General features: G+C 32.7%; 2 protein-coding genes and 1 non-coding gene across 3 annotated transcripts; all 3 read left to right on the top strand.

Moving 5' to 3' along the window:
- The first annotated feature begins 947 nt into the window (after positions 1-947).
- On the top strand, positions 948-1050 carry LOC128193406 (small nucleolar RNA R71). The gene has a single exon (XR_008244627.1). It is a non-coding gene; the product is annotated as a small nucleolar RNA R71 (small nucleolar RNA).
- Positions 1051-10380: 9330 nt separating this feature from the next.
- Positions 10381-27373, top strand: LOC108337414 (senescence-induced receptor-like serine/threonine-protein kinase). The gene is made up of 13 exons (XM_017573935.2): positions 10381-10552; positions 11041-11587; positions 13540-14024; positions 14273-14408; positions 18765-18836; positions 18951-19022; positions 19104-19184; positions 19488-19648; positions 20254-20471; positions 20586-20712; positions 20826-20888; positions 20988-21177; positions 26789-27373. Exons 1-13 carry the CDS (start codon positions 10435-10437, stop codon positions 27177-27179), a joined length of 2661 nt encoding a protein of 886 aa, XP_017429424.2. The 5' UTR covers positions 10381-10434; the 3' UTR covers positions 27180-27373.
- Positions 27374-42560: 15187 nt separating this feature from the next.
- Positions 42561-45535, top strand: LOC108337184 (WAT1-related protein At4g08290). The gene is made up of 7 exons (XM_017573653.2): positions 42561-42831; positions 42944-43006; positions 43228-43344; positions 43429-43675; positions 43838-43996; positions 44744-44895; positions 45158-45535. The coding sequence occupies exons 1-7, from the start codon at positions 42623-42625 to the stop codon at positions 45306-45308; spliced, it is 1098 nt and encodes a 365-aa protein (XP_017429142.2). The 5' UTR covers positions 42561-42622; the 3' UTR covers positions 45309-45535.
- The last annotated feature ends 15413 nt before the right edge of the window (positions 45536-60948 follow it).

Raw genomic sequence — 60948 nt, 5'->3', positions numbered from 1 at the left:
CCTTCTCGTTTCTAAAGAAAACCTTTGGATAAGGAAGAGGTTTCTCATACATCTGTTCTTTCCTTTTCTCTCCCTCTCTCTCTTTTTCAATTTCTCTATCCTCTTTCTCTTCTTCTTCATCTCCCTGTTTACTCATCTCATCTTTTTCTTCACTCACTTTTTTCTCAATCCCTCTTTCTTCCAGCATTCTTCCAGATCTTGTGGTAATAACATTGCAGTCTTCCTTTGGATTTACTTCAGTGTTTGCCCCAAAGTCCTTCACTGGTTTTTCTTCCAACTTCTTAGCTAATTGACCCACCTGAATCTCCAAATTCCTAAGTGAGGCTTCTGTACTCTTATGGTTGGAAATTGATACCTGCATAAACTGCTGAAGAGTTTCTTCGAGTTTTGAAGTTCTGTCTGTCAGAGTAGGTTGTTGCTGAAAGTTCTGTGGAGGTGGTCTGTTGAAAGGAATAACTTGTCCCATACTCGGATGAGGTCTCCATCCTTGATTAAAACTTTGACGTTGATCATAGTTTGTCTGAAGATCTTGATTTCCCATATAATGTACTTCTTCATGAGACATGCTTTGCACTACACATTGACCATTATTATGATCTCCTCCGCACAATTGACAACTCTGAACCATCTGATGTTGAAATTGAGAAACATTCTGCAGTTCTTTAGGTAGCTGAGATAACTTCTTCATTAATGTCTCAAGTTGCTGAGTCATAATCTTGTTCTGAGCTAGTAAAGCATCTTGAGATTGAAGCTGAAGAACACATTTTTGTTGAAATTGAGCTCTTTCACTCTGAACTTCATTATCATTTGCAGCCATGTTTTCAATCAGTTCATGTGCTTCTTCAGGCGTCTTCCATCTGATACTACCTCCAGCTGATGCATCTAACATTAATTTTGTTTGAGATTTCAGCCCTCCAAGAAACAGATTTAACATTGTAGGCTCATCAAATCCATGAGTAGGGGTTTTTCTCAATAAGCCTTTGAATCTATCCCATGCTTGACCTAGAGTTTCATCAGCATCCTGTTGAAAAGACGAGATCTCCTGCTTTCCCTTATTGACTTTGGACTGAGGGAAGAACTTATTCAGAAATTTTGCAACTACATCATCCCAGACTGTCAAACTATTCTCTGGAAAGGAATTCAGCCACATTTTTGCATTACCAGCCAATGAGAATGGAAATAAGCTGAGTCGGATCGCTTCATCTGGAACCTGGTGAATCCTCACTGTATTACAGATCTCCATGAAAGTAGCCAAGTGAGTGTATGGATTCTCATGGGATAATCCATGAAATTGATTGTTCTGCACCAGATGAATAAGAGCTGGCTTCATCTCCATGTTAGCAGCATTCACCACTGGTCTTGCAATACTGTTGAAGTGCAGAGGTCCTGAGAAAGTATTATAATCTGCAAGAGTACGTCTTCCTTGCCCAGAACCTTCTCCAGTGCGATTATCTTCCATTTCTTCTTTGTCTTGACCAGATGAAAAGTCCAGAATTTCTTCAGAAATAGCAGAGGATTCTCTGGATTCTCTACTTTGTCTCCTTCTTCTACTGTTGTTCCTTCGAGCAGTTCTTTCAATTTCCGGATCAAAAAGTAGATTTTCAACCTGTTCTCTGCTTCTCATACAAAACACAAAATAAAAAGAAACAATCCAAAAAGACACAATTTTTACAGATGATAACAAATATGCACAAAAATTCAAAAATGATCACAATAAAAACTTAAACAACAGATAGCTAAAATCAACTAAACCAAATAAACAACAAACAATCAACGAAAACAAAAACAAATCCCCGACAACGGCGCCAAAAACTTGTTGAGACCTCGGCAAGTGTACCGAATCGTACAAGTAATAAACCGGTAAGTCCGGAAATCGTTTTCCCTAGAGATTTGTTTTGATTCACAAAATGATTAAAGTTTACTAATTTAGCGATTAATTTTACAACACAAGTAAGATTTGCATACAGATGAAATTAAAGTGGTAAAAACAGATGAATTAAAGTTCACTGGGGTTGATTTTCAAGTTCATCACTCAAGTAATTTTTCTAATAACACAATTCCTCAAAATTATGCATCAACATCCTAGGCGCATGCAGTCCTGATCTCTCAGATGACCGTTCAGAATCATTCAAACTAAATCCTAATCTCTTAGATAATTCAGTTATCAGATTTGCCTTAATCACAATGTCACAGATGACTAAAAATTTCCTCCTATGTCTAGGACTCGAAATCCTTTAGCAGTTCTATCCTAGGTCCGCGGTCTCATACATTTCTCAATGATTTAACCGTTCAAATAGCTCAGATTCTCATCATAGGCATGAATAATAAAGATAGAACACAAAATTCATACAAGATCATGAATTAATATAGAAATTACAAAGAGTTTCAGAAATGTACTCTCAACCCCAGTGAAATGGAGTTCTAGCTACACATATACATCATAGAAGCGATAAAGGATGGATTGGATGGTAGAAAGTGTTGAAATTCCACTCCGGAGCACCCAAAACGAGCATGGAAACGAGCTGCAGAGTCTCCCCTAGCTTCTCCCCTCCAGAACTGACTGGTTTCTGCCTCTGGATCGCGTTTTTAAAGAAAGGACCTTAAGTGATTTTTCGCTGGGCGACGAACGTACGCTCGCTGGGCGAGCGTCCGTCGCTGGGCGAGCTGGCTCGCTGGGCCACTGGTTCCTGGTCGCTGGGCCACTGGTGCGCTCTGGCTGGGCCACTGGCTCGCTGGGCCACTGATTCCTGGTCGCTGGGCCACTGGTTCACTTCTGGCTGGGCCTCTGGTGCGCTCTGGCTGGGCCACTGATGCACACAGGGTCTCTTTGATATTATCCAATCCTTATTCTATTGCAAAAATAAACACACAAAAGCATCAAAACACACATTTAAACATTACAAACTATACTTACATCAACAATTATATACTTTTCATGAGAATTAATACTAAAACTTACTCAAAAACACAACATTTTAAGGAACAAAAACAAGTAAAATTTACACCTATCACCCCACACTACTTCAAATGAAGAAGTCGTGCAGATGGTGCACGACTTTTGCCCTCACACATTGAAAAAGATGAAGTCGTACACCCCTCACACGTTTTCATTGCTTGGTAAGCGATTACGAGCACCTATAATCGATTACACGATGTTAAAGTTGTGTAAGGGAGCCACAACTTCACTGGTAATCGATTACACCACAATAGTAATCGATTACCAATGCTAAAATTCAAATAAAAAAGGGTTTAGTAATCAATTACAGTGTTGTTGTAATCACTACCAGAGGAAAAAAAAGCTTAAAACTAAGTTAAAATATGAATTACATTCATGCTAATTCGAATAACCAAAGGGATTTGTGCATAAAAAATTGTCATGTTTCCTTTATACTCTTCATAAATTGGATCAATTGTTTGTTAAAGGAGAAAATAAGATATAATATAAATAAAAAATGTAGTTTATTAATATTAAAAAACTATTAACACAAAGATAAGAATTATTGATGATATGGTCATGTCCCCCTATGATGACCTTCGTTGTGGCAATAAGAACATCTCATTATGAATTCTACTGGTAGTTGGCCTTCTCGATGCCTTGCATAGCATTTGATGATCTGGTATGATGTTTGGACCAGTATACGCAGACCAATAATCTTTATTTCGGAGGGGTTGAAATTGTACTTCATATTTTAAATATTGTGAAGAGTGTAAACCAGATAGAAATATTGGACTAATGGTATATGTAAATATACACAAACGGCAACGCATGATGACACGAGAGATGAATAGCTTGGAAGTAACCACAATCATAACACCATTCATTTAACTTGACGTTATATGAAATTGGATGTGGATGACATTGGTAGGGTGTTGAGATTTCCTGAAAATCAAATTCAGAATTTTTTCGATCATAAAAATGCAGATTGTTATTGATTTTTCCAAATAATGTCAATAATTTCTTCTGGATATTGGTGATCTCTTGTAACATGTATTGTGCTTTTAGGCCTCGTTCAACAAACCATGATTGTGTCCTCTTAAATTTTGTTTTTATTAGAGCACAAATTGGTAATGAACGTGCTCCTTTTAGCACAGAGTCCATGCACTCAACAAGATTTGTGATCATATGTCCATATCTTCTGCTTGCATCAAAAGCCTGAGACCATTTATTTAATGGAATTTTATCTATCCAAGCTACTTGTTGGGGGAATTGGTCTCTCATTATGGCAAGTTTTGCTGTCAGAATGAGTTGCTTCACCTCGTAATCTGTAAGAACATAATAAAATTTAAATTATAAGACTTTAGTGTATGAAATTTAAAAAGTAATTTGGTAGTAAAAATTAGTTAATTAGTACCCAAGTTTATGAATTTTCGCCTAAGTTCCTGATTTTTGAATTTGTTATTGAAGTTGGAGGCTAGATGACATATGCAATAAATAGAGTTTATATCATCATCTTCCCAACCAACTTCTTTTCATCTTAAGGTTGATAAGATACCCTTCCCTCTATTAGTGGTGATGCAAAGATTTTGTTGAGGGGTAACATGTTCTCAAAGTAATCACAAAAACCATATCAATGCCTCCTTTGTTTCACCTTCAATAATACCAAATGACAATGGAAAAAGATTTTTATTGTCATCCTAAGCAATTTTAGTGAGCAAAGTTTCATGATATTTACCCGTTAGAAAGGTTCCATCTACTTGGATAATGAGTTTACAATATTTGAATCCATCTATGCATGGACCGAACGACCAAAAAACTCTTTCCATAATATAACATGAGGTGTTTGATACTCCATCAACATCAACGGGAGATAATTGTACCTAGATTTACATCTTTGACAGCTTGTAACCACTTGGGAAGATGATTATAAGATTCTCCCCGGTCACCAAATTCCATTGTAACGACCTTTTGTTTTGCTATCTAAGTTCTTCTGTATGACAGAATATCTGAAACGATTTTTAATCTATACAGTCAAACTTTTGATGGGAATGAAGGGGTTTGTCCTCATAGAATTGGACACGATGGAGGCAATGTGATTACTGTCAAAATTTGTGCGATCTTGAGAGAGTTTGGTTGAAAAATAGGTATGAGGTATCTCGTTGTTCTTGATTTCCCATTGTTGATGGACTTTCCAATACAAAAACTTGATGAGGCCCAACTTAACTTGTTGGTCGTTGCTAGGACTCGGGTTCAATCCCCAAATCCTTGGCAACGGCGCTAAAAACTTGTTAGCTCAAAAAATACTTGTTGGGCTCGATTTCGGCAAGTGCACCGAATCGTTCAAGTAATAAACCGGTAAGACCGGGTATCGTTTTCCCAAGAGACTCGTAATACTAGAGAATTGTGCGATTAACAACTCATATAGACTCAAGAACATAACATCAATTTACAGAACAAGTGCAGGAATGTAAATTCATACATAATTACAAGGTTGGACTTTGGTAATAAAGGCACTTGGAAATGGAAAAGACTAGAAATGGTATGAAATGACATTGTTAAGGCTGGTTTTCACCAATGCACTCTTGTGTATAACCAATTTTATCTCCTCTCTATCAATTTACTAAAGTCAATCCACTAAAACACTCTAGCCCTAATTCCTTAGGTGAAAGAGCCTAGGTTTTCCTTATCAAACCCCAATTCCTTGGCAATCTAACAAGCAAAACCCGCATTAAAGAGCTGGGATCTAAGATAACATGTGAATCATCTTCCATTCCTAGAATCAATGACCCACAAGGACTCCTATTTCAGTTCCGGATTTCATCTTACGTTCCCATAATCCATAAAACCCCAAAATCAAGTCATGAACGTTCCCATTACATGCAAGCTTTAAGATCGGAAACAAGAATACTAGCAATTGATAGAAAAGGCATATATATAATCAAATCATTCAACAATTACACAAGAATTCAAAAGCTACAACTAATCCCAACAAGATGGGTTTGGTTCTCCATTTCCATGGAGAACCCTAAAGCTTACAACATGGAAGATGGAAGAAGAAGGAGAACCCAAGAGGAAGAAGGGAGTGTTCCCACGAACCCTAGCAGCCCTCCAAGCTCTCCTCTGAGTGAAATCGCGCCTCCAAATGACCAAAGACCATTTCCCCTTCGCGTTTTAGGGTTAAATAAGCTGTCTGCCACATCAGTAAAAGTCGCGCCCGGGCGCCCTCTGTCAGTCGCGCCCGAGCGCGAAGCTCTCGCAAAAATTCAAATCTGGCGAAAAGTCGCGCCCGGGCGCCCCTCTGTTTTCGCGCCCGAGCGCGAGCCTCTCGCATTTGGACGAGCGTCCTCCTTCCTGGACGAGCGTCCTCTTTCCTGGACGAGCGTCCTCTGCCTGGCTGGACGAGCGTCCACTTCTGCCTGGCTGGACGAGCGTTCTCTGCCTGGGACGAACGACCTCTCCTGGACGAACGTCCTCCTTCTGCATGGACGAACGTCCTCTTCTGGACGAGCGTCCCTCGTGTCTGGCTGGACGAGCGTCCTCTTCCTGGACGAACGTCCGCTCTCTTGGACGAGCGCCCGCTTCTGAGACGAGCGTCCTCAAACGAGCGTCCTCCTGGACGAGCGTCCTCCTGCCTGGACGAACGTCCACTGTCCCGGGACGAGCGTCCTCCTTCCTGGACGAACGTCCTTGCACTGCTGATGGCATTTCTTCGTGCTAATTTCTTGGTCCAGTTCTATAGTTTGTTGGAGAGTCTTCCAAGCTCATTTTTAGCTACAAAATAAGGGATTATTGACGAAAGTACATCAAAGTAGCCAAAAACACAAATATTTAGAAAACATGACAAAAGACGAGGATTAAACAAGTTACAAGTTAGAAAGGAGTTGATTTTGCTACTAAAATGATGCTTAAATAATGGTAAAATTTAGCATTATCACCTGCCCACAAACGCCATTGATAGCCGTTGTGATAATCTAGACATCGGGGTACTTATATGTTAGGCTTCGATTCAACAACGTTGAATTTATATCGATGTGTTATTACTTGATTGTAAAACTGTTTTCTCCTTTGATTGGAATTACATACATTCATGTAGTTCTAGCGAAGCATGTTAAGATTACTGTATCAATTGATGATCATCATTTTGTTCATCGTGAAATATGCTACCCAACTCATCATCGTTGCTAAATTCGTCGACATTATCTAATATCAACATTTTTTCGTTGATGATTTGTTACGATGAAGATGCTCCAAAGTTCCAGGATGCCATTAGTAGGTAGTGGTTGTGAGTGGGGAAACATAATTGGAGATCTGTGCAATAGGAATTTGGTAACAACTTTTGATTGAGCACAAGTATTTTTTATGGTAACGAAGCTTTCTTATATAAAGAGAATGCATTGAACGAGAATGCATTAAACTGAGCAAATTTTTTGGAATAACAGTAAAGAGAGTACAAATAATGAAGGTAGAGATGCAGTCCTACCCGAGTAGAGCATTGAAAAAATTTAACGAAAACAGTGCAGATTCTCGTTATGAAACACTAAAGTCGTATGGGGGGTATACGACTTAAAAGTTGATGTTTCTGATGGTATAACGAATATTTCTAATGTATGTTCTTGTTATTAGAAATGGTTTCGGGATTCATGGCACTTGACCACCCAACTGAGACATCCAAGAACCTCCCTTCAGAATCCACCAACGCTTGAACCATCAAGCATCCAATTTCACGCAACAACGAATCGTCAATTTTGAACCTAGCCAGCCCTAAAACCCCAAAACAATTGGGGAGATAATTCAAATCGAAACCCATCACAACCCTTTCAAAACTAGAGTGGAGCTCGAAGAGGTGTTCCAGGTTTTCGACAAATGCCTTGTAGACAACAAAAGCGCAACAGGCCTTCGACGACATGATACCAAAGCGTCGAGTGATGGCAACGAATGAGGCGATGTGGGCTAGGCAGAAGAGCGAGGCGGCGAGATAGAAAAGAATGTGCTATGTGTGTGACTTGTGCAGTTAACCCCATGGGTAAGAGTGAGATAAAGGAGTTTCAGAATTAATGGTTAGTCCCATCCTAACCTAACCTCATTATACTTCTTATAAACTTTAGGGCATAGAGTTTCAGAAAAATCTCCTGTTAAATGGACCAAAACTAAAATGCTTAATTTTAATTTTAAGGAAAATATTTTTTTAACAATTTTTTTTGATAATTTTTTTACAACAATTTATATGATACTTTGTGATTGGTCTATTTCAAATATACATACCAATAAAATAGTTACACATTGTTGTCAAAAATTTATTAAAAATATTATTAAAATATCATAATCCCAATTTTGAATAAGGTTAAAATAGATGATATTGAAATGACAGGTCTAATTATCACGACTTGTTGTGGACCTTTGAATTGGATTAGATTTATGAAGTCAAGTTTTTATATGACTTTTTCTTTCTTTGCTGTCCACTATATGTCAATAATGATTTATCTCTGTCTTCGTCTCTAGTTTCTTTAAAGCTATATCCGTTTATTTTATTAAAGATATGGACATTCTAATCTTTTTATATTGTTTTAATTTTCTACTTTAAAGAAGCAGTTTTCTTCTTCTATATTTTTGTTAGACATTATTTAACGATTTGAAAGTCATATTCTATAAGTAGATAACTGAGGGTAGCTCTACTCTTCATATAAGTTACTTAATTTTAATAAGAAAAAAAGTCTCTTTAACAATTTTTTATAAAACATAGTGATAGTTTGTGATAGATCTATTTTAAATATATGAATCAATAAAATAATGATATATAATTTATTGTCAAAAAATTATTAAAAATAATTGTTAAAATATAATGATAGTTTTAATAAACATGCCATTTAACGTTTTACCAGTAACAGATTATACGATATTGTTTAAACACTTTATGCAATAAAAAATATATCTTACATTCAGAATTATTTAATGGATCGTTTGTGTAAAATATATAAAGAACTCAATAAGCATCTATACATTACAAATTATATTTATATGTCCTGAAGGTATTCAAATCGAGAGGGTTCGAATACTAAGATAAATAGATTAAAAAAAATAAGAAATCAAAGAGAAAAATATAGAGAAATGATTATACATAATATTGAGACAATCATGGACTAATTGGACATTTCAAGGTTATCGAAAAAGACAAAATCAAAAGTTACATGAAGGTCACAGGGAATACTAAGAAAGACCAACTGCTGCAAATATGTATCTAGTAGTCACTGATGCAATGTGAACGATTTTTAGATGATTATTTCGTTATGTAATTTTTCTTTATTTTATTTTGACTTAACTATCAAAAAATATGAAAAAATAAAAATAAATTATTTATATTAAAAAAGTGTGACAAATTATATTTACAACACAAACATTATAAAAACATTAAAACATGATAATAACAAATCAAATGGTGACGGTAGAAATTTGGATCCATAAATATTTTTTACTAGTTTATGTTTTCTTTTTAGTAATTTATTTTCTTGCATTTACATTCTTTATAAATTGTATTCTAAGGTTTCTCAAACACCTTTACTTCAATCCATCTCTTTAATAGATTTTCATCTTACCTATTTTTATTCACATCATTCAATTTTCATTAACATCTTTCCGTCCAAAAAAAAATCGATTAATGAAAAAAAACCGATAAATTCTTAGTTGATATTCCAATAAAGAAACAGATTAGTAAAATATATTTGTGAAATAAATTCACAATATAAATGATTTACTTATCAATTTTATATTTGTTTGTTAGTCTTCATTACAAAAATCAACACCAAATTGATTTGACTCATCAAATACATATTAAACACGTATTAACCTTAATTTTCGAGAAACAATTACAAATAAAAAATAACATTATATGAATAAAACTAATAAATAATAAATCACACGGATTTAATCAAGCCTACAGAAAAGATGTTTTTTTAAGAGTAAAGAAGAAAGCTCCTCATACGCTATATATTATTAATGAAAGTTTCAAATAGTATGGTAGTGTCGATATTGAAAGTTTCCAACCGAAGAGTGAGTCAAATTCTCATAAACAAATGGCTACCACAATTTTTATTTTGAAAAGACATATCCATAGAGGAAGAGAGAAAAATATTTATAAAATTGCTCTTATAATGTTGTCTCATAAAATACAGATACTTAAAAACCTGTGTGTAAATTCTAATTCATAAAAATAATTATATTAAATATTACGAAATACACAAAAAAAAAAATACAGCTCACAAGAAGATGAGTATACTTAATAACTTAATAAATTAATATGGCCTACCATCTCTTTCGGGGAAGTTATTTAGTTTCCCTACCTACTACCTCTTTAATTAGCCATCATTTCTAAAAAAAAAAAAGAGATAAAATATTTAGTATTTATAGTTTATAGCTTTGGAGTACTCTTCCTTCCAAAGAGTCTGGTTTTTCTACACAAAAGGGTACATTTATCAACTTATTCTCTCTTTTTTATTAGCAGCATGGACAGAGAATTGCAATGGATCCTAGTCTTAGCAATTTGTGCTTCATCACTCATTAATATACTTGCTGAGAACTCTCAACTAACTTACTGGAACCTTGCCAATCTTGATTATTCAGGTATGAATCTACACCAAGCTTCTTCACCTTTCTATAATTTTGTAATTCAAGCTTTTAAAAATCTACTTAGGTTTAAATCAATATATAAATCAAATCAAAATAACTTACTCCTAAATTTAAGTTTATCAACCAAGCTTTCATTATTTTAATGCATTTATTCCAACATAATATATGTTACGTTATCGCCCTTAATTTATAACACAACTTCATAAAATTTCGATCAAAACCTAAGTTGTAAGTTTGCATGTAATCATTAAAAAAAATCATATCATTTTCTTACCTAGAATTTAAGTATGAGTTAAGTCTCATACTACTACTATAAATGAAAGTTAAGCAAATATAAAGAATTATTTTTTATAAATCCATTATTTTAAGATGAAATGATGTAAGTTTATCTTATGTAAGTTGAATCCATGTTTTATTGGTACTGAGTCCTTTTATAATAACATGGTTTTACTCTGAACATTTTTGTTTAATGTATTATGTAGGTGTTATAAGCATTGATTGTGGGGTAGATGAGGGCTACACTGACAAAACAACCAACTTACAGTACCAAGCAGATGATATCCAATTTGGTGAAATCAATAATACATCCTCAATTAACAACATGGGACATATAAGTCAAATTCATAAGCAGTTGAACACATTGAGAAGTTTCCCTCATGGGAAGAGAAATTGCTATACCTTAACACCCAAACAGGGAAAGAATAAGAAATACATAATCAGGGCATATTTTGCATATGGCAACTATGACAACGAAAATAAGCCACCAGTTTTTGATTTGCATCTTGGAGTCAATTTCTTGAAGACAATAAACTCTTCTGAGGGTGTGGTAATTCGAATCGAAGCTGTTCATTTTGCCTCAACAGAAAGAATCGATTTATGCCTTGTGAACATCGATCAAGGGGTGCCCTTCATCTCATTGTTGGAGCTATGGCCTTTGGACAATTCCATTTATCAAAGTTCCTCCACTTTGTTAACACTATATCTTCTCACTCGACTAAACCTTGGTGCCTCTGAAGATAACTTCATCAGGTGACTTTCATATATCAAACTATGCATGTTTTGCTTACTTTGATATCTTTTCTAGCTGGCTAGTCAGTTCCAGAAATTAATTATATGATAGGTGATGGTAAGTGCGTTTTCTACTTGTTTGAATAAGTCTTTCCATAACTAAATTGTTTCTAAAGGAAATAATGAAATTACCAAATTAATTATATGGTGATGGTAAACGTGTTTTCTACTTGTTTGAACAAGTCTTCACATAAATTGTTTTTCAAGGAAAGAATGAAAATATGAAATTAATCTTTTATTAAACTAAAATAAACTTAGGTTTAAATAATAGGAGTAAATAGTTATTTAAGTACAATAAGATCGATATAGTTTTGTTTTTTTACAATAAAAATTATATTAGTACAATAATTTTAATTATGTTAATTTTATTTAAATTCGATTGATCGAGGATACGATTAAGCACGTGACTATTTTTAGTAATTAGTGTATGTTTTTATCAAAAACGAAATATGTAAATATTTGTTTTACTGATTTGTAAATACATTGAACTCAAGTGAAAAATCACCACGTGATCTTCTTAATAATTATCTTTAATACTTTTTCTTCATCAAATTTATTATTTTCTAAAATTTCTAAATATTAAATGTTATGACTGCGTTTATCATATGCGTGGACTCGTAATAAGTCTTCCAGAGAGAAAGACAGAACAAATTATAGTAAATTCAACTGCTCACAGGGTTAATTCGAGAAAATAATTTACCTGAATATTGAAAATTTCAAGGAAAGGCAATATAATTTTATGAAATTAAACAAAAAAAAAAAGGAAATACAATGTTTTATTAAACTAAAATCAACGTATGCCCAAAATAATAGGAGTGAATAGTTAGTTAATTACAGTAAGTACTTACACATTTTGTTTTTCGTCCACATAAAATTAATTTTACTATAATAATTTTAATTATATTAGTTTTGTATGAATTCGATTGACTGTTAATATGTTTAGTACGTGTTTAGTTTTTAGCATTTAATATGTTTTTTTAGTAAAAAGTAAAATATGTCAATAATGATTGTACTGAATCGATTATCTAATTAATTAAAATTTAAAAAATTATACAATAAAGTTTTTATAAATTAATTTACATGTCAACTAATTTTAACCTTTAATTTAAATTTTATCTCTTGGAAAAAAAACCTAACTAATTGAGTTCATCCAAACATACATTATACATAATAATATATTAGCATTGAAATGATAATTAGCTTTTATCACATGCTTTGAGCTTATTTTCTCCATGTTACCCATTTGAATTTTGAAAAATAAGCAAACTGAAAATAACTTAACAATAGTTGCAAATTCCAATACATTAGAATTAAGACAAATTTATGATATATAACTAGATACTAACTTTTTCTTAAGTCACTTTTATAAAATTGAATTAAGTTTAAAATAATATGACATTGGAATCATGTGGTAGAGCCTATTTTAACTAATATGACATTGGAATCATGTGGTAGAGCCTATTTTAACTAAGTCTCCTAAGTGTTTTACCTGCTATTGAATATAAGTGAACACATGACCTTCTTAATAACTATTTTTAATGCTCTTTTCATCAAATTTCTTATTTTCTAAAGTTTCTAGTTATGAAATGTTATCACAATGTTTATCATATGCGTAATAAGGCTTACTGAGAAAAGGATAAAAGGGCAGAGCAATAGAGAATGGAACTACTCACAGTTTAACTTAATGAGTTAATTCGAGAAAACAATTTAACATGATAATTAAAATTTCGGGGAAAGCAAATATAATTTTGTGAAATTAAGCAAAGAAAGCTAGCATTATCTACCTCGTACTCAAATGAAATTATACCACTGTTTTAGTTTCAATTGCAACATACTTTGGTTTCACTGCAGGGAGACAGTATCATTATGTGAAAACTAATCACTGTTGGTTGGATAATTTGTGTTTAAGTTAGGTACACAGATGATATATACGGAAGGTCATGGGAAGTTCCAAACAATTATAACAAGCGTCCGTTGAAAACCTCATCAGCTATTGATTTGGATAAATTTGATGATCCTTACAAACTGCCAGCAGAAGTTCTGAGTTCTGCAGTGGAGGCAAGAGATTCCAATTCCTTGGAATTCACACTCAATTATGGCACGGATTATGAATATTACGTTTATCTTCATTTTTTTGACTTTGAGGATCGGACCAATAAACAAAAACGAAGGTTGAATATTGTTATTAATGGTTTTGAAGATAACAATGTTACAGAATTTCATACTCTTTCATACTGGAAGCCCTATACCATAATTCTACCTATAAAACAAGGGATGGGTATTCGGAAGATATTGATCGAAGCCAACTCTGATTCTGATGAGTTACCAGCAATGCTTAATGCTCTTGAGATTTACAGAGTACTACCTCAGTCAGATTCTTCCACACAAGAACAAGATGGTAGGTTTCTTTAATCTTTCTTCAGTTGTTACCTTTTTCTTCCTTGCCCATAAGTCACATAATTTGAATCAATTTGGATGCTCAGTTAGTGGATAACATATTCTGCTCAAATTCCTCTAATCTCTATCGTTTTTTTTATTAAATTTCTCATTTATTATGTGCTGACCTATTGAAAATTTGTTTACTTCTAAAGTTCATAATCACAATCTTTAGCTGATATTCTTGTTAATACTGCACATTTACAACAGTTTATGCTATCTGGCACATCAAACATGTTTATATGATCAATAACATTAATTGGCAAGGAGACCCTTGTGGACCAAAGAATTTTACATGGGAAGGTGTGAAATGCAGCAATGGAGACACTCCAAGAATCATTTCATTGTAAGTATCTTGTGGAAATTTCTCATAATATCCAAGGTTGCTATGTTGAAATTTTATCTGTTGAGTAATATGTTATGTAATGGATTGGATTGGACTTAAATCATATAAAAACAAATTCATCCCTTATGTAATGGATTGGATTGGACTTAAATGATATAAAAACAATTTTTTTTATTGAGTAAACTTAAACGACGAGTCCAACCTTTAGAAGATAACAAATGTTAAATCGTTAAAAGAAGTGTGAGATATATAGGAAAAGACCTATAAAGGGGATAATCATGTTAATCATTCAGACTTCAAACTCTCATTGGTGACTTGAAATCATGAGGATGAAAGAGGCCAAAGGAGTTGTTTTGTTGAGTATGTCTTTTGTGTTGATACCACGGTGAATCAGCTTGGAAGGAATGGAGAAACGTTGTCCACTTCCTGAGTGGAGCAAATCCTAAGGTTGTTAACCAACCACTTTGAAAAAATAACATGCATCATTAAGGAGGTCAATGACTTGTCAACGTTCTCAGTTAAAGAGTTTGTCGAGTCACTTGAGGTGCATGATCAATAGAGAAAAAAAAAGAAGAGAAGTCTTTCGATCAAGCACTTCAAGTAAAGACAACAATTAAGGAGAAAAAGGCACCTTATACTCATAACACTCAAGGTCCAGGTAGGCAGAGAAGGATATGAAAAAGGTAAAAAATAATATAAACAACAAAACTGACATGGTCAGGGATAAGGCAGAGACCGAATAGGTCGGTCAAGTAACTCAAAAGTTGAGTGCTTCAAATGTGCAAAGTAAAATAACTTTACTAAGAATTACATCTCGTATAAATGATATAATTGTGGGAAGGTCGGGCATTTCACAAAGGACTATCGGTCTAAGAGCAAGAAGGAAAAAGGAAACAAACTTCCTCTCTGAAGATGCCAAGGAAGAAGGAATGTTGATGTTGTTGAGGACTTTGGGTACTGAGCCGTGTCTGTGTTGTTCTGACAACTCCATTTGGTATCTTGATACAGAAGCAAGTAATCACATGTGCGGGGACAATAACCTTTTTAAGGAGCTATCTAAAGTTGAGGTCAAGAACGTGTCATTTAGAGATGCATCCAAGGTAGCAGTAAAAGGCTGAGGTACAATCTGTTACCTGCAAAAAAAAAATGACTGATTTGGAGAAATCAAAGACGTGTACTATGTACTCAATCTAAAGAGCATCGTAATTGATCATGGGCCAACTAATGGAGAAAGGTTATTCGGTTTTGATGAAAGATCGAGTACTACACTTGAAGAACAATTCGATCATTTGATTGCCTGAGTAGAAATGAAGAAGAACAGGATATACAATTTAGACTTAAAGATAGTCCAAGAGAGATGCTTGAAACTTGACGTAAAGGATGAGGCCATGATGTGGCACTTTCAATTTGGTCACTTGCATTTTGGTGGGCTGACTAAGCTAGCTAAGAAAGGAATGATGCACAGATTACTAAGTATAACAATTGAAAAAATATTTTGTGAAGAGTATGTGCTCAAAAAGCATCCAAAGGCTTTGTTACCGAGGATAGCTAAGTACCGAGCAAAGGAACAACTCAAATTAATCCATACGACCTATGTGTGTTGATTACCCTTGAGTCTTTCAATGGAATAAGGTACTTTATTTCATTTATAGGTGATTTTTCAAGGAAAACCTAGGTATACCTCTTCAAAGAAAAATTATTTAGAAGATTCAAAATGATGATTGAGAAAGAGATAGGCAAACCAGCCATGTCTATTCAATCTAACTGAGGAGGCGAGTTTGTTTTAACCAAACTCATGAAGTATTATGAAAAGAAAGGGATAAAGAGATTTCTTACAACACCATTCTCACCCTAACAAAACAAAGTTACCAAGAGGAAGTATTGAACCATCCTCTAACATGGTTCGAACAATGTTGAGAAGTAAGAACATTCCTAAGGAGTTATGGGCGGAAGTAGAGTAGTGCACTATTTATGTGCAAAATAGGTGTCCAAATGCTAAATTGAATGAGAAAACACCACAAGAAGTCTAGAATGGAAAGAAGTTGAGTTTGTCTCATCTTAAAGTATTCAACAACATCGCTTATGGTCATGTTCCAACTCAATAGAGAACCGAACTTGAAGATAGAAGTAAGAAGTATGTGTTCATTGGATATGAAGAAAAAACTAAGTCCTACACTTTATTTAACCCAATAACAAAGAAAGTGATTATGGATCAATATGTTCAAATTGATGAAGTGAGTGAATGGAAGTAGAACAACTCAAAAAAAAAGTCTACTAGAACTAGAATCTTATAAATTGTTACACCATCTGCAGAGATAATTCATGAAACTTTTGTGAAAAAGATCAACCTCTATAGAAGTGCATTGTGTATGTTTTTTGGTAGATTAAGAAGACTTAAGCTTTGAGAAGGCCGTGTAGGAGGAGAAGTGGAAAAAGATAATGAATGAGGTGATCAGGGAAATCAAATGCAACAACACATGGGAATTGACCGAATTCCTCAAGGAAGCTTGACCTATTGGCGTAAAGTGAGTGAATAAGAAGAAGACAAATGTTGAAGGAGAAGTTGAATGATATAAATCATGGCTCGTAGTGAAGGGATATAAACAGAAGGAAGAAATATACTATGATGAGGTATTCCCCCGAGTGACGAGGATGGAAATAATTTGGCTTTTGATTTTCCTAACTGCTTAACACAAAATGGACGATCTTGCAAATGGATGTGAAGTCGGCATTTCTACATGGAGTCTTAGAGGATGAAGTATTTTTTGACCACCCTCTTGGATACACGCAAAGAGGAGAAAAGAAGAAAGTGTTGAGATTGAAGAAGGCATTTTATTGCTTGAAACAAGCTCCTCGAGCATGGAATGAAAGAATTGATACTTACTTTAAAAAGAATGAGTGTAAGCTTGCTCTATACATGAAAAAGAAAGGAGGAGATGTGATGTTTTACACTTGTATGTTGATGACCTAATCTTCATGGAAAACAAAGTTGAGCTGGTTGAAGAATTTAAAGAAGTGATCAAGATGGAGTTCGAGATGAATGACTTGGGTCTTGAGAGGGGAGGAAGTTGTTCAGGGAGAGGAAGACATCTTTATGTCCTTGTATGCTAAGGAGGTTCTGAGAAAGTTTAAGATGACAAGTTGTAAACCCGATATCAACCCCAATGGAATCTATGTTAGAATCACAGAGTGGAATAATTGCATTTGGACAAAACGAAGAGAAGGTGGATTGGTTTGTTAATAAAACTGTGCTTTTTTTTTAAAAAAATCTTTTAAAATTTGACTTAACAATAAAAAGGATTTCTTTAAGATAAAACTAGATAAATAAAGAGTGTAGGAAAAGAGGTATTTATAAAAGTAATTTTATATTGGTTCGAATCAAAAGACCATATGTCGAATTGTTAATCTCTCTAAAGAGGGATTAACTCAAACACTAAAAATAAATTGAGATTGCAAATACGAACAAGAACACTTTAGGATAGAAAACACCTCTATTGAAGCCAGATGAAAGTCACCTCCCTTGAAATCCACAAGGGGTGAACACCTTCTTTGAGTCCCTCGTCGGGATACATATTTTTCATGGGAAACACAATATTCACCTAACTTTTGAAGAAGCAACCCATTGTAACATTGTCAACTTGTGAAGCCGAGTACATTGCAACATCTTGTGGTATATGTTAGGTTGTTTGGCTCAAGAATCTTCTAAGTAAGTTGGAGATGAAGCAAGAAAAGGGACTATGATTCGAATTTAAAACAAGTCGGTCATTGAATTGGCGAAGGACCTAATAAATTATGAGAGAAGCAAACATATTGATATTCTATTTCACTTCATTTGAGAACAAGTGAAAGAAGGAAATATGTAATTAGAGCAAGTTGGAAGCCGAGCACAAGCTGCAAATATATTTACAAAGCCTTTGCCAATCACTTTGTTCGAGAATGGCAAGAAGATGATTGAAATGAAAGACAAGAAAAACATTTAAGTTTACGAGAGAATTTTGTTGGATAAAATTAAAAGTAGGTAGTTGAATTTAATGATAAATTATGTTAATTATCTTAGGAGATTGGTGCTTCTAGTGGTTAAAGCACGCAATAGAGCTTATTAACGGTGATAGTCATAATTAATGCATAAATAGTTAAAATCTCACATGTTATAATACTAAAGAGTGTTTATCTTCAGGCTTGTTGTCAACAATTTTAAGGTGACATTTATACATACTTATTGCTCTATTTTACTAATATATCTCGGAAATGTGAAAATCTTCATTGATAAAAGTGAAATAATCTTGATGAATGTAATATGTTTTAGATCTCCATTTTATTCGTTTTAATGGCAAAATTTTCTCAAAATTCAAGCAGAAACTTGAGCTCGAGCAAGTTGTCAGGAGAAATAGATGCCTCATTCTCCAACCTCACATGTTTGGTGACTTTGTAAGTTTTTCTTGTTAATTTTCACATAAATCTGTTTTCAATATTAATAGCAGAGCACAATGTTGTTGCAACTTGCAACTTAAAGGAACCAAAACCATAACTATTATGTTGTAGGGATTTGTCAGACAATGAATTGTCAGGGGAGGTTCCAGAATTTTTTGCAAAACTGCCACAATTGCATTTCCTGTGAGTTGTGACCTTGATACATTAAACTTTCTATCACACACACTCTCTAAATATATTTAACACATCATATCATCTTTGCAGTAACTTGTCCAGGAATAGGCTCACAGGTTCAGTTCCTGAGAGTCTAAAGGCAAAGTCATCTAACAACTCTTTACAATTGAGGTTTGTTCCTAGGCTATTGCTCACATAACTTTCTTGAAGTAAAATAAACATTTCTAAAGATGTAAATAAATCTTTGCTGACTCCCTCATAATCTTTGTTTTTCACCCTCTATATATTACTCCATATTTAAAAACAATAAGCAGGAACTAGCAATACCAAAATAATGAGAATTTTAGAGTTTGCCCCTCTTTGTTCTTCAACCTTTGATTTTCTTTAAGAAGTACTAATACTTTTCATGATTATATAATTCCTCATCACAATTATTCTCAATCTTATGATGACTAACACTTGCATACATTGTAGTTTTGATGGAAATCTCCGTCCTTATCGGACAGGGTCATGCAAGAGCAACCACAAGAAGTTTATTATTCCATTAGTGGCATCTATAACAGCATGTGTTGCAGTGGTCCTCACAATATCTACCATAGTTATGGTGATCTGGAGACTTAGAAAAAAGGGAAAAGGTAATCTAAAGAATAAGTTTTATAATGCTTATAGAAGGTCATTTTTATATTCAAATATATATTATCATTTTTAAATATTTGCATTGTATTAATCTGAGACCATTACCACAATTTTGCAAGTTCCATTGTTAATGAATTTGTAAATCAGATATCAAGTCATTAATAGTTTACATTCTATGTTAATTTCTGACCATTATGTGAATTATTTCTGTCCATTTCTGCCATTAAAGATGCACAGTCTTTGAACTGAAGCCTAATAATCAATACTAATATTTGAATACATTAAGTAATATAATTGCATTTACTCTTACTGGTTTTTCTTATCATTGTTAATTGTCTTAGACATAGTAACCATTAGTCCTTGAGTGAATGATTGCATAAAAACACTAGTTTTAAATTGTTCGCTTAAGTGATATTTTCCTTGATGATTTCCATCTAGTACAATCAAATTCAACTTTCCACGATAATTTTTTCTTATTTTCATTAGGGATACTGATTATAGTTTCACTGTCACAAAGCTCCCAAAGAAAATTAGAACCGAAGCCACACTTTTTAAACATATATATTCTGTGGAAAATGATTGTTGTTATTTACATTTGGTCCAGTGATTTCTTCAATTTCTGTGAACGATGAGCCACTGAAATCAGCAAATCAAGTATTTTCTTACTCAGACATTCGTAGAATCACTAATAATTTCACAACAATGATTGGGAAAGGTGGATTTGGTAAGGTATACCTAGGTACTTTAGAGTGTGGCAAAAGAGTTGCTGTGAAGATACTTTCTTCACCATCAGCACAAGGGTATAAGGAATTTCAATCAGAGGTAATTAACTAAACTCTTTTGTATTCTTAAAAATGTTTATAATTCTTATAGACCAATCTATTTTTCATTCAGTCATGGTACCAATATATGTTATTTCTAAACTTGAAAATGCAGGCAAAACTGTTGATGCATGTTCATCACAGAAACGTGGTTTCTCTTGTGGGATACTGTGATGAAAGTGATACTAAAGCACTTATTTATGAATATCTTTCAGAAGGGAACCTCCAACAAAAATTATCAGGTTTCCACTTCACTCCATATTGGCATGTGCATTTAAAGTTGGTGAAAACAAACTGCATTATGATAAATGAATCATGAACATGCTTATGCTGAATATATTAGCTTCTTATGCAGATAAGAACCCCATTTTTTTGGAATGGACGCAAAGACTTAAAATTGCTATGGATGCAGCAAATGGTAACTCTAAGTTCATGATGTTCTATAGTTATTTTCTTTTCTTATTATGATTAGAACTATTGTGATTAACAAGTACGTGACTGATAATTTGAATAACAGGGTTGGACTATTTGCATAATGGATGTCAGCCACCCGTAATTCACAGAGATTTGAAAACATCCAACATCTTACTAGATGAAAATATGCATGCCAAAATTTCAGACTTTGGGGTGTCTAAAACTTTTGCCAATGATAATGACACTTATGTCACAACTTACCCTGCAGGCACACCAGGTTACCTTGATCCTGAGTAAGTAACGTTTAATTTTTCAGAGTGTTTATTGAATGGAATTGAAGCTCTAATATTAATGATCAATTTGAAAATGACGTCGTGTGTAGAATAGAATAAGTAATGTTAGAATAAACTTAAATTTAGGACTTATTTCACAATTGTGAACAATAATGTTTTAATGTTTTAAGAGAGCAAAAGCTAAGAAGTTAGTGTGTTATGTTTTGATATTAATGGTCTTTATAGTGCTGTGTTTTGTAATAATTGGAGACATTATGACTTGGAGATGAAAAGTCAAATGTTTATCTTATAAACTATAATGTTCACATGACATGAAAGACACATAGAATAGGAGCAAATAAGATTATACAAAGAGTTTGTCATTTGCTAATAAATTGGTATCAGAGTTTAAGAGCTTTAGTGTCTAAATGGAAAAAGAAAAGGTTAGCTTTAAGTGTTTGAGGAAGAAAGAGTGAGATGACCAACCTTGCAAACAGTGTATCTCTGCCTCAATTAACAAAGAAAGTCAACTATGATAATTAGAGTCTGCAGCTGAAGGCTCTTCTTGATTTACCAGACGTGTGGGATATAGTTGAGAATGGGTACCAAGAGCTAGCAAAAAATAAAGAATAGACGGTTGCCAAAATAATGCACTGCGAAAAATTTAGGTAAAGGACAACAATTTTTACGTGCCGTACCAAACTGTGGATGAGTCCGACTTTGAAAAGATAGTAAACACTACATCTTCAAGAGAGTGTGAGAGATCATAGAGAAGGCATATAAAAGAGACGATCGAGTAAAGCAGGTTCGACTTCAAACTCTTAGAGGAAAGTTTGAAAGCTTGAGAATGAAGGAGAGAAAATGGGTAGACAAGTACATAACTCGGGTGGAGATCGTGACAAATCAACTAGGTAGAAACAGAGAGGCATTGCCAACCAGCTAGGTCATGGAGAAGATCTTAAGGTCGTTGTTAGAGGACTTTGAGAATATTGTTTATGCCATTAAGGAGTCTAAGGACTTGTTAATGCTCTCAGGTGAAGAGTTTGTTGGGTTCCTGGAGTCGCACGAGTAATGGAGAAGGAAGAAGTGGGAGCAACCTGATCAAGCACTTCAAGCAAAGCTTGACGTGAAAGGAGAAGCTTGGAACAATCAAAGTCAAGCTCTTGATGGAATAGACCAAGAAAGTCGAGGATAAGGAGGTCAAATTTGAGGTGATTATTAAAACAACAAAGAGCAATCCAGTCTACAAAATTGGTGTGGCCAAGGACAAGGCAGAGGTCAAGGAGGTCGATCAAGCAACTAAAGAGTTTAATGATTTAAATGTGGAAAACATGCCCATTATGCAAATGAATATAGATAAGTCAAATGCTATAATTATGGGAAGGTCAATCACATCTCAAAGTATTATCAGTCTAAGAGAAAGAAGGAGACAAACTTCCTTATTGAAGAAGTTGAGGAAGAAACGAGGATATTGATGATGTCAAGCAGCTCGAACGTTGAGCTAAGTCCAAGCTACAGACCAGATGCTGAGTTGAGTCCGAGTTGTATAAGGTCGAAGAGATCAGAAACCAAGCTATGTTTGAACTGAAGATCAAGTGTCAAGTTAAGCCCAAGTTGTCCAAACAACTCAGTTTGATATCTTGATATAGAAGTGAGAAATCACAAGTGCGGTGATGAGAATTTGTTCAAAGAGCTCTCCAAAGTTGAGGCTGAGAATGTATCATTTGGAGATGACTCCAAGGTAGCAGTGAAGGGCAAGGAACAATCTGGTACCTATAGAAGAATGACCAAGTTGGAGAAATTAGAGACATATACTATGTACACAATCTCAAAAGCAATATATTGAGCATGCGTCAAATGATAGAGAAGAATAACTCAACTATGATGAAAGACCAGGAAGTACTATACGTAAAAGTAAATTATTCAACCACTTTCGAGTAGAGATGAAGAAGACTAGGATGTACAAGCTAGAGTTGAAAATAATATAGAAGAAGTGCTTAAAGCTCCACGTGAAGGATAAATCTATGGTGTTGCAGTTTCCTTTTGGCCATGTTCATTTTGGCAGGCTAACCGAGCTGGAAAAGAAAGGATTGATGCACAGACTGCCGAGTATGGAATTTGACAAAAAAAATTGTGAGGAGTGTGTACTTGGAAAATATTTGGGGATCAAGTTTCCAAAGATAATCAAGTACCAAGCAAATGTACAACTCGGATTCATCCATACCTACTTGTGTGGGCTAATTACCCTTGAATCCTTTAGTGGTAAGAAGTTCTTTATCTCATTCGTCGATGACTTTTCACAAAAAGACAGGTATATTTCTTACAGGAAAATTCTGAGGTATTTGAGATCTTTAAGAAGCCTAAAATGATGGTTGAAAAGGAAACCGACAAGCACATTAAAGTTCTTCGGTCTAACAGGGAATGTGACTTCACATTAGGTGAGTTCATGAAATATTGTGAGGAGAATGACATAAAGAGATACTTGACAGCTTCGTACTCGCCACAACAAATTGGTGTAACTAAGAGGAAAAATTGAACCATTCTTGGTATGGTTCGAACCATGCTAAAGAGTAAAAATATGTTAGAGAAGTTCCTAGGCAAAAGTAGTACAGTGTGCCATTTATGTGCAAAATAAGTGTCCACATGCTAAGTTAATCCAAAAGAAACCACAAACATAGAGTAGAAAAAAGTATAATGTAACTCACTTTAAAGTGTTCAACAACATAACTTATGTTCACGTTCCACCTCAGCACAAGAGCAAACATGAAGATAAGAATAAGAAGTATGTTTTTGTTTAAAGAGTACATATCACAGATAAATAAGTTACAATAAGCTCATAATTCAATCTTTAAGGTTGATTTAATTTAAAAGTAATCATGTTATTTCTTCTGATAGACGGGCCCAAGCCCAATCTATCAGCCGAACAAACCTCCAAGATTAGGGTTCCTAGTTCTTCCGATGCTTCATCTGTTTCTCCGATACAGAACCTCCTGGGGATTCACGGTTCAAATCGTTTCTTAAACTCAAACTACTCTCATATTTTCTGCTTCTTGCTGATGTGCCTCGAGCCACCGTGTATCATCTTCATTTCAAGTAATAATCTTTTAATTATTTTTAAACTAACAATTCTTTCAATTTTGTTTAAAATAGCTTTTTCAATAATACCCTATATATAATTAAGTGTAACTAATATCACTAATAAAAAACATACAAAAAAAGTAATTAAAAAGTTAAGGATAATTTCTGCTAATTTTGTATTAATATCACAAAAGAAGTATTATTTCGAAATGGAGGGAGCATAATTATCTCGTCATGAGATTACTACATTATATAAATTAATAGTGTCATTTTTCCTCTACTCAAGTGTTCCTTGGTTTTTTAAAGCATGATGGAAAAAATGTATGGAAATTTGTAGAAATATGAAGTTCAAATGTTCACATAAGGTAATCCCCAGACACGCAGGTTACCATAGGTTTGAAAAATGAAATTTTATATAAATGTCATGACACAATGTGATTTAGGCAACAATTTATTTATTTATTCTTTTTAAATAGGTTTCAACTTCCGATATTTAAAATTGTTTGGAGTTTTTTTAATCTTTGTCCTTGTTTTTACATGAGTTTGGTCTGACCCTTCATGTTAGATGTATTTTCTTTACTGTTTTTAATCAATTTTACAATGACTTGTATGCTTTATATGATATTTAACATAAAGGAAATGTATAATTCTCTTTTTATACATAACGGAAATGTATAATTCAAGTTTAATAGGATATTTTATTGTACAACTAAGACTTCCATCTTTCAAATGCTACGTGAAACTAAGTGCTGATTAGTAAAATGTTAACTAGAGTACGTATACTAGATATGATAATTTAAGATTAAATGCATTAAACAAAGCTGGGATAATATTTTTTATATAAAATGATTAACCTTTGGTGGATCATTATAAAAGTGTTAATAGAGAGAAAAAGGAGATGAAAAGTAATGAGTATTCTGTATTTTAAGATTCTAAATCAGTTTATCTTTCAAGTTTACTTGTAAAATGATATACATAAATTTATTTTAAGATTTTAGAAAACTAAAAGTAAAGTTTTATTTATCTATTATGATTTATTAATGTTGAACTTTTTAATTTTTTCTCATTTTAAAATTATGAATTAAATATGTTTTTATCCTTAAATTATTACGAAATTTTAGTTTTAGTTTCTCTTTTAAATTTGGTTTAATTAGATTCTCATTGTTTCAAAGTGTATGGAATTAATCATCAATAACTAATCGTGTTAGTTTTTTCTTTAATATGGAAAACGGTAATTCAAGTCAGTAATTTTGTTTGGGACACGTGGAAAATTATTTAATTTAAAAAATATTTTTTATTTTCCACTTCTTCGTCTTCTTCTTTCTTAAGCTTAGATTTCTCTCCCAAATATCATAGCAAAAACATTTACTATCCAACATTATCTTTTTCACCCTCCAACCATGCAAATCAACACCCACACTAACCTTCCAAATCCCCTTCCCAATTTGAAAAGAAAATTGAAAACGAAGATATGAGGTTCGCAAATTTGAGCTCACATCTAAGTGACCATTGTTCAATATTTTTTGCATAATTAAAAAACAGAGAGACCAAAAAATAGTGAGAGGCGCAATGGTTGTTTTTGAGTCCTATTGAAAAGGTAGTCGCAAGAGTGGTGGTGCTGACATCATCTATTGCATGGATGTAGCAACGATGGTGGTGTAGTGAGCTCGATAGAGATGGAGACACACTAGTTAGGATATGTGCCCTTGCTTCAGAAAAAAGATGATAAAACAAAAAATAAAAAGTATTTTTCAATTAAATAACTTTTCACGTGTCAAACAAAATGCTGACATGGATTACTTTGGTCACGTCAAAGAAAACATTAATGCTAGCCATTAAGAACTTATTCCATAAATTTTAAATTTTGGAAGAATGTGAATCTAGTTTTCAAAATCTTTTAATAATTTAAAGATAAAAATATATTTAACCCTAAAGTTATCAATAAAATTTAAATGTATTATAGAAAATTATTTATAACAAGAGAGAGTTTTTGTTGTATATATGCCATGGAAAAGCAAATATTGGAGTCATGGTTGGGTTACAGTTATTCTAATGTTGAACCGCCTCTAATAACATTTTAATAAAGACAACTTTTTAATAAGTTAAATTTAGACTTAATTTAATTGTACAAACAAACTTATAAGTATTTATTTATATATAATGTAAATTTATTTATTTTCTAATATCCCTTATGTCAATACATATATACGTATAAGTTATAAAATTAAATATTAATAGGTATGGTAAGAGTAACCTCATAGTGAGTGGTAGAATAATCTAATAAACAATAAATATTTATTAGAATGAATTTTTTATGATTATGATATTATTGTAGACTTTAAGTTTAACGGAACACTATAAAATTAGTATTAGTTTGTAAGATGAAATTTATATCTTATTATATATTTTAAATTATGGTTTCATCCTTGTTATGCTTTCATTAACACTTTAAAAGTTGCCTCCAAGATAAATTTTTATTAAATGACTGTATAATAATATCTTTATGAATACATTTATGACTAAATGTGATATATAACCATTCTGTACCTTACAGATTTTATTGCTCTGGGACACTCAACAAAAAGAGTGATGTTTATAGTTTTGGGATAATCCTACTAGAGTTAATCACTGGTCAACCAGCACTAACAGGAACTTCAGAGAATCTCAGTTACATACTTCCTTGGGTTAACAATAAACTGAGAACAGGAAATATCCAAGAAATTGTTGATCGAAGGTTACATGGGAAATACAACGGTGCTTCAGCATGGAAATTTGTAGGGATAGCCATGTCATGTCTCCCTCAAGTTCCAATTCACAGGCCTGACATAGGGCACATAGCCTTAGAATTAAAGGACTGTTTGTCTCTTGAATTATCACTTGAAAGGACTGTGAGCAACGTGAGAGAGTCATTGGCCGTGAGTTCTAGGCAAATTGAATTCCATTAATTAATCATAGATGGGTTCAAACCCTAGCTAGGGTTGTATAATTTCATCATGATTTAGATCCACATGAATGATTGATGGAATTTTTTTTTTAAAGTACGTGTGTTTGCTTTATAGTAATTATTGGACCCTGCTTAAGCTAGGGATATGTTCAACGGTCAAATAAAGGTTATGCCATATTGAAGTAGTTTGTTTTATGCACTTTTTCTTTTTTGATAATTTGTCACCCCACTTTGGATTATATTTTGATTATATTCACTTTGATTTCATACGCTGATGAGTGCAAACTTTTAGGGAATAATTGTGTGTGTGTGTGTTTTTTTACTCCTTTAAGTTTGGATTAAGCGGGTCCCTCAAGTTTTTTTTTTTTCTTTTTTAATTTACTTAAGTTTTCTTAGTTTGAAAATAACCAAATTTATTTTTTAACGTATTTTATTTTATCCTTGAAATGTATTATTTCTCTATTCAATATTTGGGGATTTATATTAGAATTGGGACATGAAATAATTTTTAGAGAAAAATTGATAATTTATTGAATTAAAATGTGTTTCATCTTGAGTGAATCTGATCTTTCGATTATGAGTAAAAGACAATTTAATTTATGAAAAGTTTGAGTGGAAAAGTAGAAATTATTTATAACTAAAAATAATAATGAGGACCAGATTTATATATTCTTAAGATAAAAAACTAATTGATTCTAAAAGGCTTAAAGAACTAATGAAACATAATCCAAATAAAAGGGATTAAAGATGCATTCAAAGCAACTTTTAGTAATGGATTTATAGGAGGCCACTTTGTTCTTGATCTGCGCGATTCTAGGAGAATAACTCCATCTTCGCTAATCCATTAGTGTTTAGCTTTTTTAATCATTTTTTATAATGGAAAATTACACTAGATTTTATATTTATAGTAGGTTGAGTTGACGGTGGATTAGAGACAAGAAAACTTTGACCCAATCCAGATTGTGAATTCAATTCGCATTTTTATGGCATCAATGATTTGGATGTGAGAATGATAATAGTTTTTGGGTTTTAGGGGCACATCGCTTAAATTTGAAGGGGTTGACCTTTTCGTTGGTGTTACAGGTTGATAATGTGTCGATTTTTTTCTTCCTGGTTTATATTTCATAGTATTTTTAATTCAAAATTAAAAAAAAAATTATGCTTTTACATTAAAAAGATTAATATAAAAATATAAACTTTTATTCTAAATTAATCATTTTATAACAAAAAGGATTAGATTTTATAACAAAAAGGATTAGATTTTATAAAATAATTGGTGCAAGTTAGCCTTTCAATTTATTGGTTATTTTAGTGAAAAAATAGCGATATTAGTACAAAATATAAGATCAGTGGTAACAAAATCGATTTAATTTAAAATACAATGATAATTTTGTAAATATTGAAAACTATTTTAAATTGATTATTGGGAAACTAATCTAATATGTACATATTAAATCGATTAAATAGAAAATTGATATGGTCAATGACTTAAAAAGAACCTTCAGTGTAATTCTCACTTTTTCCTTAATCTTCTCTCATTTTTAAACTCTCTAAAACCTTCTCTTTCAATGCATCCCTTTCGTCATAATGTTTGTTCGCCACGAGAGTAAGCTTCAACCACTTTCAAATCACCGATGATCATCATCCATGTACCTGCTCATTGTCATATCTCTACCACTGCTATGACGTTAACTTTGTCCTCAACACTGTGACTACCGACAACCATTGTGCCTTACAACCACAAATATCGCTAGAGTTGCACGTGTAAACACTAGCAACATTAGAAAATGCAGCTTGCAAACCAGATCTGTAATGAGCCACTACAACAGCATTCGAACGTCACCTCACCAATAACAAACGTCGAGCCAAAATGCAACAAACTAGTGTCACGTCACTGTCAACCTTCGTTGGAGTAAACACAAACATCATTGTCAGCCACTATAAACCATTACAGCAAATCTATCAATGAGGACTTTTTTCTCACATAGCACAAGTTAGATTCTAAATTACCAGCATAGCATATTGTGCCTTAAATTTACACAAATATGGCACGATTTTTGCTTAGGTCAGAATTCAGATTCTGAAAAACCGAATTATAACTTTGTTATGCATTATTTTTCAAAAAAGTTAAAGTTGGAATTCGATTTCTGGAAAACCGAATTCTGACTTATATTTTAATTTTTTTATAAATTTTGGTTAGAATTCGATGTGGAAAATCGATTTCTAACTTTTATTTTCTAAAATTTTTTACGAAAAGTAAAATTGAATTTGGTTTCTAGTAAACCGAATTCTGACTTATATTTGGAATTTCTTTATGAACATAGGTTTGAATTTGGGTTTTGAAAAACTGAATTCTGAGTATTTTCTAAGAATTCTTGTGAAAAGTATTTTGGAATTCAGTTTCCACCAAATTGAATTCTAAGTTTTTTTTGCTATATATTTGTAAAAATGTATATTGTAATTCGTTTTCTGATAAATTTGTTTTGAGTGAATTTTACGAAAAGGTAGGTTTGAATTTGGTTATCACGAAACCGAATTTTGACTTTTGTTAGTAGTGATCCAGATAATTGATTTGAGAGGTAATTTATTATTTAATTTTTCTTTTATTGAAATGAAGAAGGAGAAGGATTTTTTCTTGTAAGACAAATATAAGTTTTATTCATTGAATTACAATAGAAATATAAGTTTTTTATGCAATAGTATATGTATTAATCTGGACAACGTAAAACCTCTGTGAATTCGAATCATGATTTTGGTGTCCGATGTAAACAGAACACCACTTTCAGGATGAGGAACAATGTCACTATTATCATAGATGCATGCATAGAAATAATATAGTTTAGAAATTAAAAATAATATATGAGAAATAATATTAAGAATGACAAAAATAATAAAAAATTAAATATTTATAAGAATAATAATAACAATAATATAAAAAATAATAATAATATCAATGTACCTCATGAAGAGATGGGCAACAAATAGAGAGAAAATAACTACATGTGAAGGTTCTCTTTGCCGCAAAATTAGAAAAAGATTTCAAAAGGAATTATGCATGACTAAATATTGGATACCTAGGTATGTGCACATGACAAAACCATAATATGGACTTCTTTATTTTTATATTTGTTTACTTTAAATACTGAATTAAATTGTTATCATTGCAGTTGGTCATGACTGAAAATTTTTGAGGTCAGACACACTTCAACCATTGGTGAAAAGTTTGTGATTGACATAGATAAACTTGAATGTAGTTGTAGAAAGTGGACTATATCAGGAATCACATGTTGTCATGCACTAGCTGTCATGAAATTTCTCAACATTAATGGAGAAAACTACATCCCACATTGGTTTACAAGGTCAACATATCAAGAAACATACATTCCAATGATATACCATGTCAACGGTCCTCACCTATGGAAAATGACTTCAAATCTTAATGTTTTGCCTCCACCTAAAAGGGTGTTGCCTGGTAGACCAAAAAAGAAAAGAAGACTAGAGCCTTGGGAGCTAAAGAAGGATGACACATAACTAAAGCAAGCTGAAACTCGTAAGAGATGTGCCATATGTATACAGCTTGGTCATAAAAGAAATACTTGTCCACAAGCTGCTCCAATAAACCCAAGTTAATCTCCATCAAGTCAGCTTACTCAATGCCAACTTCAACAAAGTCAGCCAAGTATAACAGGAGTTTAGAAGTTATTTAGAAGTCACAAAATGTTTAGCTAAAGTCTGTTAGAGCCAAGTATTGGCTATTTTGTAAACTTTGATATGTATTTTGAACTTCATTTTGAATCCTGGTTCAGTATCTATTTTGCCATCAAGAATAATGTTGTAGATTTGAATGATTTTAATCTGAATTTCAATTCCAGTTTCTCTTTCCAATGTGCATTTGAAGTCCAGTTTCTGATTATAATGATGAGTTCTTTGATGACTTGTAATGATGTATATTGAAGTCTACTTTTTGTTTTTGCCTCTATACTAGAGATCATCCACTTCACATTGATATTTAGCCTTATGCTTGTATTCAAGTCCACTTTCTAATCTTATTGTCATTTTCAATGATGTATATTCATTGTGCATTTCAAGTTCAATATAAATGAGTTGTATGATGATGAATTATGTGACGAGTTATGTACCACATATCATTTGGGGGAATGTCCATTTCAAGTCCAGTTTCTGATTTCAATCTAAACTTCAATGTGCTTATGTTGTATATTCAATGTGCATTTGAAGCACAATTTTTATTCTCATTTGATTATTCACACGAATATCACACGAAATGTATAATGTATATTGAAAGCATAAATTCATATGCAAAAATTGACATTTCTCATTCATTTCGAAAACATCATATTGCAATATAGCCAATGTGATCATCACAACAACTGTGTAATACAACACACCATGGATTTTTAAACAAAATACAAACAAGGATGAGGATAATGAACCCCATAAAACATAGGATCCATATTAACATCTTCTCCCTTTTCTGACAACCTATAACAAATTTCTATAGGATATTAATCTTTCTCCTTTGCCTAGCAATAGTACTACCACCATAATCTATATTATCTTCATTACGCCATTTAAAGAAATTGCATCCTTGAAGTTATTCATTTCTTGCCCGCTGTTCAAAATATCCAACCATAAACATTTCATTAATCACCAAAATAATCTATCAAAAAAATTAAACTACAAACCTTGTAATTAGGACAGCCCCAAAATTAATTCCCCTTGTTCTTAACTGTTTTTGCCACTCTCAACACAACAACCTCCCCACAATGGCATATTTGGCTTCCAACGAATCCTCTGGATGAACCACCACGAGAGCTCTCCCATGAGTAAGACAAACAACATTGATTGAAAGACATTGCCACTTCCTAAGCCAACGCCAAAACGAGACAACCACAAACCACAAACCACCACGCTACTGCCAATAAACAACAATAAAATCCAAACCCTAAACAACAACAACAATAGAAAGGAGAAGAAGACAAACAAGAAGAAAAACACCCACCACTGTATTGTGTTAACACGATTCTCTGCTCTCTCTCCCAATTGCCCAGATTTCATCTCGTTCAAAAAATCCCTAATTGGATGAACTTCAATTTTTCCCCAATTTAAAACACCCAACCTTTACTTTTTACCTCAATCTCTAATTACGTAACACGTCACCACGCATACAACTAAACAATGACACTTTAATACGATCTTCTGCCATATCATCAATCCATTAAATCCGTTTGTTTCTATTTAACGAAAGGGACTTCGTTGACGCAATATTTATTAGATAAGAACGTATTTGACACACTTTTAAAAGGTTGAACCTAATTGACACAATTCAAAGACAATAAAAAGAATTAAACCTTGATTCAACTATAATATAGAAATCAAAATATAATTTAGCCCGTGACGAAACGCATACTTATAGGGGTACACAAAGCATTTATTTAATTTTATAAATATAATAAAAAGCCTTGATCACATATATTACTTACTAGTCCTCCCCTTTTAATTTTTTTTAGTTTTCTTTATCGTGAATAAGCACTTTTAAACAAAAGTCGGTGAGTCTAAAAATCTAAACAAAATAAATGAAGCAATGATATCTATTTTTTTTAAAATAATAATATCTATGATACGACTCCAACACATGAAACTAATATATGACTAGCATCGTCAGCCTGTTGACCATTTTCAACAATGCACAGTTGCTTACGTGGAGAGAGGTCTCTTTCACGATTTTATCACTCAAAATTAGACCAATAGTTTTTTTTTTAATTACACTAAAGTCATGTCTCAAAAATTAAAAAGATAAAATACATTAAATTTCTACAATATAAAATAAATTTATGTATTATTTTTTAATATAAAAAAAATAAAAAATTCAATACATTTTAGTTTCTTGTATTTTTCTATGTTGAAACTTATCCATACTTTAATGTTTGATAAGTTCATTTTCATTACATTACGAATATAGATAAGGACCGATGGTGCATGTTGGCCTCAAACGTGCACAAAAAGGGATTCCACCCACCCACAATATATTGTTTTCACATTATTGTTATATATATATATATATATATATACACTTTTGCTTGCTATATTTCTATATTTCTATTACTACTACCCCTTGCTTAGTATATCAATCAAACGCGATATGTCTTTGTTCAGCCTTTTAATAACGTGAACCATTATTTTCGCGTGTTCACTTCATACAGAATGCCATGAAATTGCTTTTTAAAAGAATTGATGTTTTCTTTTATTAATTTATACGTCAATAGTTAAAAGAATTGTCCAAAAGATAGATATTTGAGCGTTTTTGCGTAAACTTTTGTTTGTATGGTACAACTCTTTTCCGATTGTTATGGAATATTTTTATCCAAACTAGTTAGCTTTGATCAGTTTGATTGGGATTGAAAATTTCTTTGTTTGTAATCTTTAACATGAATAAAACCGAAACCCTAAACCAATTTGATTATGATTATAAAATTTATTAAATAATGAAAAATATAATGAAAGTTGAATAAAATAGAAATTTATTCGTGAAGTATATCGTGAATTGAGTAGTTAACTGTAAATAATGGAAAAATAAATAAATGGACTAGGCTAAAGTTCTATCTCTCAAGAATATAGAAAATAATAATAGATATTACGTCATCAAATACTTCAAAAACATTCAAAATTAATATTTGAGATCCTAATCAAATTCATAGGATATCCATTTCTATTTACGAGTTTTCATAGTGAATTGATTGTAACTCAGTTAATGAATTAACCTATATTTGTAGTTACTCTCACAATTTTATTTATTTTTTTCTATTTATTAAAATTGGATTGCTTCTTTTACTTGCCCAGTATGCATGGAGTGGAAACTCTTCTAGTTGAAAGTATAGAGACCCCAAAGATTTGTTGTAGGGTTTCTTTTGTGTCACTGAAAAGGGAAAACAAATAACTAATAGATATTAAAAGAAAAGAAGAACTTTTTAAGAAGTTGAAAAGAATCAATGAATAAATTAATTGAATTTCCTTGACCATATGTATGGACCACAATAATGCAACACATTAGTGATGTTGTATTCATTTTCCAACAAGATAGAATATCACTGTTACGTTCGTATGGGAATCTGGCTCCTATTTGCATTGTTGTTTATATGGAATGGGAACTCTTCGTATTCTTCACGACGTTCTTCCCATTATTTTTAATTGTCCCTTTTGTTTTTCTTTTCTTTTCTCTGATTTGATCATGTTGTCATGGTTCTGCTTTTCTCTATGTTTTGCTGTCTGATCTTAAATGTTGAGCTATGTAATGGGCATTACCTTTAGAATATACTGTATGACTACATTCCATTTCTCCCTTTAACTAATAATTATATTAATTTTAATTACTGAAATCAAAATATCCTATTTAAAATTGATTAACTTTAGATTAGTATTTAGTTTAAAATATGAGTTTTGGACTCGTTATTTTATAGTTTAACTCCGATTCTAAAACTACAAAAATAATTAACTTCTTTAGTGTGTGTGTGTATATATATATATATATTACTATAATTATTATAATTTAGATATTTTTGAACAAGTTAATATGATGAAGAGGATAGACTTTTAATGAAATTGACCAAACATCTAAAAATACAAATAATTATATGACGCCTGCCCAAGTCAATAAACAAGTAAAAAAAAGTTAAAAAGATGATATTATTACTGATATAGATTTTATACATATAGGTGAGATAATAAAATAAATACAACCTTCTTTTGCACTAACTGGCCAAACCGAAATCGGCATCGTGGCAGCAGCTTAGAGACTTGAACATGGCATATTAAGTCTCGACAGCTAGTATACTATATATTCCATACATCTCGGTCACTTGGGTTAAGATATAGTTAGCCTAAGTGTATCATGTTATAGCAACACCATATCATACACTTTTTTAACATCAACAAAATAAAATTAAGGTAAAGACTAAAGCATACTAGTAGGTTGTTAGACAAAATAATTAAGGTAATTATGCCACGGAAACTAGGTTCATATAGATAAAAATCCATAAATATAGTATAAATAATACGAGATAAATGAATTACGTTCCAGTTTTACTATATTTAGTAGTATGTGACACACTTTGTTGACTTGAACATCAAAATGTCTTTTGTAAGCATAATCCCCTTTCTGCTTTGCATATTCGAGTACCTGGAACATCCTAGCTTGAAGGTGTGAAGTGGTAGTGATGGAGAAACTCCTTTCAAAATTATTGATGAAGCTCCATGGAGATGAGATGACATAGCAGAAGCATGAAGAAGAGATGAAGGAGTGGCTTGAGGTTGCGGTTTAGTGAAGTTCCTTGAAGGAGGTTGGGCCAACTTTGAAGGGAAAAAAGGAAGAAGAAGTCTATAATAGGGACTACTCCAATGAGAACTGAGAAGAGAGGATATGACCGCTAAATGCTACACTCAAATAGCCTTTGATAAAGCATTTAATGTATTACACCATCTGATAATCAAATACATGTATAATTTTTCAAATGATGCATTTATTAATGACATGACAAATGATAACATGTTTTGAATACGTAATATGGCCTAACGTTTATCAACGTTCAAAATATTAAATGCATGTACGATAAAGTGCTTCGATGCTTGTATACATTGTTCTTGATATTTGTGCAGATCATTAAAGCAGAAAGATATGATCAAAATCACTACACGCAAGACTTTGGGAGAGATGAAGAATATTTTGGGAATGTTTCCCTGAAGCCTTATGCTCTATCACATCGTACAAGCTTGGTTTTGTTAAAGGCTATGATAAAGCTCTAAACCTCTACAAAGTAGAATAAAGTCTAACTTCCCACCTAAAGGTTACCTACTCTCCCGAAGTCAACTTCTTTGTGTAACGATCATCTTTCATGAAAAGTTATATATACAAACAAAATCTTGAAGAGACGACAAGAAGAATAAGATAGTGAATTCGTTAAAACTAAGCCTACTATGCTCATATATCGTATGAAGTTGAATATTTTTCTAGAAGAGAAAAACCTTAGCAAATCACAATATTCTTTGTATTATTTTATCCTCTCTTTGAGATTATCAATTTTTTCCTTTGCTCATAACATTGTTTGTGTTGTAAATTATGAATAGAATTAAAACACTTGGTGTTTAGCTCAGTTGAGTTAAATAGTCTAGACTTATTGTCTATGGTTGATATCAGAAGTGGTTAGAATACTTGTAAACTAGGAGTGGCTAAACTCGGACGAGTTGTGTTGACTAGGTGAACCATGAGTGGTGAGAATACTTGTTGTAAACTTAGAAAGGTAAAACTTGTGTATCAATTACAGTGTGCTTACCTTTTTTTCTAATGTCCAAAGGGGGAGAATTATGATATTTCTGTAATTGGTTGATAATCTGTATTTAATTTGTTGCAACATGGTTGATTATTAGTCATGGTTGTGCATCATCAAAAAAGGGGGAGATTGTTGAGATTGTTGATAGGGGAGCACAAGTTTAGCTTAACCCACAATCTCAGTGATATCTGAGTTTTTGATTATGACAACACATAATTAATAACACATGTATATTATGTGTTACATGTTCTATGTTTACATGTCATATGCTTTTCTTTAATGTGTTAAATCTGTTAAAGCATATCTGAGAACATGTTTGAGCTATGTTTGTGTTGTTCATTGCATATCACTGTGTGAAATATGTGATTTTATATGTGTATGCATGACATATGATTTCAGGAAAAGAAAAATCACCAACACTATGGTTGAACTTTAAATGTGTGGCAAAACAACAGTTTTAAGTCGATTACATTATGGGGTGAATCGATTGAAACTCGTGTGTTTGCACAAACTCTTTTGAAGTGTGCTGCGAGTTTTTTCAAAGAGAAATTTTTTTCAAAACTGTGCAAACATATTTCACTTAATCGAATGCATGCACTATGTATTCGAATAAGTTAGTTGATGTTTTGAAAATTTGTTAAATGCTGGTAACAACTAACATAACAGTCATATTTTTAAATATGTTGACCAAGCATTAAATGATAGTCGATTACATTAATTGTACATTCAATTATTTGTTTGACTGCTACTAATTATGTTATAACTGATTGTTATATTCGATTACACTAGTAGCTCAATCGATTAAAATGCGTGTGATATGTGTTATACTATAAATTGATGCATATTTGAATTCTGTAAGAACTTTTGGTGATTTTAACAATTTCATATCATTTATAGAATGTTGTGATCTTACAAAAAGAGAGGAAAATCTCCAAGAAACAAGATTGACCGTGGTGATCAACAACTTGTGATTTCTTGAAGAGCAAGACTGCTATGTTTCAAAGACTGATCAAATCTGCACACTTGGGTGTTACTACGTGATCAAATTCTGCAATCTCTTGAAGATTGGTTTGAGTTTCCTGTTGTGACTAAGGAAGAAGAACGTGTGTGTTCTTGACTTTGAGGGTGCCTCAAAGGGGTTAGATAGCAGAAGAGAGGATTCTTGTTGCTGGTCTTGTTGTTGACTGCCTATATTAGATTAGAGGGTTAGAGAGGTGTTTTATATTTTTGACGTGAGGTCTCTATAAAAACCTTGTTGTAAAAACCTTGATCTTTATAGTGCATTGGTTTCCTGTGGTTGGAAGGACACTGGATGTAGGTTTGGCTGAACTAGTATAAAAACTCAGTGTTTGAATTTTCTGATCCCTACTCTCTTTTATTCAATCGATTACTTTATGTACTTATTTGATTAAGTTTCCATTGCATTGAAAATATTTTACCGTGCAATTCAAGAAAAGTATAAAGTCATCAATTTTTGTGAAAAAGATTTTAAAAGCTTTTGTTTTTTACACTTCGCCAATTCCCCCCTCCCCCCTCTTGGTGTGAGAAATTGAGCCATTCTATTTTAACAGAAAACTTCATTGTGAAAAAGATATCGTGGACCAAGTTGTGTTAATTAACATCTTGTACTGGGAAACATACAAGAAGCTATAGTTTCCTAAGGAGGTTATGACCCTATGACGAGCCCATATTTGGCTTCTCAAAAGAAAAGTGAGCACTAGGGGCTATATTGACTTGTACCCCATCTTTGGGGAAGGAGAATTGATGAAGATGATACATATTAGATATTTAGTGGTAGATGCTAACATGTCATACAATATCTTATTGGGATGACCATCTCTTAACTAGGTGTGTGAATGTGTTTACTCCCCACCTGGCTATGAATGTCACCTCGGCTTTAAGTGACATCATCATGGTCCATGTTGACCAAAAGGACAGCTTGTTAGGAGACATCATCACGATCAATGTGGACCAAAGGACGACTCGTGAATGTTACATTGTCAGTCTTCAATTAGCTATCCTACATCTTAGCACAAACAACATCAAAAAAGTAGAACTTGCTAAGTTTGTTTTAGGAGGAGAAAACCTAGACTCTAGAGTCACAAGTGATGTAAATGTGGAACCCATAAGAGAAACTAAGTTATTTCTTTTAAAAAAAGGTCGAGGTCTCAAAATAGGGGTATCTCTAGAAGAAGAAGGTGATAAGGTTGTCGTTGACACAATCAAATTAATATTACTACACTATAGAAACTTCAATATTGCTAAGATAGTAGCCAACAAAATAGAAAGTGTAAGTTCAACCCTAAGTCGTCTCCCAACAAACACGGAATTGATTATTAACAAATTAGTTCTTATAAAAATTACAATAAAGAGTTTGTAAAATATAAGTAATAAAGAAGATAAAGATATATTAAAGTTCAAAAGATAGAAAGAAAGAAATTTTTAAAAAGATTTAAAAAGATAAAAATAATGATAAAGAAAATAGGTTGATTTCATTCCTTTTTCAAAATAGGATTGATAATTAGTTATCTAAAGGTTATTGTTCAATTAATTATTATCTTAGATTTTCAAATTAATTAATGTAATTTCTCAATTATTTTGTTGGTGTTTTTACTATTAACCAAGGACATTCTCCATTAAAAACAATAACTTTGTAGATTAATCATAGTATATTTAACCAAAGTAAATTCTCAATTAAATATTACTATGCCTAATCATGTGTATTTTTTTTACCTCTTATATCAAGTAAAAAGCTAATTAACTAAAGTACATTCATGATTAATTCTTGTTGAAGTTTTACCATTAATCAAAGTACATTCTCAATTATTGCCAAAAACTCATTCAATCACATGAAAGTTTCTAACTTTAATCAAAGTAAATTCTTAGTTAAAATTAAAAACCATTGGACTCATATAATGTTTATGTTATGTAGATTTAACACCATGTTAACTTGCTACAATGTAAAAATCATTACTTTCACTTGATTAAGAATAAAAAGAAATAGATAACAATAAATCACAAAGAATCAAAAGAACACAAAATTTATTCATCTAATCTCAGAAGCTAGTTAAGAAATTATAGCAGAATCAATCTTAAAGGCTTATAGCACTCCACAAAATGTGGAAATAACATAAAAATAGAAGAAGAAAGAGAAAATGTTTGAAGAGAAAATGTTGTTGATGAAAAAACGCATAATAACATAAGAAGAGTAGCAACCACAAAAGAGAGAAAAGCTTAAAGTATTCTTGCATCATCTGACACTCAATATCTTTTGAGAGAAAAATCTTTGTAAAAGGAAAAAAACTTTCAATTATTAGAGATTTTATTGCATTTCAACACATCCTTTCAATTTTATTGCATCATCATTTATTTGTACCTTGTAGAGAATTCATTTGTGGATTTGTTGTAAGTTCTAGAGAGAACTCAAATACTTGGTTATTTAGCTTAGGTTAAGTTGAATGTTTAGATAGTTGTCTAGGGTTGGATCCTAGAGAGGCTAAACTCGATCTAGTCATATTGACTAGGAAACTAAAAGTGGTACTAATACTCGTTATAACCAGGAGCGGTGAGAATACTCGATGATATCCTGAAGAGGCAAAACTCGTATAATCTTGGAAAAGATTAGTGAAACCCTTTAAGAGTTCTTAAGGGAGAATTGGACGTAACTCAGGTTGAGCGAACCAGTATAAAAAATTATGGTGTATTGTTTCTGTATTAAAATGTTCTCCATTAAAATGTTCTCCATTTACTTATATCATTAAAACCTAACATATAATCATCTTAAAACTCTTGCACACTGTCTCTCTGTAAACTATTCGACATTAATTTATGAAAATTATTTGAAAACACTATTCACTCCCTCCCTAACCATATAAAATAAATCCTCTTTGTGAATACACTATTGTCGTAATGTCTTCATACATATTTAATGAGTGATTGTAATAATGATACATAATCATGTCTTATTTATTATAATCCAACTCATCAATTTATAAATCTATATTAGATCAATATTGATTATGAAAGATCAAGCGAGAAAAACATAACCTTTTAAGAACCTATCATTTGACATCAATAATTCTTGAAGCTGTAAAAAACATGTAATTCAACATCTTCCATTCGAAGAGCTAGAAAAATATATTGAATGATATGAACATTCAATGATATGATTAAATTTGATATACAAGTAAATACAAATACAAATACAGTACTTGAAAAATTGAACTCCTTTCTTTTTTATATAGAACTCCATCTAATTGTAAATTCTAAGTAGAATTCCAAATTATGTTTGGGCATTGTATTCATTATTAACAAAATAACAAATAATTTTTTAAGTTCATTTCTAGAAGCAATTTCTTCTTTTATTGCATCAATGAATTCTCTATCATCTATTATCTCAAAGCATAGCAAGCTTATTGGTATATTTTTTAAGATTAATATAATTCTTTTGAATTGTCAATAATATCCTTAGGTAATACAACTCGTCATATCCTAGATAAAGATAACTAAGTCTACCAAGGTTGCATCTTGCTTCCTTGGTTTTCATTCTCTTTGTTGAAACATCCAAGCAAACTTGTTTGAAATTAAAAATATGTCAAATTCCTTCCATCAACATTGTATTTATTTTTGTCTTTAATTTATATAGATTTCAGGGACTCTTGTTTCTCTTGTTTAATCCATTTTCTTTTTTAGATTCTTGTTTTTAAATTCATTTCTTAATTTTCTTCCCTGATTTGATCTTAATTGTTTGTTTAAATCCATTACAGAATAGTTAACTTTATCTTCTATATTTAATTATGCTTTCTGTTTTCTAATTTAGTGGTCCACTGTTTGAAAGTTTACATCATCTACATTTTGTAATTTGTCATCATCTACACATTATCTTTTGATTTAGTTGACTGATTTGTTAATTCAATTACTTTATTTTTTTTTGCTTTAATACCATTTATGTTGTATTAAACAATAATTTTTCATCATCTACACATTTCTTTTCTTCGTGAAATGGTGGTCTCTTAAATGTACTTTTTTCTTCTCTATTTAATTCACTGACATGCTAGCATCTAAAAAATGAAAATATTAACCAAGTTATTTTGCATATTTTGAAAACACCTTGGAGCAAAATAAACACTTTTAATGGTCAACACATTATTATTCTCAAAATACTAATGCTTACTCTCTTAAAAATACTTACGAAAACAAGTTCTATATATATGATGATTTGTCCATACACATTGGAGGATGGTGTCAAAAACTCTACAAGATCCAACAATTTGCACACAGCAATTTTAAACATGAAAATGTTTCCAATCAAATGATGACCATAAGAAACTGATCCCTTTTATGATGCGAGAATCATACGTGGCTACGAAGGATGTTTCCACTCATTAATGGAACCCATAGATTAATTGTTTATCGATTGGATACTGCCAGTGACAACTTGAATCCACAGCTTTAATCTTGAGTTTTGCGAGTTTATGCACTAAATATTTTTCAAATAACTGGAGGGTTAATCACTGCTTACTTCTCTAGAAGGACAAACAGTATTAGGAACTTTCACCTAGATATTAATTCTTTTAGAACTTTATTTTTCACTATTTCTACATATTAATTAACTAATGTAACGTATTCAACTATTCATCACTTTCTAGTTGCTACCAGAGCAAGATAAAAAATCGAAAACGCTAATATATGTTTGATCAGAAAATGGATAAACGGTAGTAACACAACCCAGAAAAAAAAAAAGAAAAAAAAAAACTGTGGGTGTAAAACTACACTGTTGCTGAAGTGTGTTCTGACTCATTATAATTGATCAAGTTGGTGATGAAGCAAGCGAGTCTAAGGGTATACGTTCCACTAAATAATAGAGCTTTTCCTTTAGTTGGTGGGTGGAACTTTACGTGAGAAATTGGATGGGATGATCTAAATTAAAGGAAAACGTTAAACAGTGGTTTACGACACTTATCTACATGCTATGCGTAGTGGGTTTTAATTGTTTTGTCTTAATCATTAGTCATGGTGTTATATAAGGAAGACCATTTCATGCACATAATAGCAACTAACCCTGCCAACCCTTTTTAGCAAATATAGCAAGCTTTGCGAAACCATGGAAGACTTATGTGGAGCCAAGGTTGGCAACATGGTACATAAGGCCAAGCCATATGTGTTAACTGTGGGGTTGCAATTTGGGATGGCAGGGACATACCTCTTCACCATGGCAAGTCTCAACCATGGAATGAGTCGTTTCGTCTTCATTGTGTATCGCAATGCCATTGCTGCATTGGCCCTTGCTCCCTTTGCCTTGATATTTGAAAGGTCTTAGTTTATCACCTTCTCCTTCTTTTTAATCTGTTAATTTATATTCTTTAATGTGATTTTAATGGGGAGTTACCTCGTTTAACTAACAATTTTACTGAATTTCTTGCAGGAAAGTTAGGCCAAAGATGACATGGACTGTGTTCCTGCAGATACTAGTACTTGGATTTCTTGAGTAATCACCTTAATCTTATCTGTTAGTGTATTCGTAACATGTAACATGCTTGAGAAATTGGAGAAAAACTGGTTAGCAAATTCGAACACGGCATGAACTTAAGAATAATTACTTTGTAAAGAAATCAAGAGAAGCAACGTTAAACATTCACATGACTAAATCCAGACAAGGACAAACTTTTGTGCATGTTGATAATTTGTTCCATATGTTTTATGTTGTAGGCCAGTGGTTGACCAAGGTTTTACTTTCTTGGGGATGCAATACACTTCTGCTTCCTTTGCATCTGCTGTTATGAATGCCGTACCCTCTGTAACCTTTGTGCTTGCACTATTTCTCAGGTGAATATATTACTCATTTCAAAGTTATTTCTATTTGCCTGTTACCCCCTATAGAAACTATAATACTGTTTTGTGTTGTATAAGGTTAGAGCGGGTAAACATGAGGGAACTACGTAGCCAGGCGAAAGTGGTGGGAACCTTGGTGACATTTGCTGGGGCTTTGTTAATGACACTATACAAAGGCCCTCAATTTGACCTATTTCATCACTCAAAGACAACTCACCAACAAAGTGGAAGCCAATCCTCTCAGAATAATCACTCTCACTGGGTCTCAGGAACTCTCTTCATTTGCCTGGGTTGTCTCGCTTGGTCTTCCTTCTACATACTGCAGGTAAACTACCTTAACAGATGCATAAACTATGTTAGTAGGCGTTTTGATTAAATTAAATTTAAAATCCATAAATTATGAAAAGGAACATTAACAAAAGTTATTATGCATGAGATTGGAGAGTTTTGTTTTGGTCTAATGAAAAAGAAAAATGTGATTGTGCAGTCCATAACGGTGAAAAGGTACCCTGCGGAACTGTCACTGTCATCGTTGATATGCTTGGGAGGTGCATTGCAAAGTGCTGTGGTTGCTGTGATTGCAGATCGCAACCCTCGTGCATGGGCTATCGGTTTCGACTACACCCTCTATGGCCCTCTATACACTGTTTGTTCCACAATCTTTAACTTTATTCAAATTTCAGCTCAACTTTATAAATTATCTCATTCGATTTAACACACTTTTCAAGTATTTTTGTTCTCAAAGCAATTTTTTCTTTTAACGTAGTTGAATATTCTGAATAATGTATGGGAAACGTAGCTTCTATATTTTGGACTTGTTGAAATGGTCCTATTTTTAATAAACATTGTATATGAAATAATTGTTTCCACAGTCTTAGATACTAAAGGTAATTGGGACACCTTTTCTTTTCTCCTTTTTCTTTGCAGGGTTGCATTTACATGTAACCACGTCTGTGAACGTAAAGTACTCTTTATAAAAGAAACTAGTCACACAATCCTGATAAACAAGTTTTCAATATTAATAAATATATAGGTTCCTCTGTACGTGTCATAATAGTTTTTTTTTTTTTATACAGATACATCCAATAGGAATTGTAAGAACTAAGATAGGAAAATTTTGAAACCAATTTGGAATGAAAAGAAAGTATTTTTATTTTAATTTTTATAAATTATTATGACCATACTATTTTATTTCTTATTTTTTAATATTTTTATCAGAAAGTATTAATAATATCAGTTTCATTATTATCTATAAAATAGGAAATTTGTTTCAAACCAAATATGTTGTTATTTGAACTTGGAATGAAAAATCTTTCATGTTTCTCTTTCCAAACTAACAAATATCAAAATTACAGGGAATAATGAGGTTTTTTTTTTTTATTATTTATTGCAGGGAATAATGAGTTCAGGAATAGCATATTATATACAGGGGTTGGTAATGCAGAGCAGAGGTCCAGTATTTGTGACATCCTTCAATCCTCTTTGCATGATCATTGTTACTGCTTTGGGCTCCCTTCTTCTTGGAGAGCACCTCTACCTTGGAAGGTATCTTCCTATTTCATTTGGGCCTGGCCCATACTTCTTTTCTGCTTGCTACATTTATTAGTGTATTTCAACAAAGTACACTTTCAATATTTATTAACCAAAAAATAAACAAAAATGAAATGAAATTTTTTTTACGACATCATCCAAAAGCCTAACTGTCTATACCCACATCAGTTGAAGTGTTTTATATTAATTCTTAAATATTATTTTATATGGGCTAAAAATAAATTGAATTAAATATTATTGTGAACATTGATTTCAGTATCATTGGAGGCATGATTATCGCAGTGGGTCTTTACTCTGTGGTGTGGGGTAAAGGCAAAGATTATGGAGATGAGACGTCATCATCACCAGGAAGAATAAAAGAAACAGAAACAATGCAGCTCCCAGTTAGCTCAATAAATAACAAATGAAAGAGAAAAAGAGACATAGAAGAGAAAATTGCATAAAGCTAGTTCCAGTGTTCGATTTATGTTGGCAAAAATGACCAGTGATATAGTGATTTGGGGTGCTTGTGTGGGCACTATATTTAGCCATCTTAAGTTCAAGAAACACCACTTTGTTTAATGTTTAATATACTAATTGCTACAAATGTTTCAATTGTGAGTTAATGTGCAATTCAACTGTCTTCTTTGCTCTATTTCGATAAACTAGTTTTTTTAAGCGTCTTGAAATTAAGTTAACTCTTCAAAGTTTTCTCATATATCAACATTTAATTATAGCTTTGATCTTTAGATTTTTCTAAAATTTTTAATTTTAGTTTTTAACTATTTTTTCGACTAATTTCAGGTTACATTCCATTCTTAAATTTTTAATTGTATGTGACATTGTTCAATTTTTAATTCAATTATTCATGTTTTTTTTATTATTTTGGAGATAAAAACGTGAAATAAAGAAAAAAAACGCTTAACCTTTTTTGATTAAAAATAGTAGGACAACTTGTTATCAAATATAATTTGTTATTAATTAAAATTAAATTAAAAATTAAGACCAAGATTACATTGTTGAGAAACTAAATTTGTGAATTTTTTAAATTATTGATACTAAAATTACAATAAAATGTATTTTTGCTCAAAAGATGGCTTTTAAGTTGTACATAATAGCTTTTAATTTGTAAATAAATGAAAATATTTCCTTGTCTTAAAAGTCTTTACGAATAATTTTATGGAATGGTAGCTGACTTTTGTTCTTGTAGCATATCTTGAGGGGAATCTTAAATTTGCGGATCTCCTTTATGGTATTTTTCTACGTAAAATATTTCTCCATAATTACGTAAATTGAATCTTATTCCTTTTTCACCAACTAGTTCTGATCCGATCCATTATAAAAGAATATGGAATGCTAGATCTGATTTCCATTTACAAGACAGAGATCAATAAAAACGCAATAATGCATCAACAATTGTTTTATTCTAACTTTCCCAAAGTTAAAAAAGGAACCACGTGATTGAATTGTCGCATCCACACTCTCCTTACACATCACTTAAAAAAGACAATAAAAAAATTTTAAACGATAAAGGGGTAATCGTTTTATATACAAGATTGTTTTCATAATTTATTTGTCATAAAATAATTAATAATCAACCATACCAAAAAAAACTGACTTGGAAAGTATCATATAGTAAAACTTAATTGATAATCTAAATTTTATGACAAATAGAAATTTGTTGATAATGTCTTTGTCAAAACAAATTATCAATAAATATGTCGGTAATTATCGATGATCATTATCTATAGATAAATAAATGACATAATGTTATATATCTATCAATAATGTTTGTCGATAAATAGATTGACAAATTTAAGTGTAATGAATTTCTTATCCAATCATTATGAACCTGAACATAAAACAATTTCAAATAAACTAGACAATTCATACAATCAAGAAAAACCAAACAACCAAACAGTGCACTAAAAATGAAATTCATGGCATTAAAAACATGTTTATAGTGTCATTAATACAAACATGGAAGTTTGAAAAGTAAATGTCTATATAACTAACAAAAGTCCTCATAATTAGCATAGTCATCCGAATAATTTTCTTTTTCTTCATGATTAATGGAGGTGGCTGGACTGGGGTGTACTAGACTAAAGAGCGTTGTTGCTGGAATGGTGTTGGGGTGGACTAAGATTGTTCTACCATAGTTTGTGCGTTTGGGAGAAAGAATCTCATCGCTTGATTTTGGAGATTCACAAATTGTTGTCTTAGATCATCAAAAGCCTAGTCACGATCTTGTAGTTGTTGGGTGAGTTAGACAACGGCCTCGTCAACATTCTTAGATGTAGATGGTTGGTGCTTCAATGTACCTCTTCCAGTTGTGTAATTGGCGACAAGTTGTCTTGATGGAGATGCTCCTTCAACCTTGTTGATGAAGCTCCATGGAGATGAGATGATGTAGCGGAAGCATTCTGGAAGATATGAAGAATGCTTGAAGGTTGGGGTTCGGTGAGGTTTCCTCGAAGGAGGTTGGGCCAACCTTAAAGGGAAAGGAATAAGAAGTTTAGAATAGAAGATAGCTCCAATAAGAACCAAGAAGAAAGACTAGCAATTTTTTTGAAGTTTCTCTACTATCATTCAAGTTCTGAAAAAATACAAGACGGGTGCTTCTTCTTTTATAGTTGAAGGAGAGAGCTAGAGTACATGCATTTGAAAATAGCCTAAAAGCTTCTTTGGCTAAGGGGGAATGAATGAGAGCCTTTTGCCTCTTGCTTCTTTTTCATCCAATCATATCTTGTCTTTCCTTCATCCAATCACATCTTGCCTCTCCTTCATTTAATCACATGCAAAGGAGTCTTTCTCCAAGTACCTTATGGCTTAAGCAAGCCAAAAACAAGCCGGATCACGTCTCATGCAAGCCCAACTTAAGAAACAAGCCTAAAACTTGTCCAAGACATCATATTGTCAACTCTGGCCTTTATTGAGTGTTTTACCCATAAATTTCACTAGTGCATAAATAACGTTTAACGTCACATGTTTAACGTTTAACAAAAGAAAATCCAACGTAAAAAATGAACGGTGGCAATTTTGTTAATAAAGCGCCATTATAGACGTCAATTCCCCGAGGGTCAGACGTCAAAATAAGTATAGATGTCAGTTCCCCTAGGGTCAGACGTCAAATGGTCTGCATATACAAAACTGAAAAGTCAGTGTTTCATTGCCTTTAGACATCGGCCCCCCCGATCAGATGTCAAAATCGTCCTTTAGATGTCGGACCCTCAGATCTGACGTCAAAAAATGTTGGAACAAGTGGTATCGCGTAGCGGAATGGTTTTTAAAGAAGTGTGTATTGGTCAATAACCAAGAGGGGAGGGGTGAATTGGTTCTTTTAAAAATTGTGATTTTATTTTAGGACTTTTATCAAACAATTGGTAAACTAAAAATGCAAGGATAGAGAAAATCACACAAAATGTTTTATCCTGGTTTGAATCAAAAGATTCTACGTCCAGTTGTTAATTACTATAAACAATGATTAACCTTCTTCACTAAAATAACATTTACAAATTACAATCAGATAGAATAAAGATTAAGGACATAGAACACCTTCCTTCGACAAACGAACAAAAGAACTTACTCAATCAATATGAAGAGAACCGCTTCGACCTTAGACACACTAAGCACAAGCTTCTCCTATTCACAAGGCTTGATTTGAGCACACTAACACTTGAGAACTTCCTCATACTTTTTCTGTATTTTCAAATGGCTTAGTTCCCTTTTTCACTCACAGAGAGTTTCCCTTAGGTACACAGCTCTAATACTCTCAAATGAAAAGTTACCCTCTAAGAGTTGTGAAGAACTCTATTTATAAGCCCAGGTTCGTACAGGGTCAGAAACTGAAAAGCTGTCTCCCAACTGCCATTGATAATTGATTATCATAAGTGATAATCAATTATTTGTGACCGTTATGAGGTTTTCAAAAAAGTGATAATCAATTATTCTGAGAGATAATTGATTATTTGTGCAACCTGGACAATAGTAAATCAGATAGAGATAATCAATTATCCTGTGATAATCGATTATTTGCACGAGTAATCTCTTTATACTTTAGCTCGTGATAATCGATTATCACCCAGAATAATCGATTATCTACGCAAAAATTCTCTAAAAAAGAAAACTTCTAAGTACTCTTACATCATCAAAGTTATTTCTATACACTTATTTCTACAAAAATGATTTTAATATAAATACAATAAGAGTCTTCAATTCTCCAACTTGTAACATCATCAAAACTTCAGTAGCTTCAAGATACCAATGCTCCTTATTGGTAATAATCTCCCCCTTTTTCATGATGATAAAAAATTCTCTTGTTTAAAATCATTTCTAATTTCCTGGATAGATTCAGACTTACAAACACACAAACATGATTAGAAGTTTTTCTCCCCTTTTTTGATCATTAACAAAAAGTAAAAAACAAAGACTCCCCTTCAAATGGCTCTCCCCCTAAAAAAAGAAAGATGCAATTCAAATATTATAAAATTTGGAAATTTCATAAAATGAGAGGCAAATACATCATGAAATACATTAAAAACATGAATTTAAATCTTAACTAGGATTACAATAAAGAGTTTAGAAAGGAGGGGTTGGAGGATAATCAGGAGGTTGAAGATGTTAATAAAAAATTCTCTCCCTTTTTTTTAACATAATAAAAAAATCATCTAAACTTTATGCTCCCCATAAATTAGGTAATTTAAAAAGAATTTAAGTCCTTTTAAATCAATAAAATTACTCCGCCTAAATTTAATATTTCCCTTAAAATAAAAAACACATTCTTAAAATAATCGATTATCACTCATGATAATCGATTATTTGCGAGCCAAATTGTCAAAATTCATGTTTTAAGACCGGGATAATCGATTATCACCCTTGGTAATCGATTATTGCGCGTTAATTTCTGAAAAACGCAAATTTAGGCCAAATTTCTATCCTAAGACACATCTAACATTCATAAACTATTTCAAAACTCTTAAAAATTACCAGGATACCATAGAGCTTTCTTTTCCTTTTGAAAATTTAACCTACAAAACAAAACAATAGAGTTTTGGTCCCTATGATCTCATTTGGGTCCTTTGAGGTTAGAGGCAAATTACTTTATAATAGGAATCCAAACATATTTTCCATTAGGAACATCAAAATGTTTTATTCTACATTTGTTAGAAGTGTGCCCCTTTTCATGTAATAAAAGCATGTGACAACATTTGGGTTCCTATAATAAGATATTTCTTTTTCAACCCGTACCCTACGAGTTTTTTTAAATTTATTCTTATTTTTAAGAACACTTTTATTTTTATAAACCTTTTTAACAAGTATAGGCATTTCAACATTATTATTTGTAGTTGCCACTTCAAGAAGATTTTTCAAGAATATCAATATCAAGCATATGACTCTTACATGAAAGGCATTCAACAGGATGTTCAACATTCGAAGAATCTTTCATTTCTAAATTAAAGATTTTATTCCTTAAAATAACTTCTTCATCTAATGCCTTCTCATATTTAACTTTCAAATCCTTAAACTCATTTTTTAAATTTTTATGAGCAACATCCAATTCCTCAGATTTATCAAGTAATTCAAGAAAAGCTTTTTGCAAATCAAACTCAGAAGTTTCAAAACTAGAACAACTTACTTGGCTTGCAATGTCATTAATATTAGTTGTCAAACACAACTTTGCTTCTTCAACAAAATCACTTGAGCTACTTGAGTCATTATCATTCCAAGAAATGTAAGTCTTTTCCTGTTGTTTGGACAATTGATATTAACGTGCCCTTTTTCTTCGCATCTATAACACCTATAATTTGAAGAAGATCTTTGTTTCTTCTTCTTGTCGTTTTTAATTTGTTCCATACCTTTAGATTTCATGAACTTGTAGAATATTTTAATCATGTGACTCATTTTCATCATCTGAGTCTTCATCTTCAGATTCCTCATCCTTTTCTGAACTTTTGCCTTTTGAATTTTCAGTTTTGAAGGCCAACGTTTTCTTCTTTCCTTGGACTTCCTCAACACTTAGTCTATTAAACTCAAGCTCATGTTCTCTCAACTTTCCAAAAAGCACAGCCATAAACATGGACGCCAAGTCCTAAAACTCAGTGTTGATAGGGGGAGCAATGTGAATGCTAAACCCAATCCCTTATAAGTTTGGTTTTTGATGATGGTTTGTGATTACATTATAACACATGGTTTGTGATTATATTATTTTTGTAATCGATTAAAAGCTATATATTAACACGTATCTGTTTGTATTAACAACTTTTGATCATTTTGAAATTTCATATCTAATATCTGTGAGGTGAGAAAGAGTTGTTGTAGGTGCATAAGTTCTCCAAGAATCAAGAACAAAAGATTTGCATATTTTGAAGGATTCTTAAAGGATAACATTGGACATTTATTGGCTTATTACTATTACACATTAAGGTGTTTTCTTTCATGATCAAAACTTTGTTTGCAATCAAGAGATTGTGGTTTCCCTGTGCATGTTGCCAGGAAGAAGAATGTGAGGTTCTTGTGACTTTGAGAAGGGTCTCAAAAGGGTATTGTAGAGAAGATGATTGTTCTTTCTGCAGGGTGTGTTTTTGCTATATTAGATTGATGAGTTAGAGAGGAGATTACATTTGAGAGGTGTTCTCTGTAAAGCCTTATTGTAAAAACTCAAATCTTTATAGTGGAAGGTCTTTCAATCTAAGGTTGATTGGAAGAGACCGGATGTAGGCATTAAGGCCAAACCAGGATAAAACGATTGTGTTTGTTTTCTATCCTTTAACTCTTTTGCTGCATTATTTTCATAATTGTATTGTGTACTAAAGATAATTCTAAAGATTCCAAAAAAATAGCAAAAGAAATCATTTTTATTGAAAATCAATTCACCCCCCTCTTGGTGTTGAGAAACAAGGCATAACATTTCTTACACTCAATTATGGTAGTAACCTTTGGTTGACACATCCTATTCAAAGATTTCAGAATTTTAACATTTAATTCATCAGTGTCGAATTTCTTACCTAAACTAAGAAGATGGTGGACGATATGTGTGAAGCATTTTTGCACATCAATGATGGTTTCATCCTGTTGCATCCTGAGCATCTCATACTCTTGTACAGGGTGTTCTTCCTAGCATGCTTCACATCGTCGGTTTCTTAATGGGTTACTTGAAGAACTTCCCACATCTCTTGAGCAGTTTTGCACACTGAAATCTTTAAAATTCATCTAATTCCAAAGCAGAGAATATTATATTAATTGATCTTGATGGCCTCAGTTTCTCGGACCTTTGGAGAAGGTGCTTCTACAAATAGACCCCCTCTGTTTGTAGGAGAAAACTATCCCTTTTGGAAAATTATAATGAGTATTTTCTTAGAATCTGTTGATAAAGGTATTTGGGATGCTGTAATTAATTTACCTTTTGAGCCTACTAAATTGTTGATGGAAAAATTGTTTTGAAAAATTTTCTGAATGGAACCAAGATGAAAATAAAAGAGCACAATATGATATTAAGGCTAGAAATATTATTTCCTTTACACTTACTGTTGACGAGCTTTTCAGGGGATCAACGTGCAAGAGTGCAAAAGAAATATGGGAAGTTCTTGAGGTGACTCATGAAGGAACCGATGAGGTAAAGAGGGCTAGAAAGAATTCTCTCATTCAGGAGTATGAAATGTTTCGGATGAAGCCTGTAGAGAATATCTACAATGTGTAGAAGAGGTTCATACACATAGTAAATCATCTTATTGCACTTGGAAAATCATTTGAGAAAGAGGAGATCAACATAAAGATCCTAAAAAGCCTTAACAGAAGCTGACAACCTAAGGTGACAACCATATCAGAATCAAGGGATCTGACTACTATGAATATGACTACACTCTTTGGCAAACTTAGGGAGCATGAGTTGGAGCTTGGAAGATTGAGAGAGGAAGAGGAAATTGAACAGAAACACCTCATAGCTCTCATGATATCCAGCAAGAAAGCCTCAAAAAGTAATGATTCTGATGTAGATTCTAATGCAGAAGTACCAGAAAAGGAAGTGCTTAACATGATGGTAAGGAAATTTACCAAGTTTATGAAATCTATAAATGTTGCATCTGATTTTGCAGGTAATTCAAAATGAGGCAAAAGGAAAGGAAAGGCTGCTACTCTCACCTATTATGAATGTGGAAAAGAGGGTCATATCAAACCTAACTGTCCAACCTTGAAGCAGAAGCAAAGAAGTGAAGAAAGGTTTAATTAAGACAAGAGGAAGGGCCAACAAAAGAAGGATTATATTGCATGGGAAGATTGTGATTTAGGAGGATCTTCAAGTGACGAAGATAGTCAAAGCTTGAAGGAGGAGACAAACTTGTGTCTCAAGGCAGGATCTATCAGTTTAGAAAGCAACAACAGAAATTTTGGTGATGAGCCTATAGAGGAAAGATACTATCAATTGTTGGATGCTTTTCAAGAAATCCATGCAGAGGCAATGAACCTTCAATGTAATGTTAATCGATTAAATAGTGAACAGATAATGGTAAACTGAAAACTGATCTTGATAATGGTAAACTGAAAACTGATCTTGATAATGCTTTACAATCTGCTATGAATGCTAAATCTGAAACTAGAATTGTTGAACAAGATTGCAAATATTGTCCTGCTTATTTGGAAAAAATTAAGTATCTAACAAGTCAATGGCAAAATTTACTCTTGGTAGATCTAACTTAGAAGTTGTTCTAGGATCTCAAAGAAGGGTAATAAATAAGCAAGGAATAGGTTATAGTGCTAAGAGTGAAAGAATTAACTCAAAGAAATTTTCTGATTTGAGTAAACCTTCAAATGTTACCTGTTTCTATTGCAATTCAATTGGTCACACTGTTAAATCCTGTTTTTATAAGAATGTTGGTGTTCCAAAGGGAAAATTTAAATGGATTCCCAAAGAACCAACTATTGTGACTAACACAAGAGGCCCCAAGTTTATTTGGGTACCTGCTTCCAAACCATTTGATGATTTTGTAGGAAAATAAACTGAGCTAGTAGCAGACAAGGACTCAAGAAAGGATTACCAAGGGAAAGATCATAAATCTCTTGAGAATCATAAGCGGTAACTGTTGTTTAATTATGAAATTCATGCATCATTCTTAATATGTGATATGTGTACTGATGTATGTGAATGATCTGTGCTTGTCTACATTGAAATTGGATGAAAATTGTTTTCACGTCTTTTAACCGATTGTATTAGTGATGTAATCGATTAAACTGTTCTCAGTATATCTCTTTTTTTCAAAAGTCTAAGACTGGTTTAAGCTTAATCGATTCCAGAACTAATCAAATTGATTAAACTGTTGTATTGGGCCTTTCACATTTTCAGAAATTCAAATAAGCCTTTTCTAAGCTTAATCAATTAAGTCTTTTATAAAAACTGTTTGATGGGTTCATAAGTCGCACTACTCCATTGCTTTGTCTTTAAACCCTATTTGAGGGAAAGTGTAACTGCGAATCATAAAATCTGGGATGGCTTCTTCATCTTGTCGTCGGGGAAAACGTTCAACACCAATTGAAAGAGAAGCAAATCCTACTGGGTGGTTTAGTTATGAAGAGAAGCGAAGTGACTTTGTATGCTTCTAGGCTTTCAAAGAAGTAATCAAGCACAAATCTTTGAGTCTTCTTTTCTTCCGCAATGAAGGATTCATATTCCAGGAGTGGCTGATTGATTCTGGTTTAGCTAAGTTCGTAGAACTGAAAGGGGACTACTACCCAAACCTTGTTAAAGTATGTTATGCAAACATAAGGGTTGAAGATAGTCGTATTCTTTCTCGGGTAAAAGGTGTGAATATGCATTGATAAAGTTGTATGGAAAACAGTTGCAGGGTTTCATCCTGTTGGGATTAAGTCTCATTTGGGCATGAGTGGTATTAACAAAAGGGTCATTTGCAAAGACTGTTTAAGGTTTTTTGAAGAGCCAGGAGACTTCACTCTCTTTAGGGTTGGTGGTCTGAAAAAGAATTAGCGACTGTGTGCATTTATTATAGCTTGAATTTTGGTACCTAGAGGAGGAAATCATGCGCAGCTCACTACTGAAGATGTTTATCTGTTACATGCTTTACGGGCTAAAGTTCCCACAAACTAGATTTCTGTGGTGAGTGATCACATGACCAAGATCACTAGATAGCACGTGTACCATCTTCCATATGTTGTCTTCATTAGTAGGATTTTGAGACATCATGGAGTTTATGTGTCTAATGAAGTTACCTTGGGCTGCTCAAAGAAGAATATGATTGAGAAGATGGCTTTACACCATATGGGGCTAAGAAAAGATGAAAAGGGATGGTCATTCAAAGATGAGATCATGTTCTTGAAGTGGAAGAGGTTAAGCCTATTGGTGTTGACAAGTCCAAGTACTCCTTCAAGCCTCAATAAGAATTTGAAAAGTTTGTGGTTGAACAGTTCAAGAAGCAAGATGACAAGATAACCAAGTTACAAAAATCACTTGTTGGTCTACATAGGAAGTTGGACTATGCATTGAAAATGCATTTGGAGGAACATCTGAAGATGAATCAGAAAATGAAGAAGACAAAATAGATGAAGAATTCATAGAGATATCTGAGTCGAAATAGGAGTTTAGAGTCTTAGTTGTGTCTGTTTTAGTGATTTTCAGTAGTTCTTTTTGTTTTGAAATGGATATAAAAATGGGCTATTAAGTCATCTTTGTTTGAACCTTTCTTATTTTGATATCATGAATGAAATGGATATATTTTGGATTACATCCTGTGTTTTTCCGTCTTCTTCCTTGGGTCTCCATTGTAAGTTAAGCTCTCCATCCTGTGTTTTCTCTTGTTCATAGCTTGTTATGCTTCTTTCATTCTTCCATAAGTCTTACAAGTGTACTCTAACCATGTCCAAAGCCTTACAGTCGACCGCTCTCTATTTGCTTCCATTAGTCTCCTAAGTAAATTATGCCTATATTCAAAGCCTTATGGTAGAAATCATTAAACCACTTTTCCTTTTTCCTCTACTTATAAAGTCCTTTGGCCAAAAAGGAAAACAAACTGACTTTACAAGTATGGAAACAAAAAACTTATAACAACCAAACTCATATAATGTGCATATTCATTATCCAATTCATCATGCCATAAAAATTCATATCTTATTTCAAAACCAATATAAACCTTCATATTTCATCATAAATCCACAGTACCACCACCTTCATCTGTACCTGCACACCTGAGTCTGATAAGGAAAAGGATAACCTTGCAACATCTAAGGGAAAACTTCCATAGCTAGAAGAACAGGCAGGTGGAAGCATCAAATTTGAGGCAGTTGGACCTTCTTCTTCTTCCACTAGTACGTCTTGTGACTTGTAGCAGCCTCCTATCCCTCTTTTGTTTCCTTCCAAAGTGATTCAAAAAAAAAAAGATGGAAGAGGTGGATAAAGAAATTCTAGAAACCTTTAGCAAAGTGGAGGTGAACATACCTTTCCTAGACGCTATCAAACAGTTTCCAAATATGCAAAATTCATGAAGGAGTTGTGCACTCATAAGAGGAAGATGAGGGAAATGATAGGATCAACATGGGAAGAAATGTATCTGCATTGATAGGTAAATTTGTTCCATACATTCTTGAGAAATGTAAGGACCCAGGTACATTTTGCATACCTTGCATTATTGGAAATAACAAATTTGAAAATGTCATGCTTGATTTGGGTGCTTCAATTAATGTTATGCCTCCGTCCATTTATAAATCTCTTTCTCTTGGACCTCTACAACCTATGGGTATGGTCATACAGTTGGCTACTAGAAGTGTTGCCGACCCCACAGGTTACATAGAGGATGTTTTAGTTCGGGTTGGTGAATTAATTTTCCCTATGGATTTTTATGTTCTTGAAATGGATGAGGGATTCTCCCATTGATCTGCCCCAATCATTTTAGGCAAATCATTTTTTAAAATAGCCCGAACTAAAATTAATGTGTATGTTGGTGCCTTATCCATGGAATTTGGTGACATTGTTGTGCATTTAAATATTCTTGATGCCATGAAATATCCACCTGAGGACCATCTGTTTTTCGTGTTGAAACACTTGATGTTGTTTATGATTATGCTACTGACTTTGATTCTTTGCATGATAAGAAACATTCTTTTCTATCTTCTCTATATACTTCTCTTGCATGCATTGAATCTGAATCTGAATCTATGAGTGATATTGATGTTGAATCAGAACCTGATATATTTTCTCATATTACCTCTAATGTTCAGTCTAATACATTGGGAGTTCTACCTCGGGATGTAAATTCTTTAGAGTTAGAATTCACTAACCCTTTCTCAGGAAGTATAGATAAATCTGACTTGCATCCACCCACTCCAAAGCTGAAACCACTTCCAGAAAACCTCAAGTATTTTTACTTGGAGGATGATGAGAAACTGCCAATGATCATTTCCACCTCCCTTGATGTTGTTCAAGAGGATAAGTTGTTGCATGTGCTTGGAAAGCACAAGAAAGCCATTAGTTGGACCCTGGCGGACATGCCTGGTATCAGCTCATCCACATGCATGCATAAAATTTTATTAGAGGATGAAGCTAAACCAGTAAGGTTGGAAATTTCTAGGTTCTAAAGTGAGTTAAATTATGAGATAAGGGATAGGATAGAGCTCTTACCTTATAGGGACCTTAATGACCTAGTCCAACTAAGTATTAAGGTAAAGCAACAATTGAAAAGAAAGTCTATCACTAGAAAGAAGTACTCGACAACATGTGACCCTAAGGAGGATTCAGAGAGAGGGTTACCCCTTCAAAAATAACTATGAAGGGTCATAGGATAAAAGTAAAGAAAAGGAAAAGTATACAGAAACTAAGAGGGCATATTTCTTCTAAATGTCCTTGCAAAAGAGAAATGGTTTTGAAATATCAACATACTAGAAGCTTGGATGACTCTCATTCTTCACTTAGTTAAATTGAAGTTTTAGATTCTGTAGAGGAAAATCTTCCTTCTGAGGGAGAGTTATTATTGGAAAGAAGACTTCTTGAAAATCAATATGTAGAGTTAAAAAAATCACAAAGGGAAAATCTATTTCATACCACATGTAAAGTTTTTGAAAATACATGTTTAGTGATTGTGGATAGTGGTTTCCGTTATAATTGTTGTAGCTCTAGATTAATGGAAAAATTGACATAACTATCGTAAACCTTACAAGCTTCAATGGATAAAAAAGGATGAAGGGATAATAGTCAAGGAATAAGTAAGTATACATATCTCCATTAGAAACTATAAAGATAAAGTTTTATGTGAGATTGTACCAATGAAGGCTAGTCATATTTTACTTGGTAGGCCTTGGCAATATGATCATAGACCCACTCATTATGGCTACACCAATAAAATAACTTTCTTTCATAAAGGATGCAAAATAGTTTTGATTTCTCTCACACTTCAACAAGTGAGTGATGATGAAATAAAAGTGAAGATAAAAATTGAAAAAGAGAGAAAAAGGAAATAAGAAGAGTTAAACAAACAACCTTCCAAAGAAGATGTTAGAAAAGAAAAGAAGGTATGCATGCTTTTAAACTCTTCATCACCAAAAGGTAATAATCTAGATTTTTCATCACAACAAAAACATCACTTTGTTTTTTTTCAAAACATAGGGCAATGGCTAAAGCAAAGTGAAGAAAAAATGATTTTGAAACAAAGGCAAAAAATCTTTCTAATAAAATCTTTTTCAGAAATTAAAGGTCTTATTTCTTTGTTCTTTTATTTAGGTATATTCTTTTATTACTACAATAATTCGTTCAAATCCTATTTGCTATTTGTTGTCAGTACATTGATCCAGGAGGATATCAACAACTAAAGTTGTGCTTCCTTAAATATCTTCTCGATCTCAGACAAATCGTTTTTCAAGAAAGAGAGAGAGAGAGTCTGGTGGAAACCATCTTGGGAACTTGATGGAGATTCATCGAGGAAGCTACAAGTTACGCTAAGGCTAGGAGAATGGAATAAGAAGAAGGACTTCAAGGACTTAACTATTGTGGAAGATGGTGTTTTCAATCTAGTTTTTGTTTTCTCTTAAGTCTTGTAAATATAAATATGAACATAAGTCTTTGTTTTTAGGGATTGTATTTTGGCCAAGATATCTTGTCATTTCTAAACTTGCTTTCAGGTCAACAATTTTTGAAGTTCAAATTCAACCAGCTTAAAGGTCTAAAAGATATGTGCCTATAGTCAATGGAAAGCTCTTTGAGTCTAATTTCCAACAAAAAAAAAAATCATCTCAATTGGAATTTTGTGGAAAAACACTACTGCAAAAAAGACTTTTGATGTCTATTATTTTCGATATTTAACGTCCAACCCAAATCAAACGTCTTATTGGAATATGCCAATTTGAAGTTGGATCCTTTTCCCCAACATCCCTTTTGTTCTTTTAATAGTTTTTACAATATTAACACACCTGAAATACAGAAAATCATTATAGCACATCATAAAATTGTATATACTATAAGTTTCAAGCAATGGAGATTGGGCACTCAATGTCGCCGCCGAGATTCGTCAACTCACGAACAAAACTACATCATAAGCAAAAATTTATCGGTGCAAACAAAATTTAATCGGTGCAAACATAATTTAATCGGTGCAAACTAAATTTAATCAGTGCAAAATAAATTAATTGGAAGAAAATTAATCAAACATACCTTGTAGCAGTAATGGTGAACGCTAACGAAGGAAAAACTCAAACAAAAACGCGAAAGAAAGTGAGGCTCGCGTTCTGAGTTTTTGGTGTTTAAAAAGGCTTTTGACGTCAGCCCCCCTCTAGATCCGACATCTAAAGGAGGATTTTGACGTTTGATCAAGGGGGTTTATTGACGTTCGGCGAAGGGGATCTAACGTCTAATGTCTGATTTTGTAGCTTTTTGCAAAGGATTTGACGTCTGATCTAGGAGGACCGACGTCTATGACATAAGAAATTTAATATTGGCACCTGAAATGAGGTATTTTTGAACCTTTTTGACGTCTTAGGAGGGGTGAGCCGACGTCTAAAGAAGTATTTTGACGTCTGATCAAGGGGGGGGGGGGGGGGGGGGGGGGGGCGATGTTTATGTCGTAAAAAAATAATATTGGCGTTAAAATGAGATATTTTTGGAACTTTTTTTTACCAATGAGGAGCGTTGGTATCTTGAAGCTACTAAAGTTTTGATGATCTTACAAGTTGAAGAATTGAAGACTCTTGTTGTATTTACATTAAAAGCACTTTTGTAGAAATAATTGTATAGAACTTTGATGATGTAAGAGTACTTCGAAGTTTTCTTTTTTAGAGAATCTTTGCGCAAATAATCGATTATTTCAGGTGATAATCGATTATCACAAGCTAATGTAGAAAGAGATTGATCGCACAAATAATCAATTATCACACAGGATAATCGATTATCTCTGCCTGATTTAATATTGTCTAGGTCACGCAAATAAATGATTATCTCTCAGAATAATCGATTATCACTAGCAATTGAGAGATGTCTTTTCAATTTCTGACCCTGTACGAACCTGAGCTTATAAATAAAGTTCTCCACAACTCTTAGAGGTAACTTTTCATTAGAGAGTATTAGAGTTGTGTGCCTAAGGAAAACTCTCTATCAGTAAAAAGGAAACTAAGCCATTTGAGAATACAGAAAAAGTCTGAGGAAGTTCTCAAGTGTTAGTTTGCTCCAATCAAGCCTTGTGAATAGGAGAAGCTTGCGCTTAGTGTTTTTAAGGTCGAAGCGGTTCTCTTCAAGTTGATTGAGCAGGTTCTTCTGTTCGTTTGTCAAAGGAAGGTGTTCTTTGTCCTTAATCTTTATTCTATCTGATTGTAATCTATAAACGTTATTTTAGTGAAGAAGGTTAACTGTTTATAGTGATTAACGACTGGATGCAATTTTTTTATTCGAATCAGGATAAAACATTTTGTGTGATTTTCTCTATCTCTGTACTTTTACTTTACCAACTGTTTGATAAATGTCCTAAAACAAATCACAATTTTTAAAAGAACAAATTCACCCCTCCCCTCTTTGTTATTGACCGATACACGCTTCTTTAAAAACCTTTCCGCTGCGTGATACCGTTTGTTCCAACAATTGGTATCAGAGCA

This window comes from Vigna angularis, chromosome 7, assembly GCF_016808095.1.
Source record: "Vigna angularis cultivar LongXiaoDou No.4 chromosome 7, ASM1680809v1, whole genome shotgun sequence".
NCBI lineage: Eukaryota > Viridiplantae > Streptophyta > Magnoliopsida > Fabales > Fabaceae > Vigna > Vigna angularis.
The sequence above is the reverse complement of the archived record's forward strand: the minus strand, read 5'-3'. Positions and strand labels throughout refer to the sequence as shown.

Coding starts and splice junctions, on each gene's coding strand:
- LOC108337414 (XM_017573935.2), top strand. CDS start 10,435: ATGGACAGAGAATTGCAATGGATCCTAGTCTTAGCAATTTGTGCTTCA. Junction 11,588..13,539: donor TCTGAAGATAACTTCATCAG/GTGACTTTCATA, acceptor TGTTTAAGTTAG/GTACACAGATGATATATACG. Junction 20,889..20,987: donor TGCTATGGATGCAGCAAATG/GTAACTCTAAGT, acceptor TTTGAATAACAG/GGTTGGACTATTTGCATAAT.
- LOC108337184 (XM_017573653.2), top strand. CDS start 42,623: ATGGAAGACTTATGTGGAGCCAAGGTTGGCAACATGGTACATAAGGCC. Junction 43,676..43,837: donor CTTCCTTCTACATACTGCAG/GTAAACTACCTT, acceptor GTGATTGTGCAG/TCCATAACGGTGAAAAGGTA. Junction 44,896..45,157: donor GAGCACCTCTACCTTGGAAG/GTATCTTCCTAT, acceptor CATTGATTTCAG/TATCATTGGAGGCATGATTA.